At 35.8% G+C, this 72,089-nt stretch overlaps 1 protein-coding gene across 1 annotated transcript; it reads left to right on the top strand.

Moving 5' to 3' along the window:
* Positions 1–30,653: 30,653 nt before the first annotated feature.
* Positions 30,654–65,512, top strand: cabp7a (calcium binding protein 7a; the record flags this gene model as incomplete). Its single annotated transcript, XM_079418037.1, has 5 exons — positions 30,654–31,565; positions 60,374–60,517; positions 63,399–63,511; positions 64,423–64,573; positions 65,382–65,512. Exons 1-5 carry the CDS (start codon positions 31,457–31,459, stop codon positions 65,510–65,512), a joined length of 648 nt encoding a protein of 215 aa, XP_079274163.1. The 5' UTR covers positions 30,654–31,456.
* Positions 65,513–72,089: the final 6,577 nt, after the last annotated feature.

Below are 72,089 nucleotides of genomic sequence, written 5' to 3'. Positions count from 1 at the left end.
AGTGTTGTATAACACAGGTTGAGGTTTTTGAGTTGAGATTATTCGTTGGCAATTTGTTCTGGAGAGATGACCCCATTATGAATTATATATACAAATCTACAGTCACTCCATATATGAGGATTAGAGTCGCAGTGAATTTCTTTGTGGGTGTAATGACAAACTCTCTAGAGCCTTTTACCTTTGATAGGATCACGCAGTGGGTGTTAAACTGCTAAGACATCAGTGAAAGCGAGAAGAGCGTTTTTCCTTTAAATGTTCATTGTTCCGTTAGCAAATGTGTGTGGCAATAAACCTAAACATTTTGAGTCATTTATAGTAACAATTATATCTTTATGATTCTGTTGGGAGGATTAAACTAGAGACACTGTTGCCTAAAAATGAGGCTTTGCTTCCACAATCGAACAAGTTTTGGTATACTATCATTCAAAATTTGGGGTTGGGAAACTCTTTTTGAAAATTCTCTTATGCTGCATTTATTTGAAACAGTAATATTGTGAAATATTATTATAATTTAAAATAACTGCTTTCTCTTTGAATATATTTTAAAATGTAATTTATTTCTGTGATGCAAAGCTGAATTTTCAGCATCATTACTCGATGTTCCGTGTCGCATGATCCTTCAGAAATCATTCTAATATGCTAATTAGCTGCTTAAGATTTTTTTTTTTTTATTATTATCAATGTTGAAAACAGTTGTGCTGCTTCACATTTTTGTGGAAACTGATAGATTTTTTCATTAATTCAAAAGAACAGCATTTATTTGAAATAGAAATTTGTAACATTATAAAAGTCTTTACTGTCACATTTGATCTATTTAATGAAACCTTGCTGAATAAATGATTCATTTCTTCATTTCTTTTCTAAATCATAACAGCTTAATACTCAATACTGAATTAGCAAGGTTTTAAATCATAAGCATTATTGTAAATAAATAAATAATAGTTTATTTAAATCATTTAATTTAATTCTACAAATGGAGACATTACATGTAGTTAAATGTAACAATAAAATAATACATAAATAGAAATGGTTAAATAGAATAAAAAATGAAAATAAATATACATTTATATCTATTGTTTTATTAGTTTTTATTATTTTATTTAATGCTAAAAAGGCATTAAAAATAAAAATGCTTTTCTGCATTTGCTAGTTGAGTTGAACAGTTTACGGATTGATTAATTAATAAAGAAAAGTATTTGTCAAATTGTGAAATTGGTCAAATTGGTCAATTCGGTCAGTTCTTTAAAAAAAAAAATCCAGTTTAACCATTGCGTTTCCTTTACAGTCAACAAACATTTTAAAATGTAATAAAATAATTAATATTAATACTCAATATTGAATGGGTCAGACGGCATTTATTGATCTTTTTCTTTAATAAATATAATCTACCTATAGTTGACATTTCAATCTGTGAAAGATATCCTGCTTTGGCTAAAATGAGGTGTTTTTTCAACAGCCTTCACAGTGGGAATTTGTTTAGGGTGCCCAAATATGCTGTCTATGTAGGCAGCTCTCTAGGATTTGGAACAGACTATAAGCTCTAAAACTGAGGGGAACAGTGATATGAAATAATGTGCGACTCTTAAATCAAACGAAACCCCAAAACTGAATTTCTCTTGTCAATAGCAGTAAAAAATCCATTAGACACTGACAAGAAAAGGTTACCTTGAGTTGGCTCAGAATGTGTGTCATGGAGGCAATCAATTGGCATTAACGACAGAACACAGTGATCAATGTGAACGCAAACAGAGCCTGTGTCACCAATTTAAAAAGAGATCACATTATGACAAATGTGGATTTAATCACAGTTCAAATAGCTCATTTGTTAACAAACCTGTTTAATGGATGCCGTTATTTGAATGCAATCCAGTGCAATGGAATAAATAAGTGCTGGTGTTATTGATGAGGCCACAAAGGCTATACACACTATTGTATCTTTAGACCCCAGATAACAATGTTCCCAGTGGTCTCGCAGTGTGTTTGCAGTGTCTTGCATGAACATAGTTACTCTCGCTCTGTTTTACAGCAAATTTATAAATGAACAGTACCTACTTTTTGGTTGTTTTGTGGTTTCTTTACAAGAACACTCTTTACAAGAGGTAGATATTTTGGGTCTCCCTTAATTTCAGCCTCAGGCAATCTTGCTAGTTGATTTGATGGATGTGCAGTCAACCATTCTGACCCTCTGCCTGATGTCTGATCTGATGATATAGGTGATGAAATCCATAACCAGTGACTTCTGTGCCTAGCGAAACTGGGCAGAGTGCATTTGTCAGTGGATGAAAAGCTTTTAGTTGCATGTGGTTGAAGAGGTCTTGGTATTTTGACGCCACTGAGAGGTTGTGTAACGTCAGGACAGGAGTCTATGCTATATGTCTTAGACAGGCCAGAAGAGTGGAGTTGCTGAACTATAATTGGCTTATTGGAGTAACCTTCCTGATAGCTTTCATACAGTCTTCAGAAATTTCCTTGTTGATTTTTGATGCCAAGACAGCCTTCACCTATTGCTTGCCAATATATTATATTGAGACGCGATCTGTTGCTTATTTATTTATTTGCTATTAATTAATTTCTACAAATGTAGACATCTTACATGTAGTTAAATTTAACAATAAAATAATACATAAATAGAAATAGTTAAAATGAATAACAACAAAATTTTTTTTAAAATATATATTTATTTATGTTTTAATATTTTCATTGTTATTTTATTTAATGTTAAAAAGGCATTGAAAATAAAACACTTTTCTGCATTTGTTAGTTGAGATGAACAGTTTACGCATGGATTGATTAATTAATAAAAAAAGTATGTCCAATTGTGAAATTGGTTAAAAAAAAAATGCAATTTAACCATTGCATTTGCTTTATATTCAACAAACATTTTAAAATGTAATAAAATAATCAGCTTTAAATATGTCTATGTATCAAATTCAAATCTGATTATTGATTTACACATTAAGGTTTGGATTATCATTTAATTTTGACTTTTGGCACTTTGAGTCCAAACCCCTTGTTTTCATTCATATATTCACTGACCTACAAAAATGGACTGTTTCAGACATTTTGGATAAAGCTATTAAATGAAATAGCCCAGAAATATTTATTTGAACACTTGATTTAGTTGACAAGAATGATTTCCCCTTCAAATCGCTGTATAACAAGAGTGTCGGTATCCAAAAAATAGCCATATTTACTGAGCCTTCTGGAAGCATGATGCTGTTTTTATGCTTTGAAATGAACAATATTTGAAATGAAAAATCCAGCATGATGGTGTGTCAATCCTCTGTCGTGTGTGTCTCGTGTTCCCGCCTCTTGTTTCCATATTTGGTTTGTTTCCTGTCCTTGTTGTATGTGATTATTAGTTAATTCTTGTCCAGCCATGTTTGTCTGATTATCTATAATTATCCTGTGTATATAGTCCTGTCTGTTCAGTTTGATTTTGTCTGGTCTACTCGTTACTCCCTGGTGTTCCTGTCTTGCCTTGTCTTGTCTTGCCCTGCCTTGACGTCTGAAGTTGAAGTTACATCCTCGTCTGTGTGTTCCTCGTTCCTCCCTGCTGTGTGCACCGTGACATGGTGGAGTTGTGATTCCTGCCTTCACGGTTCATGAAATATTTAAAGCTCATAAGACAACCTCAAACCATTACTGCATCATTAGTATCATTAAACACTTCTGAGATGATTAACAGAGCGTTTATGAGGTCAGCTGGAAGTCTGAGCAGTAAATAAGTTAGCGAGATGGATTGCTGCTCAATTTGGCTCACTACCATGGGCACTACTGAGAATAAGACTTCTCTTCAGAGTGTCATGGCTCTTGAATCTGTGGCTTTCAGCCATAGGCAGTGACTTTTGTCAGACAGGAGATGCCTGTCAGTTGTCAGGATTTTACTGCTTTATCCATTCCTTGGGTTATTCATTTAGAAGCCAAAAAGGAGATGTAACATAATACAAAAACAGAATATAACACCCAACTTGACACTAATCCAGCACACATTTTTAGCTTTCAACAAGTTCCTCGGGGGTTAAATATGCATTTATCACACTTCAACACATTTATTTGTATATACTGCTAATGGGTTATTTTATTGCTGTTTGTGTTGCTGATACACACAGAGTAAAGGGAGAGTTCACCCAAAACTAAAAAGTCTGCCATTATTTACCCTCATCTCATTCCAAATCCCTGTGCTGTCATTTTTCATGTGGAAAACAAAAATCATCACTCAGAGCTGTTGAATGGCTTCAGAAGATTAGTACACAAATCATATGGATTATACTTTTTTTTTTTTTTGGTGCTTTTTTGTTTTTTGCATTGTTTGGGCCTTTTTAAAGCTCGACAGCCTGTGGACATGTTGCTTAATTATTTCAAATTTATTTTTTAAAGATTTATTCCTAACCATTAGCAAAACTTTTGGTATATAAACCATATCTTGTTGTTAAACTCCTATTTGTACACTATGAAAGTTTTTTTTTTTCTTTTAATATATTGAATTAGCGTTTAGTTTTCACATTTTCTTTTTTCTTTTCATTTTTAATTCTGTGCTTTTGTTATTGTCACAGTTTATATGCTTTGTCATTTTAGTATTTTTTTTTTAATATTACATGATTTTATTTCTAAATTGTCAATTAAACATGATTTGAGTACATTTTACAAGAAAATACTATTATATTATTTATTTATTTGGCTACTTAACAATTGCATGTTTAAATCAATCGGTCACCTGCTATTTCTTTGAAATTTACCAGCAATTTCTGAGTGAAAATATTCTATACCAACTTCCCCAGTTTATTTGCAATTAATTCACTTTTTTCATTTCAGTTTTATTTGAGGTTTATTTTATTTATTTTTTTGTTTCCAGTTAGACTAAAACTTATTTTTAGTTAGTAGCCAGTGCAACGTTTCCCATGTTTTTGTTTTTAGTTTTTCATCTAATATTTATATTTAATTTTATTTCAGCTTTATTTCAATTAGCATTTTTTTCATTTTAGTTTTCTTTTCATTTTAGTTTTCATTTTAGTTTACAATAACACCCCAACATATTATTGTATTATTGCAAAATAAAATAAATAGCATGTTATTCCTGTTATTCCAAGTCTTCTGAAATCATTTAATTGCTTTATGAAAAAAAAAAAAAAAAAAAAATAGATAATAATAATAAAATTCGCTCAGAATTGGATTGAGCGACTGAAAATGGAAATTGAACAGGAATTACATGATGTTTAAACAATGGCAGAATCTGAGTAATATATTCAGTATAAAGCATGAGGGAAAAATAATATTACAGGGGGAATGACAAAAAAAAAAAACACACATTAAAATTAAACTACATTTAGTCTCTTGATTGCTATTTTCACAATGTCATTCATATTACTGATGCCAATGGAATTGTTCATTACATGAAATAGGTAGTGGGAATAAGTTGTTCTTGCAGAAATCCCTCTGGAACAGAGTTAAAGTATTATAAAATGCAGCAATTATTTCCCAGATTAGCAGACCCAAACACATTAACACCTTCATCAGATGCCTGTTGAGACCAGAGCCTGAAACTGTCCATCATGTAGTAAGCTTGATTCTATCGGCTCAACTGTCTTCCTCTTATCTGCTGGGCTGAAGCAAAGCAGGTAAAGATAAGGCTTGGACTACAAGGACAACTTAACCCCGCTCCACCATCTGAGACTGAGCAACTCTGAGTGTCTGGCGACTGACAGCCGGCTCTTCCGTCCATCACAGAGATCAACAGAGCAGATAAACACCAGAGAGCATTGAAATCAGCCAGAGAGGGAGATTTAAAGGAAGCTTGGACAAGACTCTGTGCAGCACTTATTTTCTGTGCTTTCAGATTAATTCACTATATACTTCAAACGCACATCTGGAACTGATCCTGCAGCAGATCGTATGGTGCAACTTTTCATTGGTAGACATTGTAGAGAAAGGTCTGGAATATCTATCTGTCTGTCTGTCTGTGTGGTGTTCTGTCTGTCTGTCTGTCTGTCTGTCGATCGTTCTATCTATCGTTCTATCGTTCTGTCTGTCGATCGTTCTATCTATCGTTCTATCGTTCTGTCTGTCTGTCTGTCGATCGTTCTATTGTTCTGTCTGTCTGTCTGTCTGTCGATCGTTCGTTCTGTCTGTCTGTCTGTCTGTCTGTCTGTCTGTCGATCGTTCTATCGTTCTGTCTGTCTGTCTGTCGATCGTTCTATCTATCGTTCTATCGTTCTGTCTGTCTGTCTGTCTGTCTGTCTGTCTGTCGATCGTTCTGTCTGTCTGTCTGTCGATCGTTCTATCGTTCTGTCTGTCTGTCTGTCTGTCGATCGTTCTATCGTTCTGTCTGTCTGTCTGTCGATCGTTCTATCGTTCTGTCTGTCTGTCTGTCTGTCTGTCGATCGTTCTGTCTGTCTGTCTGTCTGTCGATCGTTCTGTCTGTCTGTCTGTCTGTCTGTCGATCGTTCTTTCTATCGTTCTGTCTGTCTGTCTGTCTGTCTGTCGATCGTTCTGTCTGTCTGTCTGTCTGTCGATCGTTCTTTCTATCGTTCTGTCTGTCTGTCTGTCGATCGTTCTATCTATCGTTCTATCGTTCTGTCTGTCTGTCGATCGTTCTATCTATCGTTCTGTCTGTCTGTCTGTCTGTCTGTCTGTCTGTCGATCGTTCTATCTATCGTTCTGTCTGTCTGTCTGTCTGTCTGTCGATCGTTCTATCTATCGTTCTGTCTGTCTGTCTGTCTGTCTGTCGATCGTTCTATCGTTCTGTCTGTCTGTCTGTCGATCGTTCTATCGTTCTGTCTGTCTGTCTGTCTGTGTCTGTCTGTCTGTCGATCGTTCTATCTATCGTTCTATCGTTCTGTCTGTCTGTCTGTCTGTCGATCGTTCTGTCTGTCTGTCTGTCGATCGTTCTATCTATCGTTCTGTCTGTCTGTCTGTCTGTCTGTCTGTCTGTCTGTCTGTCTGTCGATCGTTCTGTCTGTCTGTCTGTCTGTCTGTCGATCGTTCTGTCTGTCTGTCTGTCTGTCTGTCGATCGTTCTGTCTGTCTGTCTGTCTGTCGATCGTTCTATCTATCGTTCTGTCTGTCTGTCTGTCGATCGTTCTATCTATCGTTCTATCGTTCTGTCTGTCTGTCAATCGTTCTATCTATCGTTCTATCGTTCTGTCTGTCTGTCTGTCTGTCGATCGTTCTATCTATCGTTCTGTCTGTCTGTTTTAGTTATTTTAGAAATATTTATACAGTACTGTACTGTAATAGTATTTTGAAATATTTTGAATTAGCTTTGGTGTTTTTATTTGCTTTATAATTTTTATTTATTTTTTATATTTCTATTTAGTTTTAACTCAGTTGTATTTCAGTAGTATTCATTTTAGTGCTTCAACTTAAACATTTATTTCAGTTCGTTCTCAAGGCAACATTTGTATTTTTTTCAAGTTATAATAATCAAGTTATAATTTTCATAATCTATATTTTATTCAAAATTTTCAATTACAGAAAATATTTAAGTATTATTTTGGTTTTATTGATTTAATACTATTATTATTATTATTATACTTTTATAATATACACAAGTATATTTTTTATTAGCTTTTATTTTTGTATTTTCATTTTTTCATGTCAGTTTAAGTAATTTTAGTATTTCTGTTATGTGCTTTTGTCATTTTTATTTCTTTATATTTCTATGCAAGTTTAATTTATTGTTATTTTAGTTTTAGTAAAATATAGTACTTCAACTTAAACACGTTTATTTGTTAGTTGACAACGCAACAAACTTATTCTTTAAAATGCAATTAGTTTATTTGCAATTTATTTAAATGTCCAAAAACAATATATTGTTTTTTTAACAATATAGTAGAGTTAATGATAGTAACACTAGTTTGTCTTGACCAACTTTTGCTAATTAAAAAATCATATAAATTTCATATTAATTCAATTCCATTTCTACTTTCATACACTGAAATTTGAATAATAATTCCACATCCTGTTTGCTACCTCAATTCGAATTCAATACAGATTCAAAAAAATATTTAATATGCGTGCTCAATTCAAGACTGCACAACTCAGGTGTGTTATTTCTGTGACAAAGATGTACTGCATTTACTGTAAATTCATCTAACAACAAATCTGCCATGGTATATATACCAGCTCTGGTCCCATATCAGGATGTAGAAATTAGACAGCCTGATTCTAACTGTTGGTTTTTTTGATCAAGCTTTAAAAGTTTTGTGCCCAAGAACTGCAGTATATGGAGGTCAAAGATGCTCACGCAACCTCCAAACCCTTTGAAATCAGCCGTATTCCTCGATCCATGTATTCTGTACAGACATAAGCAAGGTTTGGTAATGCTCATGAAGGCATTTCCCCCTGTAAACTATCTGCACCCCCCTGGGACCTCCTGCGGCTCAGGAGAAGGCTACCTGCAATTTGCTCGTCCAGCCTGAAACATGGCCAGCTGTATTTCTGAGGACGCTTGACCTGAGCCTGGTATCGCATCAAATCAAACCCAAGATCCTGGAGATGGAACATTGTGTTTTTTTCTGGCTCTGTCTTCCCTGAAGGCTCAGATCGGATCCGACTCTAAAAAACTTGTGCCAGCAGGCAGGTCACTCCAATAGATTAGAGAGAGAAACAGCAAGATCACAGCTCTTATTAATCAATGAATTTATGAGATAGCACCATCTGGGGGTGGAGAACCTGGAGAAGGAAGAGGGAGGGGAGGATGCTGGTGCTGATGGCTGCGTCTGTGGCAGGATCTGCAGATTGCAGCAGTCCTGTGACACCTGGGTATCCTTCACACACAGTTACTTCACTACTTCAGTACACACAGATACATTTCCATCAAAAGTCAGACAGAGTTTTGTCTCCTTTTATGACTTTCAGACTGTAAATTTCCCCTGCAGTGCATTTAAGTTCATGCTGCAGTGCATCCTGGACACCCTTAAGCAATAAGCAAATCACATAAAAGTGAGAACAAAAATGAATTACAACGCCAAATACATTTCAATAAATACCTGACTGCAAAATGTTCAAAGTTGCGCACACACACACACACAAAAAAAAATAAAAATACAATCAAAACCAACATCAAGGTTTTGGTTGTAAAGGAAGAGAACGTTTCAGAGGAACAGGGTGATATGTTTATCCATGCAAGAGCGTATTACGGTCGGTGGGTTTATGATACAAACTAGTTTCAAGTCCAGTTTCCATAAGAATCACATTGACATCTAAAAAATGTATTTGATCTAGCTGGGCATCCATTGTAAATGTCAAAGCATCACTGCTTGCATCAACTAATTCATGAAACTCTAAAAAGCTGAGATTCTGTGCCACTCCAAATAATCCAGATGTCATCAATGTAACATTTCCACAAGACAATCAATTTGATAATCGGACTAGATGCTTGATTAAATACAAACTGTTCTTCAAATAGCCCACAAAATAAGGATGCAAAACTTTAGCCATTTCCGAACCCATGCTAACTCTGGAAATCTGCAGAAAGAAATCAGATCCAAACAAAGATCCATAGTTATGAGTGAGCACAAGTTTCAAGAGATCAGTTAAACAAGCAGTGTTAGGGACCTGATGGGCACGTTGGTTTAAATAATGTTCTGCTGCTTGCAAACCCCCTTCAAAAGGGCTGCTGACTAAGACAGCAAAGTAAAGAACAAATGAAGCACATCAGATGCTTTATTAATGTTTTTTTCTTTTAGGTTGCTATCACAGAGATTTTTGTTTTCACATAAGCCTGCCGTCTCATATTTTCTGCCAAGCTTTATTGCTATTCTTCATGAACAGTTGTTATAATGCATCTAAATTGTGCAGTCAACATTCACAATTACAACTCAGTTATGACTAATAACAATTAACTTCTGGCATGATTTTCTTTTAATTGACAATCCCCTGATTCAGAAAGTCTGGGCTCAATAAAACCTCCTTGCATTCCACTGGTAATTTTGACATTGTTGTGCATTCATCTCCTAAATACCATCATTCTGACAGGACTTGAATGCAACATTAGTTTGAGGAGGGGAACGTAATCTTGGATGTGTTTCTATCTACTTACCATAAATCTTTCATTCATAGATCATCATCTCCCACACCATCTGGTGAATAACTATACATCATATCCACAACTGCTTGGCTGCGTTTTACCTTCATTTAATGTACATCTCCATCCCACTGCCGAATCCCGGCTCCTGATAGACTAGCACAATTCCCAGCACTCTTTTGCTGCAGATGTGGCTCTTGCCTCCATCAGTTGGCTGTATTGAAAGCAGTGTTGACAGGCACCTGTGCGATGTGCAGGTGTAAATGTTATGGAGTAAAAGGTGCAGCAGTTCTTCTTCAAAATGTCCTTAATTTAAACAATAAAATTAATTAATATTATTTAATTATTAATAATTTTGATGAATTATAAATAGTAATATATTTTTAAATAAAACAAAATAATAATAATTAACTCAAATATTATCAGTCTCACCAATTTTTTTAGTTTTAGTCATTTTTGTCATATTGACTTTGATCATAAAAATATTAACTACATCATTTCCTTAAACTGAGCACCAAAATGTATTGATATTATTTAATTATTAATAATTGTGAGTTATTTTTTTATTAAATTATTATTAAGAATATATTTTTAAATAAAATATAATTCAATTAATTATAAATCAAGAATTAATATAATAGCTCAGTAATTCACAGAACATTTTTTAATAAGTATTTTTTTTAAGTTATCTACTTTTCAATGCTTAATACTTTTTAAATGTTAAAATTTGGGAATACATCATAAAAATATTAATTAACTTTTAATTTGAAAACGGAAATGTATCAACATTATTTAATTAGAAATTTTGACAATTGTCCTAATAATAATAATAATAATAATATAAATAAAAATAGAATAATTAAATCAATCTCAACTGTCAATAATTCTCTGAACTTTTTTTTTGCACTGCTTTTCAAATATTATGTAGAAATTTTGTTTTTTGGTTTGTGTGTGTGTTTGAAATATTGACTTTCAGCGTTAAGGGAATCCATCATAAAAATATTAAATAATTTTCTTAAATGAAGCAAAAGAAATTATTAATGCAATATATATATATATATATTGCTGCTGCTTTTCAAATTTAGTGATTTACTCTAATAATATTAACTATATTAACTTAAAATTTCTTTAGATTGATCATTGGAACTTAATATTTAGTAATTATTTATAACTAATATATATATATATATATATATATATATATATATATATATATATAATTATATATTAATAAAATAATACAAATCTCAGCAGTCAATTATTCACAGCATAAAAAATATTGAGGTCCTTGTTGCAGCAAGCCTCGATTCATAATTAATGCTGTCTTAGTGCAGTTTTCTTGTACTTTGTTTTGTTGATGGTTTTTCAGGACGAGGGTGTGTGTTGCATCAGTCCATCTAAAAATGTGTCAGTGTTTGATTTGATCACAGTATTTGACATCAGTCAAATGTCAGTTTGAATACAGTAACTGGATGTCCTGATGAAATGTAGGAGCAATGACAGGCTGCTTTTATGGCTCTTACGTCTTGATATTTGAATCCTTATATTTTCATTTTATGGATCATGGTCATTTTCATGTGGAACCTTAGAAAGGCACGGCTGCAAAAATAGCTTTTTCAATTCAGGGTCAGAGCGAGTGTGTAAAATATCCTGTTTTTGGTGGAGAAAATAAACTGCTGTGGTATAGAATACGATTCCTTTAATGCACTTGCAGTTGTATTTGAATGTTTATACTGACAAGTAATTCTCATTTGCGCATATAGTCTGGGCCTGCATAAATCATATGTTTAATATTCTTCAGCTTGCTCTTTCTTACAAGAGAACGAAAACATTATAATTCACGCTTGAGTTTGAGACCTCTTTATAATGATGTCAATCTGCACAGACAATGATTTTATGATTAGTTTTCCACTTAAGTGCTTCTACACTTCAGGCAAATTTAAAATGGAAGTCTTCATCTCAAAGTAATTCAAAAGTGGGTGTGCGTGTAAACGCGTACGCGCTTTTCAAAATATGATTGTGTGTGTGTGTGTGTGTGTACAGACAAATGTATTGTTATACATACCCACAACCAGAGAACAGGGTGTATTTAGGTCTATTTCCATGCAGCCACAGGCTGAGGCGTAACATCTCTTGGTCTCTCTCTCCCTCGCTCTCTCTTTTTCAGCGATGCACGTCTTTCCTCTCTCTTTTCATGCTTCACTGAGCTTAATTCAAGCCAAACTGCACCCAAAAGCACAGCCACATCCTTTCGAGGGTGTTCCAGTGTGATGGGCAACTGATTGAAGAGCAAACCGAGTGGTGTATATACATGCATCATTTTCTGAAAACATCCCACCGCACTGCTGGAAAGGTGCAGAGGAGAGGTGCACTGCAAGAACAAAATACAGCCCTGATTAGAATTCTGACAACATTTTGAAAAGATATATATATATATATACGTACTGTATGTATGAGTTCAGATGCAAAAGCCTCCAAGTGCTGATATTTTCTTCTTCTTTTTTTATCAGGTTGCTATGTTTATGTTCAGTTATTTCACTTTAATGGCAATGAAAATAACCTATTCATTGGCTTTAAAGTGAAATTACTGAACCTACACATAGGAGCCTGATAAAAATGCAAATTTTTGAAGAAAATTTCAAGTGGCACTTAGAGGCTTTTATTATTTTCATAGGAGGCTGATAAAAATGCTTGTTTAAAATAAAAATTCACAAAAATCTAACATTTCATTGGATAATAAGACTTTAAAATGGGGGGGAAATCTCATTATGAAATAAATGTTTTTCTCAAATACACGTTGGACACAATTATTGGCACCCCTAGAAATTCTTATGAGTAAAATATGTCTGAAGTTTATTCCCATTCATATTCACAATTTTGAGCACTCCAGGGTGATTATGAACATAAAATTATCCAGCCACGGCTTCCTGTTCTACAGAAATATAAATAGGAGGGAAAACAAAGCCCAAATTGCCTTAATTATCCATCACAATGAGAAAAACCAAAGAATATATTTCTGATGTGCAGCAAAAGATAATTGAGCTTCACAAATTAGTGAAGTGGCTTTAAGAAAAGAGCTAGAGCAGTGAAAATTCCCATTTCCACCATCAGGGCAATAATTAAGAATTTCCAATCAACATAAAATGTTATGAAACTGCCTGGAAGAGGACGTGTGTCTATATCGTCCTAATGCACGGTGAGGAGGAGAGTTTGAGTGGCCAAAGACACTTCAAGGACCACAGCTGGAGAATTGCAGAAAATAGTTAAGTCTCGGGGTCAGAAAACCTTAAAAGAATCGTCAAACAGCACCTACATCACCACATGTTGTTTGGGAGGGCTTCAAGAAAAATTATCCTAGTTTATCCCTATAGAAAATGAGTGAGGTGAACTGATGAGAAGCACCACCAACATGGAGCTGGGAATCTAAAGGGTCTGGAGTAATTCTGGATGAAGGAATGGTCTCTGATCTCTTGTCAGGTGTTCTCTAACCTCATCAGGCATTATAGGAGACAATTTAGAGCTGTTAAACTGGCAAATGGAGGTTTGAAAAAAGTATTGAATAAAAGGGTACCGTTAATTGTGGCCAATGTGTATTAGAGAAAATATAGTAATATATAAGATATTTCCATCCATTTTAAATTCTTATTATCCAATGAAAGGTTAGATTTTTGTGAATGTTTTAAATAAAAGATCAAAAGGATTAACAATGCAGATTAATTTTCACAGCCTTCTTTGATCATATTTACCAAGGGTGCCGATATTTTTGGTCATGACTGTAGATGGATATATACTTTTTTATCACTTCCTCTTATTTCTTATATTGAAAACAGTTAAAATAATATCGACCTCAGCTGTCAATAAATCACTGCAGAAAAATCATGATGTTCTTGTTTATCTTTAGTGCATATTGTTCACCCATATTTAACATTGTCTTGGTGCTTTTTTTTTTTTTTTTACCTTTTGTTTCGTTCATAGTTTTTCAGGATGTTGCATCAGTCTATCTAAAATATGGCATTGTTTGAATGGGTCACAGCATTTGACAAATACCAGTAAATCCACTACTGCAAATCTTAGTAAATTATGTTGCACAATTTTAAATACTCTCCTCCCATTAATTTCGCATCAGAAAAGGAAACTACAAATGCTTATGCAATAAGATAATCCAAAAAATAACTGTCTTTACCTTTTCATTGCTAATTTTTCACTGTCCTGACATTAGGTTTTAACACCAAAAGAGGGTTTACACTGTTAATAAATCTAGCCCCAAGCCGAAGTCATATTGAATATGCCAATGTACAAATGATATGTAGGCTCTATGGCAGGGAACTTTTGATACTTCTATGGTTCTTATGTTTTGTAATTTGTGTGATGAAGATACTTTTCCAAGATACTCTCCAAGATACTTTTATCCTTTTTTATACTTGTTGCAATGTCAAACTGGATTGATGCATACAGGAAAGACTGTGCAGTAAACAACAGCAGTTTCTCTCCAGCTGGCTGCATCATAGATCATTGGCTGAGGTCAGGGCCCAAAGGACTTCATATGCAAACATGAACAGAACATCGATTAGACAAACACCAGCAAGTCAGACAGCTAATTATACACAAGCTCCAGCCTGCACTGTTTTAACCAGAAAGTTATACAATTTTAAACATTTTTTTTTATTAAAACAACAGATTACAACTTTATTAATATATTAAAGTAGCCTAATTCTTTTGGGAACTCTTACCATGTCAATCACTGATTGCTGCTTTTCAAATAAATTTTTTTGTATCATTTTTAGTGTTTTGCTCTTATGTTGACTTTCAATAGTAAAATAGTATACATTAAAGTAATGGCTGCTAAAAATTCAGCTTTGCTATCACAGAAATAAATTACATTTTGAAATATATTAATAAAAATTTTTTATTTAACTTGTAATATTTCACAATATTGCTGTTGTTAATCAAATAAACACATCCTTGCTGAGCATAAGAGACTTCTTTCAAATACATATTTTTTTTTTACTGACCCTCAAACTTTTGAATGACAGCATAATATTTTTATTTGTTTAGACAACAGGTTTTTGACTCTTGTTATAGTTTTGTTGTGTTTGTTAGTTGTGTTTTGTTTTGTTTTAAAGGGTTAGTTCACCCAAAAATGAAAATTAGCCCATGTTTTACTCACCCTCAAGGCATCCTAGGTGTATAAGACTTTTTTCTTTCAGACGAATCCAAAGGGAGTTATAATAAAAATGATCCTTGCACTTCCAAGTATGAGAATGGCACTGGGTGGGTGTCTTTTTTTTCAACAGTCCAAAAGTAGTCAAATAAAGTGCATCCATCCATGATAAGACATGCCTCACACGGCTCTGGGGGGTGAATAAAGGCCTCCTGTAGTGAATTAATGAGTTTTTGTTAGAAAAGTATCAATATTTAAAACGTTTATAATAATTTTCTCTCACTTCTGCTAACTGTTATATGTGCAAGCCGTACACTATATTGCCAAAAGTATTGGGTCACCCCCTTCTAATTAACATGTTTGACTACTTTAGTAATTTCTATGAGTACAAATCTTAATGTTTAAGCATATAATGATATTCTAGGGAATTGTGTGCTTCTAATTTTATAGCAACAGTTTGGACAGGACCCTTTTCTATTCTAACATGACAGTGTCTCTGTGTATAAGGCACGGTTCAAAAAGACACGATTGATTGAGTCAGTGTGGAAGAACTTGAGTGGTCTGCAGAAAGCCTTGTCCTGATCCCAGCTGAACACCTCTGGTGTGACTTTAAATGCAGACCTTGAGCCAAAAACTCATCACCAAACACCAATGACTTGAATAATAAATAAATAAATCTGGAAGAATATTTTTAAAATGTAGCTTATTATGGTTTACAGTGTTGTTGATGCTGCTGATGAGCTCCATTCAAACCAAACCAAAGCCAGTTAAACCAAATCATTCTTGTCACAGAACTTTAGAGAGCAATTTTAGACATCCAATCACAGAGCATTTCATTCCCCGATAATTCTTACTTAGAGCTCATGCTTGCTCCCTGTAGTGACAAATACGTCAAAAACCAGATGGATCTTGACCTGAAGATTATATTATAGTGATAGTGTTTTACCACGCTAGTTCCTTGTAGTACACCTTGTACTTATTACTCACCATCAAAAGCACCAGCACAGCTTGAACAGACATTCTTCAGATGTGGCACAGTAGAAGTCCATCACACTCAGTCATTGGCAGAGTGATGTGATATTAGATGGCATTGTGTCCTGGTGATTGAATGGTTGGGCTATATCCTAAAAACCCTTGTGGCTACTAAACCTGAAACCGTCTGACCAGCGTTGTGCTGTAGAATGTAAGGATGAATGCCATATATAAGCTGCTTTAAAGGAATAGTTCACCCAAAAATTAAAATGAGCTGAAAATTTATTCACCCACAGGCCATCCAAGATGATGATGAGTTTGTTTCTTCATGGAAACAGATTTGAGAAAATGTAGCATTACCTCAATTGCTCACTAGTGGATCCTCTGCAGTGAATGGGTGCCATCAGAATGAGAGTCCAAACAGCTGATAAAAACATCACAATAATCCACAAGCAATCCACATGACTCTAGTAAAGTGAAAAGTGTGTTTAAATAATAAATATTTTAAACTTCAAACCATTGTTTGTTGACTAAAATAAGTCCTCTATCCATAGTATTGCTTTCTCCAGTAAAAAAAAGTAATCTCATCTGAATCAAGAGAGAAATATGCACAGATCAAGCACCGTTTACAAAGACAAAAACAGTTCTAAAACAGAAAACAGTTCTAAACAAAAATGCCGGTGGATTTTGATGTGAATTTTTGATGTGACTTCTGGATTACTTGTGGATTATTGTGATGATCATCTGATTGGACTCTCATTCTGACGGCACCCATTTATTGTAATGCTACATTTGTCCAAATCTGTTCTGATGAACAAATTAATCTGCATCTTGAACTTTGGGTGAGTAAATTTCCAGCAAATTCTCATTTTTGCATGAGCTGTAAGGTTCATCGACACCAATGTCAATGTATTTCCCTCCATGTTGACTCATTTAATAATATCATTAATATTATTAGAGCAGCTGTTATTGCAGTGGTTCACTTTTAGACTAAAAAAACTGTGGCTGAAAAAAAAAAAAAACAGGCCGAAGTACCTTCCTCTTGCTTTAATGAGACACCTGAGCTTGTTTGTCTGTCACGCATCTTGACAGTTCTGGGTGCAATCATAGAGAAACTTTCTCTGAGAAAGGCCTAATGGTGAATTTATTTATAAATGAAATCCAGGTGGGACTTTGGTTAACAAAAGTAAAGTGGTTTTCATTTTTGTATGGCGGAATGTTAATAAAGCAAACTCAACAAGCATGAAATGAGCCACGAACAAGTCAGTACAGATTTGAATGAGAAGTTACGAATTTAAGATACAGAGACTTACAGGTTGAAGAAAGTAAATCAGAATCTTTTAGAGTACCACCTGGTTTAGAACCACTGTTTTAAAGCAAAAAATTGCTAGATATCTTCTTAACTGGCCAATGGTAGAAATGTTAATGTGTTTGATCGTAAGCTACACTGAATGAAAGAAGATAAAAGGAAGCAAAAATTATTATTGGTTTCATGTGCGATATTTTAGTATCGTTTAATTTTAATTAATTTTTGTTTGATTTCTTTCTTCCTCAAAAGATTCATTATTCTCTTAATCTCTGTCGCAGTGCTCATTGCAAGGATGCAATGCTATATTAAAGGAATAGTTCACCAAAAAAGGACATTTACTGAAAATTTACTCACCCTTGTCCCAAGATGTAAATGAGTTTGTTTCTTCATAAGAACAGAATTGGAGAAATTTAGCATTAAAGCCCATCACTTGCTCTCAAATGGATCATCTGCAGTGAATGTCTTCTTTTCACATATTATGAAAGGAAGGACATGTTTAGAGTGAAAAGATGAGAGCTGCTGTATTATATGCTATTATGCCCAAACAATAATAATTTGTGGTGTCTTTGATGGTTTAACAACTTTCTAATAAGCCTGTATCATCCACCTAAAAAACCCAAACATGCTGTGAATTTCCAATCGCTGTAGTTTTCTGTCCTCCATTCATATTACTTCACATGGCATCATATTTCCTTTTAAAATGATTGGGCACTGTTGTGTGACGCAATAGAATTGGTCTTACAGATGTTTGTCTGGAGCACATTGACTTTAACCTTACTATGTAGATTGAAAGAAAGTCTATTCATGCTCTGAACACATGAGTTGCTTTGCAAGGCTGAAGTGATGAAAATGAGAAAACTGTTTTGTAGAGTTTTGCCCTTAGAAAAAAATGAAAGCTGCATTGTATTGATATTTTCATGGAAGCCATCATTTCTTCCCAAGAAAACCAACAATTGGCCATTGATTGTATCTTAGAATACAGTCATTTTATGAGTGAGATCAGGTGGACTATTAAGGTATAACAACTGCACTGCACTTTTATTCTTTTTACAATGTAGTTATATACACAACTGGAGTCCAATTGTTTTTTTCTACTGTAATTGAGTACAAAAAGTACCAGTATAAATTTAAGTAAAAAAAAACAAACAAACAAACAAAAAATTATAAAAAAAGAGAATGTTTCAGTTCCAAATAATCACGATCATTGACTATAGACTTTTGAATCCTGTTCTTTTCTGAATTCTAGACTTTTGAGTCTATAAATAAATAAATACTATATTATACTGTATTTTCTCTCAAATTGTTATGCTGATAATATAATTTCTGATGATAAGAAGGCAAAATAGATGCATGTGCACTGGGGGTCTCAGACTTTTGAACCCTACTGTATGTTGTTTTCATTTTTAAATAAAGATTTACTAAATAAATAAATAACTATAAAGAATTTTATTTTTATTTCAATGTACCACTTGCCTTTACTTTTCCTGGATAAGAAAAATGAGAAAAAAAAATCAGTTTCCAAATTTGATGTGTCATAAGCGCTTGCACTAAAAACATCCAAAAACAGACTGAAGCGGGTGGATGGATGAAAGCCGAGATGCAGTGAGATGGAGAGAGAGTGAGGGTGTATGAGTGCATGACAGCCATCCTGTCTTGTCCTTTTTTCTCCCACTTTGATGTGAAGGAGGCCTTTTTTTTTCCCTAGCGCAATTAATATTCTGGAACAAGTGCAGCTTTCTGCTGCTGATGCCCAGGAGTGCAGATACACAGGTTATATTTACAAACACACAGATTGCACCGTGTTCGATGCTCTCTTGATCTTCCTCTACCCCTGTTGTATCTAAATGGCAGCGTAGCGCTGCCATCCTATTAATGCAGCCTGGCTCTCCATCCAAGCCTTGTGAGCCAGCTGCCGTGCATAACGGTCATTCTGCTATTCCCTGCCGGAGGGGTGAGATCCCCGGGGCAGATGGTTAATATATTTTTAAAAGCGCCCAGCTTGTCTACATCATTACGCAGCGAGAGCGCGGCAAACGTGAGGCACGTATCATCTCGACGTTGGGCTGATAGATGCAGAGGCAGGGCTGGAAATGGCCTGCAGGTGAGAGAAGAGCAGAGAGCAGACACTTACTGCATTCCAAATGTGGGAAAATGAGCATTAATGAGCTGTGGGAAATGAGAGAGATTGATCTCTAGTATCAGAATCCCATTAGAGCTGCAAAGCCTTGAGTGCGCTCTCAATTATTGGTCATTGGCTCGTTGACAGGTTTATGACTTGATGGACTGTGCACAGATTTATGATGAGGATAAAACTCGGATTCATAGCCAGTTGTTGCTATGACAGTTCTGCAAAGCATCATATTCGCCTTGATTATTTGCTGCAAGTTTTAGAAGCACTTTACAGAGCCGTAAAATGTATTATTTAGAACTGAAATGGGCCTTTATTTGCTGTCAACAAAAGATTATGTTAAAAGTTTGAATGATATAGATAATCACATCTTTAGGAGGTAAAGATTTGTAATCATTCATTATTAGTGGTGACAGTAGTTGACCTAAAGTAGAAAACGATGGTAAAAAAAGAAGAAAAAAAAGTTCACATTAATGCCTGCTATAGTGAGTGTGAGTGAGTGAAGTGACGTGTGGCCAAGTATGATGACCCATACTTGGAATCTGTGCTCTGCATTTAACCCATCCAAGTGCACACACACAGTAGTGAACACACACCTGGAGCAGTGGGCAGCCATATTGCTTTGGCGCCCGGGGAGCAGTTGGGGGTTTGGTGCCTTGCTCAAGGGTCTCACCTCAGTCGTGGTATTGAAGGTGGAAGAGAGCGCTGGTTATTCACTCCTCCCACCGACAATCCCTGCCGGACCTGAGACTACCCCCATAATGCGCCTTGTGGTGATGCTGAGAATGCAGCAACTACTACAACTAATGTTTAGTTGGATCTTTATCACAAAAAGCTACTTAGTATAGTTAAAAATGAAAACAAAAAAACTACAACATTTTATGTATTCTAGCATTCAAACGTTTGGGGTCAGCAGTGTTGCCAAATCCCTGGTTTTCCCGTGGAATGGCTACTTTTACACTGTTGATGTGTTTTTTTTTTATTTTTTAGTCCACAGGTTCTCCCCTTTCTGGAGTCCAGATGATCTCTTCTTTCTGGAACATGATTTTGCTGCAGAGAACCTTAAAGGAATAGAAAATTTTGGGAAAAAATGTGGTTGGACAATTTTTTGGGCCTAGTTTTAATTAGCAATTGGGCTGGTTTTGTTTCACAGACCTGGCAACCCTGGGATTCAGTAATTTTTTAGAATGTTTTTCTTTTTTTCCCCTTATGTTCAAAATGCAGTAAAACAGTAATAATAACAGAAATTATATTACATATATTATATAAAATAGCTAAAATAATAAATAATACAATTTAAATTTATTCCAATGGTGCAAAGCTGGATTTTCAGCATCATTACTCCAGTCTTCAGTATCGCTTTCATGAACCTTCAGAAATCATTCTAATATGACGATTTGCTGCTCAAGTAACTTTTCTTATAGTTATCAGTGTTGAAAACTGTTGTGTTGCATTTTTATTTGAAACTCTTTGGATTCTTTTATGCATAGAAAGTTCAAAAGAACAGCATTTATTTGAAATATAAATGTTTTGTAAACATTATAAATGTGTTTACTGTCATTTTTATTAATTTAATCATCTTTCCTGAAGGAAAAAAAATAAAAATAAACTTAAGTGCACTACATTGAGTTTTTACTGTATTGTTTAAGGAAAGTAGTTACACTAAATGAATTGATCTTAATTTTTAGTTATATCACTCAGTTAATACTGAATAGATTCCAGTATTCAAGTCTGTGTTTTTGAGTAAATAAAAAGACTTCTTAGTGTCCACATGTGTTGTGCATTTGACATATCTTTCCTTTTACTAAAAAAAAATTGTAAAATAGCAGTTTATTTCAACAAAATGTTTAGCAACTGTGTTGCTTTAGCTTATTTTAATTAAATAAATAGTACAGGTTTTCCCACATGAATCCCATTTTAAGGTTAACGTTTTTTGAGAATGGCGTTTATAGTTCAGATGATTGGCTCAAAACATTCTGGTCCCATTAACAAAGGTCCTGCGCCTGCCAACCAACTGCCAGCGAGATGAATGCGAATGCTAATGCTTTCTCCAGGTATTATAGACATTCTCATTCGGCCCCAATGAGGTCACCTACACCATATAGAATAAAACAGCTTTTTCTAGGCCGTTGATATGACTGGAGTCATGTCTCATGCGAGCTGACATCATTTTTAACTAATTTTACTATTAAAAGTACTATTCATTGCTTGTGTGAAACGTCTTTTATGAGATAAACATTACTGAGAGCTCCTTTAATTATATAGTGGGTGTTAAACAATAAGAGCAGATTTTGAAGTCTTAGTTTCCGTTTTAATGACTAAGCTGTGAAGAACGACAAAACTGGCACACGGATTCCTGTTTGCTGAGCGTAAATATCTCAAAGGTAGCTTTATCTTAGATGAGCAGTTGAAGTTGTCTTCACAAGGGAATATCCTTTTGATCATCGCCGTTTCTGTTCATCTTACATCCTGAAAAGAGGCCATTCTGCTTCTGCACCAAATCTCTCTCGTTTGTACGACCTTCTGTCTTTATCTAGTTGCTCCCTTCCTCCCGTTTCTTACTTTCTTCCTCTCTCTGTGGAGGTCCCATAACAGCCGAGCAACACTTCAAAAAGAGCTTAACTTCAGCCAACAGCACACTCATTCTCTCTGAGACAGGAGGACCACGTTAAGATAAAGAAAAAAGCGGAAGTTTGGAAGTGTTTGGGAGGAGATGCGTGGATGCCAGTGGATTGTGCAGGCTCTCAGCCCAGTCCAGCACCGTTTGGCAGCTCCATGTGTCTTCAGTAGGCCGTGCTTTATCTCCCTGCATCCCTCCTGAGCGCATGGCCGTGTTGGCTGGTGGCGAGGCCAGGATGTAGGAAGCAGAGATGCTTACGAACAAGCTTGGCTGTTTTCAGAAAGTTTGTAAAGAAAGCCTCAAGGACACAACCTCGCCCCTGGACGTGTCTTGTTCTACTGGCTATTGATCTCAAAAAATAAAGAGTCTTTTTTTCTCCTTAAAACACACCAAGGGTACTTCTCCCTCTGTAAACATAATACATTTGAGTGATTCGGCGGAGTATTTATTTGTCACAAACAAATAAAGAAACACACTGCAAATAGAAAAAAGACACCCGCAAATTAAGAAAACAACTATCAATTTGACAACACACGCACTGCAAATGCTCACAACACAACCAAACAAAGAAACGCGCTGCAAATAACATTCTTTATTTGGTTGTGAGCATTTGCAGTGCGTCTCTTTATTTGGTTGTGTTGTGAGCATTTGCAGCACCTGCTGTCAAATTGATGAAGATTTTTTCTTGATTTGCTGGTGCTTTTTCTATTTGCCTGTGTTGCAGCTTGTTGAGCTCTCTCGGCCACCATACTTCCCTCAGAGAAAACTGTTACAGAGAATATTCTGTCAACTTCTGCTGAGATAAAGACCTATAAGTTTTATTATTTTTTGTGTGTGCATATACTATATATAGCATATAGAAAAATAACTGCTTTAATTGATGATGTCTACAAGGGCAGGATGCATGTAAACAAGATGGAAGCTTTGCCGTTTAGTCCTTTCTCCTTTATCCAGTCTATTAGAAGAGTGACCGGCAAATGCAGGAGATATTTTTTTTATTTTCTCTCTACAGAGACATCAGTGATATTATTGACTTTGAACATTTCCTGGATCCCCGCATGCAGCCTGCATGAAGAAACAGCTCAGAGCATCACACCATCATCCACACACAGCACTTCAAACAAGTTTCTACATTTCTGAAGAAAATACGAGTGCTGCTTGCCTGTACTGCGAGTGGGTGCTAAGATGTTCAGAGTGATTTTTAGCTCGTTGCTATGTAGTTGCTAGGGCATTCCTAGATGATTGTTAAGGTATTCTGGGGAGTTTTATGTAAAAGTACTAATAAACTGAATGTTTTACATGATAACCAGGTTTATATATTTATTTTCATGAAATACTCTTTCTCTATATCTCATATATTTGATCTAATTGAATAATGCATGTTCTACAGCTAGACATATCTGAACCATGTTCATGCTTTTTAACAGAATAAATTTAATTGTTTTTACAATAAATAGATTTATGCTGATGCAAAGCAATTTGAATAAACACATTTTAAAAATATAGCTGCAAGCAGCAATGCCAAGCACTCCAGTGGCAAAATGAGGAGCTAAGCATAGCATGGAGCATCAGACCAACTGCAGAAATGAGTAATTGAAGCCATTTAGGATTATTTTTCAAAACGGCTGAAAAATCATAAACCTCTAGTAATATGATTTATTGGCTTATCACGTTTGACCAACAGGTGGCACCGTTATCAAATCGATGTGGTGTGTTCTGTGTGAGGTGAAAATGGCACACACAAAGTTTGGTGTCAATATGCCAAAGCATTGCAGAGATACAGCCTCAAGTGTCATTTTGGCATCATGCCTCAAATTCGTTGTTGTGATATGGGAAAACTGTTTTGTCTATCAACACAAAATCCATAACTTTTTGTCAGCATGGTCTGAAGATGATATGATTAGATTATGGTGAAAATCGGACCAATGGTCTAGGAGGAGTTTGAAAAAGTAGGTTTTTAAAGAAAATCAAAATGGCAGACAGGAAGTTTGGCTAACTACGGCAACATTGGTATCACTGTTCTCAGCATGACCCAAGGAATCTAGTAATACCAGTCTCATTACAATAGGCAATATTCACAGAAAGCTATTAGCATTTGGTTGAAATTTCATTATAATTTTGACCACAAAGTGGCACTGTCTCAGAATGTTTCGAATACTTTCAGGTCATGGTCTCAATGGTACATACAAAGTTTCGTAATGGTACACCAATGCATTCGTAAAATATAGCATTTTATGTCATAATACTCTATTGTAGCCAATGGCAATTTTATGTTTTGTTCAATTATAGCGCCACCAAGAGGCAAAATCCCACCAAATTGTTTACGTGTCCTTAGAGTGTGCCCATACATATGTGTGTCAAATTTGGTGAAAATATCTCAGTTTGTTTTGGAGTTATAGACGTATATGAGTAGATGAAAAATGACTGATTGTTGACTTTGTTTGCATTTTTGTGCCACTTACTATCAATATTTTGGCAATTTGGCAGTAGCATATAGCCGTCACGCTATGTTTTCTAATTTCCCACGGTGGTTTCGTGTCGATCGGAGTAATGGTTTCTAAGATATTGGCAAATGTTTTTTAAGCGCTAAAATGCAACGTAGCACAAACCATAAGGCAAAACCTGGCAAGTTTGGTATCGCTGGACTCAGGCAAGGATTCAGGAGCGTTTCGGAACGATACGTCAATGCGTTCGTAAAATATAGCATTTTACAACAAAATTCAACATGGCTGATGCCCAAAATGGCTGACAGGGGAAAACTGAATATGGTTCGTCTCGGCATGATGATTTACCGAATCTAAGGAGACCAGTTTTGTGATTTTTGTCCGAACCATTCAGAAATTATAAGCAAAAAGAGCCATTTTTCGTACCTCCTGACCACTAGGTGGCACTGCGCCGGAACACTGCAGGTAGCCTCAGTTCATGCTTGTTATAACACACACCAAGTTTGGTCTCAATACACCAAACCGTTGCAGAGATATCGCCTCGCATCCATCTTTGCGTGCGTTTCGTAGAATTTGTTCGCTCATTATTCAAAAACTGCAAAGCGAATCAACTTGAATTCATTAACTTTTTGCCAGCATTGTCTGAAGATGATCTGAACACATTTTGGTGAAAATCGGACGAACCGTCTAGGACAAGTTTGAAAAAGTAGGTTTTACGAACAATTGAAAATTGCGAAAAAACTAAACCTTACGATTTTTTAATTTTGGACTTCATTCGACTCGACTTGAGCCAAGGATTCAAAAGAATTTTCATTTTGTGGCTTACAGTTCAAAAGTTATTAGCATAAACATGAGTGAAACTTTGGACAAGTGGTGGCGCTAGTGAGTTTGAGATAGACACTCCAAATTTGCTGTGGTTATTATTGAGACTGTCTTCTATCAGAGTGCCAAATTTTACAACTTTCCCACAATCGGTTCTATGGGCTGCCATAGACTTCCACAGCGGAAGAAAAATAATAAGAACGGTAACAGATACAATAGGTGCCTACGCACCTTCAGTGCTTGGACCCTAAATACAGTTGTGGCCAAAATTATTAGAACACTAGAATTTTCACCAGCTAAAAAGTGGTTTTAAGTCAGTTATTTCTATCTTTTGCTGTAGTGTGTCAGTAGGAAATATCAGTTTACATTTCCAAACATTCATTATGCCATTAATTGTAATAATCCAGTGCGATTTTTCTCTGACAACAGACTCCACACAGAGATCTGAACTCATCCTCATCATCCAGTCTGTCTGGAATGACATGAAGAAACAGACCACCTGAGACAGACTAAATCCAGAAGAACTGTGGCAACGTCTCCAAGATGGTTCAAGAAACCTACCTGCAAAGAAAAGTTTTAGGCACTGGTGTAAAAATGCTGTAAAATGAGGATGCTGTCAAAAATAAAGTCATAAATAGATTATCTTTATCAATTGACTTCTATTAACCAAATTAAATCATCATTTGTTATGACCATCCTTTGTGCTTAAAGCAGCTTTTGCCCTCGGTGCACTTGCGCAGAGTTTTTCAGGGAACTTTGCAGGTAGATTTCTTGAAGCATCTTGAGCAATACAAGATATGAGCTGAAGTTCATACATAGGATAAGTGGTTTGGAACAGTAGATCAGAGCTTTAAAAACATTCATTATATTATTAATAAGAAAAAAATAATACACAAATAAAGAAAATTCTCATTATAATTTTTAAAATTATTATTAATTGAATTTTTAAATAATCATGTACCTCAAGCATAATATAATAGAATAGAATAGAATAATGGTGAAGAATCTGGTGAGCTCTCAAGTCATACTTTCTCAAGAACAAGAAAAATTCAGAGGTTACAATCTTTATTACTTTGAAGTGTCTAGGAAAGCATTAGCTTTGCGGTTGCCTCCGAGGGATGTCACTCTAATTGGCTTCAGATGAAAACCATCCACTAAATACACTCTTTAACTACTAGTTACTACTAGTTTTTAACTTCCAGAGCGTATACTGAAAACTTGAGGTACTGAATAAAATATGTGAACAGGCACTTCACGCTGTTTTTCTAATTTGTCTCAGTGTCCACAGAAATGTTCTGAAGCCAGAATCCAATGTCTGCCACTGCAGAAGCCCACCAGCAGACAGGAGCCACGGGCTCTCCACATTTCCCTTTTAGAGACCGACATATAAACTAAGAGCAATGATGCGCTGTGAAACCTTCCAGACAGTCCCTTCTAGAGGGCCATTCGATTCTGTGCGCTATACATGAATGAAACATGCCCTGTGAATAATAAACCCTTCAGTCTGTGTTCTAATACAGTCCAGTGGAATCTGTTGAGTGACCTTTTGGATGCTGCCCCGTGCTGTGGAGGTTTTGTGCAGATGTATGAATAGAGTTTACTAAGAGGTTCCGTTTGCTTTTTGTATTTAGTTGGCACTGCCAATACAAGGATCAATACAGACCGTAGTGAAAGGGAACCCATGCAGGGACTCGTCCGGCTCTCCCTGAAGGCATCGTGTGCTTATTCTTACTTACTGACAAAATTCATTATAGGCTTATGCAACAAAGGTTTAATAGGGTGAATTTCCTGGAGGCCAGATGTGACCGGGTTATATTTTTCCCTAAAATAAAAATAAATTATACATGATTTCTAAAGTAATTAATAATAATAATACAGTTTTGATATATTTTGATATTATTGTAATGAAAATGATTATTTATTAAATGAAAAAATGATAGTAATTAATAATACATAAAAATATTATTGAAAATGAAAAGTATTTACACAGTCTAGTAGCATTTGTTTTGCAGCATTACTCAAAAGGAATATATGAAAGGAAGATATTATTATTAGTTTTGTTTAATGAAAAAGTCTCGTTTGAACCGTTATGATTTTTTAGATGTATTTTGACATTATTTTTTAATGAAAATGAAAAAATACATTCCAGCTATTTTTTCAGCCTTACTCTAATTTAAAAGAATAAATGGGTGGAAAAATTATTATATACACACATTCATGACATTTTAAACTTGTATAGCTTTTTTTTTTTTTTACTTTGCATTAAATGGGGGCTGAGACTTCAAGCTTTAAAAAGAATGCAAACGCATAATAAAAGTATCATAAAAGTGTCCATACGACTACAGCATATATGTCCAAATTATGAATGCATCATTCTTTTGAGTAGATTTTTTTTTTCAAATAATCATTTAGATCAGAGTGATTAATTTACATTAATTTACAGATCAGTTCAGTTCACTGACTCCACTTGAAGATGAAACAGAAAATTAGCAGTGAATAATTATTTACATTTTCATTCTCCAAAGCTTTTATATGACTTCAGAAGATTTATGACTTTAAAGATGCTGAAACTTGAATGCCTCTGTCACCATTTATTGTAGAAATGATCAGCAGTGAATTGATTGATTCAGAGTGATTCATTCATAGATCGGACTGATCTGATTCAACTGACTCCAGTTGAGCTGGAACAGAAGATTAACAATGAATTATTCAAAATTTATCATTTTGTGTTCCACAGAAGAAAGGTCAAAGAGGTTTTGAATGACGCGAGTTTTAGATGAACTATTCCTTTTATTAAAAGAAAGGATTGTATAACAGTAATGTTTCTGACATGTGTTTGTGAGATTCGTCTTCTAATGAACTCCTTTGTGGAGCCAGTCGGGTGTAATAGTGTTTGTTTATTAATGAGAAAGGAAAGACAGCATGCGTTGGAGCATTCAAGTTGTTATTAGGTTTTCAAACCTGGGGTTTATGTTGTCAAGATTACATAATACATAATTTACACCAGACTTATCGGCCTTAATCACAATAAGAATGAGCGATGCATTATTGAGCTGATGCTTCCCGCCAATGGGCCGGATCTAAAAATGAAAATCTCTTGGAGGAGTGTTTCTCTGTCAAAGCAGGCGATGCACCCAGGAGAGCGTCAGGAGCAGTGAAGAGAGACGGAAAGAAGCCCTTTTCTCTTCTTGTCACTCAGCGTTAGACGTGGGTGACACGGTGAAAAGTTTACGTTCTCCCACTGAGATGTGCGAGTATGTGTGTGTGCAAAACACAGGACACCTGTCACTATGTGGAGGGGCTAGAAAATGCCTCAAAATCTGGGCGTTGGAGGTTGAGAGTCCACTGGTCGTAATAGGCCATCAGGTCTTGATATGTGCACCTGGGTCCTGTCGCAGGAGCTCTGGTCTACAGCTGGAGGAGACAATGGTGTCATTACACCACCCAAATCCATCACAGCACCAGATGACTCATAATAAGACTCGTATGTCTCAGAAAGAATGCATATGTTTTTTACTAAGTGCATTTGACGAAGAATGCACTTAGTAAAGAATGGAAAATCCCTACTAGGGAATAGAACACCTGCTTGCGAATATGTCAGAAAATCTGGGCAGAAAAGCAAAGATAACCCACCCACGCTGAGACAGATTAGTGTGCGGTGGATGACTTCCACCATGCCAAGCACCTTTTGATTAATATGTTTGCATTGCAAAGTGCTATGCATTTCCATCAGGATGCTCTTACACATGCAAAATAATAAGCGTCTTTGGCATGCTGTCTCGCGCTAGAGTTTGGGATGCTTTCAGTGTCTTGTTTGGACAAATCTGACAAAGCCTTTGAGTTTAAGAACAGCAGTAACTCACTGCTTATCAAACCGAATGTGAATTTTTTAAGACGAGTTTCCATTAAAGAAATGCCAAAGGGGATGGGATCTGTCCCAGCCCCGTGAAAACATCTCACATCTCTTCTTGTTTCAGGGGGGTTCTGGGAATCATGTCTATCATGGTTGCCCGTGGAGAAATACATGCACTGAAATGGATGAGAATGAATGAGAGGAGTTTTATGAGCTTGATAGTGGTGTTGCACATAGAATTCTGTGTAAGGGGGCGTTCATATGGAGGATGTGTTCGTTTAGTGCTATTTTTCACTCAAGATGTGTTCCTGTCTCCCTTCTGTGCATGTTTTTTAATTGTGTGTTTCTATCAGGGCCAGAAATTTTGAAAATACCACTGAATTGTTCATATATCTGTAAGGGGCAAAAACAGGAATGAAACAATTGTGATTGTCTTTATGAATCATTAGTCACTGAGTCATTGGTTTCCAAGATTCTTTCCAAGAGCTTATTCATTCAGGAAAGACACTCAGTGTAAATAGCAGTATTTTTTAACAATATGCTATTTACACTAAGTGCAAATAACTAAAGATTATATTTACACTATGTTAAAATAGCAAGATTTTCTGCTATTTATACTACTTATTGCAAATAATGGCAATTATCTGCACCTCAGTATTGTAGTACATTATAAAACAGTACACAATAATAACGTATTCAGTGTAAATGATAGATTTCTGATGTTATATGAGAATTGAAAAGGGAGAAAAAAAGTTTGGCAAAAGGCATTGGCATTGACTCAAGTGATTCAATACTAATTCGTTCAGGAACGCTGCTGCTACAAAGGGTTTAAGAAGTTGCTCAGTATTAACTCCTTGTTTATTGAATTGGTGGTGATAAATTTTTTTACTCAGAAATTGCTTGTAAATTTCTCAAACAATTACATCACAAGAAACAACAACCACATTTTGTTAAACACGCATAATAATATTTGAAATAATAATAGCCTATATGAAACTTGTAAAGACATACTCAATTTGATTTAATGAGTACATGTTCCGATTAAAATTTTATTTAAATGAATTAAATACAAGTTTGTGAGTGTTTTATAGGATTAAAAATAAACATGCTCACGCAAATAATATTCATGTTCAGTAAATGTCGCGTTTTAAGACATCCTGCCAGGTTAAAAACAAGCAGATCAACTTTTCAAAACGCGTCAAGAGTGTTCCAATCCGTTACACTCTGTCTGGCTGCTGAACGCAAGAACGCGCCCTGTGTAAACGCCTCTCAACACCTGCGGCGGGAAATACCTTGTGGAGAGCAGCATCTTACACTCAGACTAAATATAGATCCATCGCGAGGGAACCCGGACACCGCGTCTCCCCATGCACAGCACAGCTCATTTATCTGCATGTTGTGATTAGCTGGAAAGTTTGATTATATCAGTGACACCTGTTTTTTAAACATTAGATTTTTATGCCACAGGAAAAAAAAAAAAAACAAAAAAAAACTGCACACGCGTAAAACGCATTTTTAACTCATTATTCTTGGCAGTGCGCACACGCTGTCCAACAAGTGCGTGCTCGAGGCTCAACTGCTGTGTCTTAAGAAGCGATTGAGGAGAAAACAGTCATATGGAGATCACTGTCTAACGACTTGGAGAGATCGAATCGATCCACGCAACCTCGCCAAACACGCGCATACTTTGTCGCATTGATGAAAATGCGCGTTTGTTTGATGCGCGTCGTGTGAGCTGGTGGATTATGTGGATCTGCTAGTTTCCCCGCCGATGGAGCCGCCGTAATTCGTTGTCTTTGTCATTTTTACAACAAACTAAAGACCGGGCGGTTTGCTTATATTGTGAAGATTCGAACCCAAAAGCCTTACATCTAGACCACCAGTGACCCGTGAAGACATGCAAATCCCTACACCTGGTTTCTTGGAGAGGGCTGCGTAATTGCGCACGCTGCGAGAGTTGCCTATAGCCTTCTATCGGAGCTTTCCATGGAATCCTCTCCGCGCGTGATCTCCAGTGAGGGTTTCAGTCCGATCTGATGTGGGGTGAAAAGTTGCCGTCTGGACAGTAAATCTCATATATGAGGATCAATACACACGTGCTGGTTAACATAAATAGCAAAAATGCCTATGCATCCGGTGACTTCCACTTTGATGTACCGGGGTATCTGCACCATTCCTGATATCCTGTCGTACCGGGCACCGGTCAACCTGCCTGAGGATGAGGTGGAAGGTGAGTTAGAGGGTCCTGGTGTTGTTTGAAGCCCATATTCTGTTGTATTTGATATAAAAATGAATAAATTCGCACTAATTCTCGCATCGCTTGAGTATATTTCGCCCTGTTTCCTGGACAGAAGGTCGGGGTTTTGCGCACCTGTTTGGTGTTTTTTTTCACCCCCTTTGTATCTGAATGACCCAATTTCCACTTAAAATATGTTGTAAATGAACAGTAAAGAGAAACACTTTTTTTCCGTTTAGTTAGAACAGTTAGGAAGGATATAGCACAGCGCAGTTCACTTAAAACGCGTGACAATCCCGTTACCTGTGCCTGTGTTTCTCTAGAAGGTGGATAAATCTGATGGTGTGATTTATGGAAAGTAGGTCTATCATAAACCAGCAGAAAGACCTGTGAGTGGTATGCTGCAGTTCTGGCATCTCTTTGACTTCAAACTTAGTTTTTTCAGGATGTGCGTGAGTAAATTAGAAGTGAATCCAAATATATTTGACACACCATTCTAATCCGTAAAGGAAATACTAGTTTTGTTTTTAGTTTCTAAAGCATATTAAACCAAATATGCATATTCGTTCGACAGAGTATTTTCCATAGCACGGTCGGAAAGTTTACTCTGATGAGTATCCAACTGTATATAATAGTATAAAAAAAGAAATAATCACATGTTTAGCTTTTCTGATTAAAATTATGTTTTGTGTGATTTACATTTACATTTATTCATTTAGCTGACGCTTTTATCCAAAGCGACTTACAATTGCTATATATGTCAGAGGTCGCACGCCTCTGGAGCAACTAGGGGTTAAGTGTCTTGCTCAGGGACACATTGGTGTCTCACAGTGGATTCGAACCCGGGTCTCTCACACCAAAGGCATGTGTCTTATCCACTGCGCCATCACCACCCATTTAAGGAGAGTAGGTCTCTCAAAAGCCAGGGAAAAGAACTGTTTGTGATACGGAGCACTAATGTGGACCTCTCATTTGCAGTGACACCTGTGTCAGTGACAGAGTTTTTGATACCATGTCATAAAACCAACACTTTTAATTTTTAGAATCTGAAACATATTGCACTATACCTTGTGTAAATGAATGGACTGGTTGATTTATACACATTTACATTTACATTTATTCATTTAGCTGACGCTTTACTACACATACTATTACCCTAGTGTTTCCCAGTGCATGTAATATCCCCAACACATTTTGGATCCCTGCGTATTTTGTATGACTCTCTTAATTAACACACTTGGTTTATATCATCAGCTCATAAATAGTGGCACCAAGACCTGAACTGGTGAGTCAGATAGAGAGCCGTCCAACATGTGCAATGCTGCGGACCTCCAGGATCAGTATTGAAAACCACTGGTTTACCTTGATAAGTATCCAATTAAAAGAAATCAGTAAAATGTCATTTGAACTAGCCACAGCATGCTCAATACAGAAAAATAAATGTGCTTTTTATTAAACCAAACAAAGGAAAATGCTGTTTTTTTTCTACCGCCATGCAATGCTTTACAGTTGGGCAAAAAAGTATTTAGTCAGCCACCAATTTTGCAAGTTCTCCCACTTAAAAAGATGAGAGAGGCTTGTAATTTTCATCATAGGTACACTTCAACTATGAGAGACAGAATGGGGGGAAAGAATCCAGGAAATCACATTGTCTGAATTTTAAAGAATTTATTTGCAAATTATGGTGGAAAATAAGTATTTGGTCAATAACAAAAGTTAATCTCAATACTTTGTTATATACCCTTTGTTGGCAATGACAGAGGTCAAACGTTTTCTGTAAGTCTTCACAAGGTTTTCACACACTGTTGCTGGTATTTTGGCCCATTCCTCCATGCAGATCTCCTCTAGAGCAGTGATGTCGCTGGGCAACACGGACTTTCAACTCCCTCCAAAGGTTCTCTATGGGGTTCAGATCTGGAGACTGGCTAGGCCACTGCAGGACCTTGAAATGCTTCTTACGAAGCCACTCCTTCATTGCCCAGGCAGTGTGTTTGGGATCATTGTCATTCTGAAAGAACTAGCCACGTTTCATCTTCAATGCCCTTGCTGATGGAAGGAGGTTTTCACTCAAAATCTCACGATACATGGCCCCATTCATTCTTTCCTTTACACGGATCAGTCGCCCTGGTCCCTTTGCAGAAAAACAACCCCAAAGCATGATGTTTCCACCCCCATGCTTCACAGTAGGTATGGTGTTCTTTGAATGCAACTCAGCATTCTTTCTCCTCCAAACACGACGAGTTGAGTTTTTACCAAAAAGTTCTATTTTGGTTTCATCTGACCATATGACATTCTCCCAATCCTCTTCTGGATCATCCAAATGCTCTCTAGCAAACTTCAGACGGGCCCTGACATGTACTGGCTTAAGCAGGGGACACGTCTGGCACTGCAGGATTTGAGTCCCTGGCGGCGTAGTGTGTTACTGATGGTAGCCTTTGTTACTTTGGTCCCAGCTCTCTGCAGGTCATTCACTAGGTCCCCCGTGTGGTTCTGGGATTTTTGCTCACCGTTCTTGTGATCATTTTGACCCCACGGGGTGAGATCTTGCGTGGAGCCCCAGATTGAGGGAGATTATCAGTGGTCTTGTATGTCTTCCATTTTCTAATAATTGCTCCTACAGTTGATTTCTTCACACCAAGCTTGCTTGCCTATTGCAGATTCAGTCTTCCCAGCCTGGTGCAGGTCTACAATTTTGTTTCTGGTGTCCTTCGACAGCTCTTTGGTCTTGGCCATAGTGGAGTTTGGAGTGTGACTGTTTGAGGTTGTGGACAGGTGTCTTTTATACTGATAACTAGTTCAAACAGGTGCCATTAATACAGGTAATGAATGGAAGACAGAGGAGCCTCTTAAAGAAGAAGTTACAGGTCTGTGAGAGCCAGAAATCTTGCTTGTTTGTAGGTGACCAAATACTTATTTTACAGAGGAATTTACCAATTAATTCATTAAAAATCCTACAATGTGATTTCCTGGATTCTTTCCCCCCATTCTGTCTGTCATAGTTGAAGTGTACCTATGATGAAAATTACAGGCCTCTCTCATCTTTTTAAGTGGGAGAACTTGCACAATTGGTGGCTGACTAAATACTTTTTTGCCCAACTGTAGGTAGGTTACATGTGAAATGCGAACTATAATTAGCTCAGTGTAATCAGATTGCATCAGAATCCCATGCTTTTTCATTTAACGTCTACGCATTTTGACAAAATTTGAAATCAATTTATTACTTAATTGCAAAAATATAAATGTTTGTAATTATGAATGTGAAAATGTGCCATAAAACGCATTCGTTCAGATGAGTTTTTCCATTAAACCTTGTATATTGACGTCTGACTGGTGTGATTGTCAGCTCAGTTCAAAGTGTCTTTCCAGATCAATCTTTTGTGATTAAGCTTTAATTAAGTATCTCAGCACCTCATTGCAATTCCATTCATCAAGGGATGTTTTTTTTATCATTGCATCCAGTTAATATAGCCCAAAATCTCAAGGCTGATTCTCATGCTCTTAACCCTTGAAAACCTGCTGGTCTGAACTAACACAAGCTAAATGGTGAAAAAGTGCAAGAGCAAGACATGAGGGGCCAAGTATGGATGTTTCCTGTAGTACATTATGGTGTGCGTTCTGTACATACACAAATATCCATGTGTGAATGTGCCAGTCAATCTATTTGCAAATGTGCCTGCATGTTCACAAAGGAAAACTGTGCCGCATGTGGTCACCCCAGATCATATACTGTAGTTTGTGTAGCATTTCCACAGAGATGGAACACGGAGAGTAAATATGAGGAGACAAATCACTGGGTTTCATCCTCATAACAGTTTGCTTTTATACAGATTTGTTCAGCAAATATAAATGTAGCTCATGGACTAAGTTGTTGGTGCAGTTGTGCTCACACTAATGAAGTAGGCCATGTTCATTTTTGTCCTTAGGATATATAGTTGTTTATTTGTGAATCTTGCACTGTAAAAATGGATGTCAGTAAGTTACTGTTAAAATGGTTGCAGTATTATTACTGTAATTGCATTTACAGTATAATAATGGCTTTACTGTATTTTCAATTACAGTATTATTACCGTATTTTCATTTGAAGTGAAGTGACATACTGCCAAGTATGGTGACCCATACTCGGAATTCGTGTTCTGCATTTAACCCATCTAACGTGCACACACACAGCAGTGAACACACACACACCGTGAACACACACCCGGAGCAGTGGGCAGCTATTTATGCACCCGGGGAGCAGTTGGGGGTTCGGTGCCTTGCTCAAGGGCACCTCAGTCGTGGTATTGAGGGTGGAGAGAGCGCTGGACATTCACTCCCCCCACCTACAATCCCTGCCGGCCCGAGACTCGAACCCGCAACCTTTGGATTACGAGTCCGACTCTCTAACCATTAGGCCACGACTTCCCCATTTACAGTATTATTGCCGTATTTTCAATTACAGTATTATTACAGTATTTTCATTTACAGTATCAGTGCTGTAGTGTTCATGTTCATGTAGTTTAAACATTTTTTATCTGTAAAAAACAATCAAATTGTGGTACAGCACTGTAATCCATGATTTTTACCACCCCAACCCCATACAAATAACAATAACTCATGAGAATTAGTTCTGATAATATTATTTTTAATTGTTGAACATTTTCTTTTTAAACGTACAAATTACAAGTCTTGATCTCTAGTATGAACTAGCTGAAAAAAGGGCATCACCACAGTCCCCTGGGCAGCTTTCTATTTGAATATATTTTAAAAGGTAATTTATTCCTGTGATCAAAACTAAATTTTCAGCATCATTACTCCAGTTTCAGTGTCACATGATCCTTCAGAAATCATTCTAATATGCTGATAAACATTTATTATTAATATTGTTATTATCATCATAAATATTAAAATATTAAAACAGTTGAGTACATTGTTTCAGGATTCTTTGATGAATAGAAAGATCCAAAGATCAACATTTATCTGAAATAAAAATATTTTATAACATTATACTCTACAATATTCTATTCATCAAGGAAACCTGAACAAATTTAGACTCAGCTGTTTTCAACATAATAATAGTATTTCTGAGCAGCAAATCAGAATATTAGAACGATTTCTAAAGGATCAGGTGACACTGAAGCCTGGAGTAATTAAAAAATTCAGCTTCGATGACAGGAATAAATTAAATTTTTAAAATATATTCGAATAGAAAACATTTATTTTAAATAGTAAAAATATTTCAAAATTGTACCGTTTTTGCTATACTTTGGATCAAATAAATGCAGGCTTGGTGAGCAGAAGAGGCTTCTGTAAAAACATTAAAAACCTTACGGTTCAAAATCTTTTGACTGGTAGTGTTAATAAATTGAAATAATACATAAAAAATTAGTTTGTGTTGTTGTGTTAAATTTCAGTAATTTTGACAGTCAAAGTTGACAAGCTCTCCGATGAGAAACAGCAGGATGGGATTCAGGCAGATCCTTTTTCTTTGCACCCTCTTTCCAGAATTCCAGCTGATCTGTAACTTTCAATGCATTTGGTGCCACAAAGATTGACTGTCTGAATAAACCTGCAAGCACAAGAAAAAAAAAAAAGCATTATTTTTCAAAGCAGTGTTTACAGATTTTGCCTCAACTGTCAAACTTGGTGCTGTATGCACTTTGATGCTAATAAAAAGTTATATACTACATCTGAACACACCTACAAGGGAAGGTACATAATTAGTTGATAATCCATCACATTCAAATTAAAAAGCTATTAAAGCTCCATTTTAGAGGAAAGTGCTAGAATGCTGAATTAATGGGTTTGATTCCAGGGGCGGTTCTAGGGTGAGTGCATATCTGGGGCTTAGCCCAGAGACATTAATTTATGTATCAGAATACACAGAATACAAGTCAAATAAAACAGGCTATGCTGAAAAGTTACACTGGCTAAGTGGCTTGATTTTTTTTAAAGCGACAAGTATAATTAATTATAATTTGCACTTACAAATTGCATAAATAATATTATGAAATTAATGTTTTAAATATAAACACAAAAAAATGTAATGATGAAAAAAAAAGGAGTAAGACTTTTAAAAATGAGACTAAAACCCATACCAGTAGGTGGCAGCAAGCCACTGTCTTAATGACTGAGCCATTGAGTCTTTTATTCAATCAATTCATTAAAAACTGCTGATTTATTCAGGAACAAAGAAACTGTTTTTATGAATGGATCAGTGAATCACTGATTCAACACTGTTGTGTGCAGAGACGCACAACATGGCTTTGTTTAGAACCATTTTTACGAAATAGAGCAAAAAGACAATATTTTCTTCACGGTTTAAATCACTTAATATTAACTTCTTGTTTATTGTTAATACCATGATTAAACATCTATATTTGTTGCTATAGAGTAACAGTAATCTTATTTTGTCAGATGGGGATATCGGTATCGTGAATTTATAGGCTACGGTAAGTTAAAGATACCTGAAGCAGCTGCCTTTTGCTGTTTAAGTGCTGGTTTAATACATTTACATTTATGCATTTAGTAGACGCTTTTATCCAAAGCGACTTACATTGCATTCAAGTTACAGTTTCTACATTTTTATCAGCTCTTGCTTTCCCTGGGAATCAAACCCATGATCTTGGCGTTGCTAGCGCCATGCTCTACTATTTGAGCTACAGGAAAGAAATATAAATAGTGGATTTTTTACAGTGTAAAACAAAATGTATTTTGGGTTACCTAATTCTGCATTTCTGTAAAATGGACAGCTGTCTGTATGATGATTCTGCCCTTATAGTCAGGATCCTGTTTTTGCTTGGAGAAATCTCCTGTAACAGACAGAGTCACAACACCCTTTTAGTGTTACTATAGTTTATGATCAGAAAAAAAAAAAAACTACCGTAATATAAACATTTTTAATAACACTTTACAATGTGTCATTTTTTAACATTGGGTAATGTATTAACTAACACGAACAAACAATGAACAATGCATTTATTACACTATTTATTAATGTTAGTTAAGAACACACAACTTGTGATTTTAATAATGCATTAGTAAATGCTGAAATTAACATTTACTAAGATTAATAAATGATGTAGAAGTATTGTTCATTCTTAGTTCGTGTTTACTAAAGTTTTTAACTAACATTAATGTTAACTAATGAACCTTAAAGTGTTACCACATTTTTAATATTTATAAGCAAAACTTACTATATTAATATATTGCTAGCCCGAGATGTAACTTGTGAGCTAGATCCGTGCATCTTTATTTTAGTTAGCAATATTTCATCATAAACCCATCCTTATGCAAAATGAAGAATGAGGATAAGAGCCTCAGCTAAATCTCGAAGAATTCATTATTATTCTCAGATTATGTTTGCTTTAAGTTTGGTTCATCTAAAAGACATTATCTCCTGACTGTATGCTCACACACACTGGACATCTTAACCCGCTGATATCGTCCTTTAAAGGATTAGTTCACAGAAAAATGAAAATTCTGACATCATTTACTCGTTCCAAACCTGTATGGCTTTTTTTCTTCAGTGGAACACTAAAGGAGATGAATGGAGAATGAAGCTTTCAAGCTTTCCAATTCATTAAAATTACTTATGCGCTATATTCCAAGTCTTCTGAGGCTGTACAAAAGCTTTGTGTGAAGAACAAACTGCTATATGAGTAATTTTTCGCTGATAATCCTCAATTCCAGTGGGCTGGTAACCACTGTGACCGAATCAAGTCAGAATCAAATGAGTTGGATTAGTGAATGAATCTTCTTGTTTAGTGAACTGGATCAATTGATTCATTGAAAAGATCGGAACATGTACTCACTCTCACACCATCCAAGATGTAGATGAGTTTGTTTCTTCATCAGAACAGATTTGGAGAAATTTAGCATTGCATCATTTGCTCACCAATGGATCCTCTACATTGAATGGGTGCCGTCAAAATAAGAATCCAAACAGCTGATAAAAACATCACAGTAATCCACACCACTCCAGTCCATCAGTTAATGTCTTGTGAAATGAAAAGCTGCATGTTTATAAGAATCAAATCCATCAAGGTGTTTTTAACTTCAAACCACAAATACAAGTTATATCCATAATATTGCTTTCTCCAGTGAAAAAGTTGCTTCGTCTGAATCAGGAGAGAAATATGCACAGATCAAACACCATTGAAAACAGTCCAAAAGATTTCTAAACAAATATGCGAGAGGACAACAGGAGATGGACTTTGGGTAAACTATTTCTTTAACACATTTATAAGGCCACCATGAGTATGTGGTTTCTGCTTGGGTGTGGTTGTAGTAGTTTATACCTTTTTTATATATTTCATCATATATATTTTTTTATATATGTATTTCAAAATACATTTGAAATACATTTCAGTAATAAAGTTACTGGTCAATCTTGAATTGTTCATGAAAATATTTGTATGCAAATTTCGCACATACAAATTCATTGTTACTTCCCTCACAAGTACGAATGGCAAGACTTTCATTGGATAATAGCTTACATTTCAGTTTGTTCCTCATGCACATATTGTAAATGTAGCGGAAAAGTCACTTTTATGATGTGTTTTTGTCATTTTGTCATTAAAAAGACTGGCCAGAATGTTCTATAAAACTCACATTTAGTGTTCAGAGTTTGTTTATTTAAAAGAAAAGTACTTCTTTTATCCATTATGATTCACAAGAAGTAGAATGCCGCTTTTTCGTTGGAGTTTATTCACTATGAACCAGTAACCCATACTGTATGATTCACATGTACTTAATAAACATCCATTACTGGTAAGGTTTTCCCTGAATGTGCATTCAGTACAGACCAGCAGCCTCACGGCATTGTGAGAGTGAAATTCAGTTAATGTTTAGGGTCCTCCCTGTGCCGGGAATTACCCAGCTGTTAACCACATCCCATGTCACGCGCCACATGCTCTTTCTATGGCACTGCATGACAATCAGACATCAAGCTTGTTTGGAATTTCATTAAAAGAGGTTGGCAGTGGTGACGGAAGCAAATAAAGCTGTGATTAAATTTGGTGCTGTGGATGGATTTCAGAAAGCAATCTCAAAGCCCATTGTCACAGGGATGGTATGGGTATCGTTTGCCGCCTCTTAGAGCTCGCCAGCCCCTCTCGATCAAGGACACGCTGACAGCATGGTTGACTGCTGTACTGGATGTTTTACACACCAAGTCACATTCAGCCTCAGGGTCCAAAAAACTGCTAAAGCTGCTGCTTCTCAGTCAAAAAATGTATCATAGAAAACAGGATTTTCTGTGCTCTTCTTATACTCTAACATGTTGGTCCTTCTTAAATCCAGCATTTACGGAAACTAGGCTGCAGAAACATTTTTTTCAGAAATCATCATAGTATCTATGGCATCACAATGGCCACTTATTAGTCAGCAGCTTCACACACTGTCGTAACAGACAATGTGATCTACGTTGGTATGCAGAGGGTGAACCAATCAGAACAGAGATCACTATAGTGAATAGCAGCTTAAAGTAAAAAACTTTTTTATACAGAAATTAAAACATTAAATTGATCAAAAGTAAATGCAATGTCAAGGTAAATGCATTTATTATGCAACAAAATGTTTCTAATTTAAATAAATTTATGATGGAACAAAAAATATTTCAAATAAATGCTGTTCTAAATGCTTTTAAGAATCCTGAAAAATAATGTATCACTCTTCAGCAGCACAACTGTTTTCAACATGAGTAATAATAAGACACAAATCAGCATATTAGAATGATTTCTGAAGGATCATGTGACACTGAAGACTAGAGTATAGTGATGCTGAAAATTCAGCTTTGATCACAGCAATAAATGACATGTTAAAATATATTCAAATACTATATATTTAGTTATTTTAAGTTAAACTGTAATATATTACTTTTTGTTTATTGCATTTTTGAACAATAAATGCAGTCTTGGTGAGCGTAAAATACTTTTTTCACTGACCCCAAACATTTAAATGGTATTGTACTTAATATTTAAACTGACAAATAATAATAAAATAATAATATTTTTTTACACTTTGTCTCATATCTTGTATTTATGTAATGTATCGCAAAGTTATATTTCTTTTATATATCCATATAGTTTATGGCCTGGTTTCACAGACAGGGCTTAGACTAAGCTAGGATTAGGCCATAGTTCAATTAGGCTATTTAAGTCAATTTTATAAACATGCTTAGAAAAATACATTACTGGGGTGCATCTTGAGACAAAACAAAAGCACTGATATATTTTAAGATCAGTCAGTGCAAGTTTCTTTCAGTTGAAACAGCTCAGACTTACATTTTAGTCTAGGACTAGGTTTAAGCCTTGTCTGTGAAACCAGGGGTATATTTTTCTATTTCTATGTTCAGTGTTTTATTTATTTTTTTGTTTGGCTTATATATCAAGACATTGGAAATGGTGTCAACTTTGAAGTTTCTACACTTTGCATGCTGAATTCAGATGATGTATCTTAGAGGGAATGTATTGTGCTGATGTGACATCCACTGATGGATGCAGATCTGTCTGATTTGGCTGACAGGAGCGTAACCAACTGAATAATCTGACAGATGGTTTCAGTACTGGGGAAAATTCAGTTTTCTAGTGATCTACTACCATAACAGTATAGGAAATTGTTTTTTGCTCATAACATTGCTCATAAGGGTCACTAATGAGAACTACTTATCGTTTAATTAATACTAGTACTGATTAATTTGCATACTAGGAGAATCATGTAAGCGTTACAGATGTGTAGAAATAAAGCTATTAAAACACAATAGCTTTCAAATGGTTTCTAGAATGATTTAAACCCTTTTGTGTGTTCAGAAACTCAGTCAAAATATAAAATGTTCAATAACCCTAATCTAATTGGGGAATGTAATGCATGTAATTAAATTAGGTGTTGTCTTAGAACAAAATGGTTCTAGTCTTATTGTATAATTTTAAGTTAATTTAGTTATGCTCCTAGATGCAATAAAAATGTCAAGGACACCTGAATAAGTTTCTTAATTTATTTATTTTTTCTTTTTACCAAAGATTGGTTATTGATTTTTCTTGGCATAAATAAAGAAATAAAATGAATTTTAATTTAGTAGAGTGCTAAATTAAATGATCTTGAACAAATGAAGGCTTGCATTAAAAAGTAACTCTCATAATTTAGCAATGTGTCTGAGGCCCTTGGAATCATCCTGTCAAGTTCACTTAACTTTTTAAAAAAAATATATTATTTACTTAATAATTTTAAATCAGCATCACGTCTCATCTGAATCAGGAGAGAAAGATGCACAGCTCAAACACCGTTCACAAACAGTCCTCAACAGTTGTAAACAAATATGTTGGTGCATTATGATTGTAAGAGGACAACAGGGGATGGCCTTTTTTAACATGAGGAAATGTTATATGCAATTTTTCCAGAAATTACTTTTTGTGAAGTGAAAAGTACGTGTTTGTAGGAAGACATTAATTGATGGACTGGAGTATTGTGGATTACTTGTGGATTATTGTGATGTTTTCATCAGCTGCTTGGATTTTCATTCTGACGGCACCCATTCACTGCAGAGGATCCATTGGTGAGCAAGTGATGTGATGCTACATTTCTCCAAATCCATTGCAAAGAAGAAACTAACTCGTCTACATCCTGAATGGCCTGAGGGAAATTTCAAGCAAATTTTAATTTTTGGAAAAATTGTTCCTTTTGTGTCTATTCTTCCTGCAGAGTATCATTTTATGGGAGTTTTTCAGTTTATTTTGTGCCATTTGTCACTCTTAAACTTTGAAAGCAAGTGTAAAGAACCTTTTAAGATGCAGATAATGGACTCACAAGTGGTAATTTTATGAATGCTTGTACAAATTACTTGGGTAACTAAGTAATACGTAATTGGAAACATGCCCTGGATATTAAGCAATACGTATGTGCTACTAACATCCTACTTAATGATTCTAGAAGCCCAGCATTTTGTAATTGCATTAGACCACACTGATAAATGTTCTGACTGCAATAAAACACATTCATTCTGTTATACTTCTCTCTCGCTATAAATGTAATGGCCACCGTAGGAGTAAAATCAGGGTTTGGGTAAATTCAGCACACAGTGCAGAAGGTACAAATCCGTTTCCTGTCAGAGTACAAGTAAAGAAAGATCAAATGGCTGTTTGGCAGGTAGACTGCTTTAGAAATAGACACACAAACAGAAGAGTGATTCACTTGAACATATTTAACTGACAGACGAACAGGAGGGCACACAAACCCTCCACCAGCCAAGGTCTGCTTCCTGTTTCTTTTTCCTCCATCATGTTTCTCTTTCCACATGCTGCCTATTTTGCAGGATGGTCAATGAGAGAAAGCAGATGGACAATGGCATATCTTCTGCTTGGCTCTTTAATTTAATGCAAATGCAGAATAACTTCATTTTTCATCTCCCTTTTGTGATCTGATTTGTTTGCAGAGCAAGAAACATTTTTCCATTTTTGAGAAATACAATAGCTTGAGGACACACACAAAAAAAGAGGACGCAGGAAACATTCTGAGTGTTAGAAATGAAAAAATGCCCTTGTTTTTCCCATAAAGGTGCATTAGGGATTCGCAGAGTTAAAGTCAAATTAAATCCTCTGGCTAAGCTTACAGAACGCTTGCTTGATTTGTTGTGAAACTACACAAAATATATCCAGTGCATGTACTATATTTAGATATAAATATACATAGAGAGAGAGCGAGAGAGAAGGAGAGGGAAAGTGTTATGTTTCATTGTTATATAATAACACATAATAGGGTGGCTGTAGTCCCGCCTTGCATGTAAAAGAGCCAATCACCACTTATTATACTATTGTTATCAGATTTTATTGCATAAAATGTCACTGGTTTTAAAGTGACTTTGATGGGGAAAGGAAACCTCTTTTTTTATACCTTAATACATTTGATCTAAATTTCTTCACATCTGTTTTATTGAGTGATATTTTGTTTCCCATTGATTAAAATACAAATTAAAGATATGTAATTTACAAATATGTAAAGAATAATGCACAGTCAATTGGTCATTATCATAAAATAAACCCCAACGGGGTGATCAAGCATTAGCCTAAAAGGGTTCATTGGTTGACTAATCGTACTTTATTCCACTTACTTTGTAACCAGAAATATTTATTTTATTTTCAGTATAATTCTTTTTATTATGCAAGAATCTGACTTTTGAATGTCACGAGTGACCAATCAGAATAAAGCATTCCTGAGAGGCATGCAATTATCATTGTTTATGCTTTTCTTTGACTGTTTTAAATGACCTATATGTGACATTTCTGTGAGTGTGATTGTTTTGTCATTTAAATACTGATATTCCACAATTTGGAACAATAATATAATAGCATAATAAAAGTCACCAAACAAGTGTAAAAATTCTGTGTATATAAAGCAGCTGTGGTGCATTTAAAGCTGCTCATGCATTTCTCTGTGAGGGCAGCTTGTTCTGTGGTGCATGGACAGGAGGGGCAATTTACACACACTCTGATTTTCAATTAACCAACATATCCACTGGTAAGAACTAGAAGAGAGTTCTGCTTCAGTGGCTTTCCAAAATGGTGCTCCAAATCCCTATATTTTTTTAAATAGGATGCCATTTTGTTTTGTGGGGAAAGAAAATAAATTGCGTTTTTAGACTACAATATACAAGATCTTCTGACTAGACTCTCAGTGCACATGTGTGAATCTGTGTGTATGTGTCTGATGCAGTTTTTTAACAGAATGCACATTCAATCAAATACAAAACCTGACATTGACCTATACCATTAATCCTCTATGATACCCAACCTCAAAACAAGACGCTTGACATTTAAGTGAAGGCACTGCACTTTCAAAAAATGGCCCTCTGGGATGGGCACCAAGTTGTGCCTTGGACACTTGGACTGTAATTTAAAGGTAAAGCAGCTCAAGAGACAATAGGCTGGTGTTGATAGATGGGGGCCTTGTTTATTTGTGTTATGTTTCAACTCTTTTGGGAAGGGTGAAATATGGATCATCATACAGCCTACATATTCAGGCACTGTCAAGATCAAATTTGCTGTTTTAATTTTAGATTGAAGCTGTATGTACTCACAACTATGAAATTGCTAATGAGCTGTTTATAAAAAGCAATAATAGAACTGTACCATTCCAGCCTGGCTTTTGATAACACCCAGTACTATTACTAAAACAGCAGTGGACTGGTTAGTTGGTTTATTTGAAATTATAAAATACATTTTATAGTGATAGTATTAGATATGCATTATTACACCAGTAGATGGCGACAAGAAACTGATTCAGATTTGGCATGGTAAATGGTTTCACATTGCCGAAACATTGGTAACATTAAATTACACACACACAAATTTATGCACAATAGAAAGATAATAATAAAAAAAACATTTTTTCCTAGAGTCAAATCATTCAGGAGCAAATCAAGTGACAGTCTTAATGAATGAATCATTGAATTATTCACTTAACTGGTTAGTTTAAAAACTTTAATTCATTCAGGAGTAAAACAAAGTGATTACAAAGAAAACATTGCCTATAGGGCCTTTCACACTGAGCGCAATTAAGCAATGCAAACGTACAACACAATGACATTCTTGAATCAAACCAATAGATCCCTATGGAGCTATGCACACTGCGATCAATCCTGGCGCGACAAAGCGAGCATTTTTTTTTTGACCAGTGTGTTGATTCCCCGCCCCCCCATCACCCTATGATAAAATGAGCCATCCAATTAGACTTGAGCTTTAGATTATCTTCCTAGAAGTGCTTCTGTGGCACAAAAGAGCGTGATTGGTGGTGCAATTGCACAGAAAGCTGTTTTGTAAACCAGTGTAAACACTGAAGAAAAGTATTACATAACATTGTTATATTAGTAACACGGAAAAATGCAACATTTTATTCTTTAAACACAGTATACTACTTTGCTTCTTTTTTTAACAAGGCAAAAAGAACAACAACACAGTTGCCGTCAATCTATGGAACTCCCTGTGCTCGTCTCTTTTCTCAAGAATAGGGTGCTCAATAACGCTGTCTTTTTCTTTTCCTTTCCTCACTTAATAAAACAACTCGTCCTCACTTCTGTTGTTAGAAAAATCCATTTTCTTTCTGTACTTTTTTCAGGCGTGGTTCCAGAATGTCAGTCACTGCTATTTCAAGAGTGAATCTCGCATAAATATGGAAATGTCATTCCTGAGAATTTGCAGCATGTATGTGTTGAAAAAAGTTGATTTTACTTTATTTTACTCTGAACAGAGTATATATAACCCAGAAACCGCACAAAGAGTGCCCTCCCTTTATAATCACTGAAAATCTGTCAATCACTTTAGTTTACCGCAATCTCACAAAGTTCTGTTATAATCAATGAATCGCTCTACTTTGCACATTCAGTCTCTTATTTACATTGTGTTACACTTTGTTTGTTATAATGAATAGTTGTTGCGCCACCTAGTGTGCAGGTGTAAAATGCATTCTCGGTCAGCACCACCTATAGGGCAGGTGTGAATTAACTGAATTGATCAATCGTTTCTCATTCGTTTTTTTTGACGGTACCTTTATCGCGTCACGCTCCATGCGAAAGGCCCTAATTCTTCAGCTTGTAAAACAAAAGTGGACGTATGTGTAACATGTCTGGTTTTCTGTTTTCCCCTGTGACCTAGTTTTCCCCATTCAGTTTAATTAGTCATTCAGTTCACCTGTGTTTGCAATTATCTCATTAGTCTCCTATGTTTGGTCCATCCTTTATAAGTCTTCAGTTCTCCCTGTGTATTCTTCCGTTCTCGTCTATGTAAGCTTGATTTATTGTCTACCTTTTGATATTCTGATTAAAATACCTTTTGTTTGTATCACCGTCGTCTGCCTGCAGTTGTGCCTCATCAGCCCGTGACAGAAGAACGGACCAATACAGTTTTTTTTTTTTTGCGGCATTTTTTGTTCCCCTATTTTTTCCTCCCCCTTTCCCATGGATAATCCCAACATTGCCCTGCTATGCCTGGAGCAGAGGTACCGCTCCCTAGAAGATTACACCAGGGATTTTGTGGAATTGGCGTGCCTAACGCACTATCCTGACCGCTCGCTTTGTGTATGTTACATCGCCAGCCTTAGCGAGCGGTCTAAGGCACGCCTCCCCGGGAGCGGTCCTCGGAACAACTTTGCCGCATGTGTGGAGTGGGTGCTGGAGAACAATGGACTATTCTTCTCCGTCTGCCCCGCTGATGAGGACTTCTCCAGCCTCACTCCCAAACCAGTGACCAGCCAGCCTTTCTCCTACTGCACGGAGATTTCGCCGGAGCCCACTCCAGATGGAGAGCCTGTGCTTGCCGTGACACGTGAGCCAGATCCGAGACCCGTGATCGAGCCTATCGTCACCCCGGAGCCTGAGCCCCAGGAGTGGTCTGACCAAGTGCGTGAGCCGGCAACATCGTCCGTCCCCGAGGGAATCCTAGTGGAGATCGAGGGCTTGGAGGGAAGCCCCGCCCAAGCTGAGGGTGAGCTGCAACTGGCCACTGGCAATTATTCCGAAGAACTTAAGGACATCTTCATGTGGGATCTTATTGACTGGTTTGGGGAGGCATTACCCAGCCCTGTATCTCCTGTGTCTCCGCTGGTTCCGTCCAGCCCTGAATCTCCTGTGCCTCCGCTGGTTCCGTCCAGCCCTGAATCTCCTGTGCCTCCGCTGGTTCCGTCCAGCCCTGAATCTCCTGTGCCTCCGCTGGTTCCGTCCAGCTCGAATCCTCTTGTGTTCCCTCCCAGCCTCCCTCTCCCGCCTCCTCTCAAGCCAGTCAGTTCCTTTACCCTAGTCCCGCTGGTGCCTGTCAGCCCCTCAGCTCACCCTCAGTCTGCGCCAGCTGGGCGCCCTGAGCCATCGCCTCGGGACTTTCACCTGCCAGCTCTGCCAAGGTGTGAGGATTCCCTGTCTCCACCTCCAGCCTCCGAACCCCGGACTCCATCTCGGCCCTCCGAACCATCGGCTCCACCTTGGCTCATAGCTCCATCACCTCCACCGGGGCCCGTCCTCCCACCTGCTCCACCGGGCTCCCTCGTCCCTCCGGCTCCGCCTTGGTCAGTCGTCGACCATCCGCCGCCTTGGGGCTCCATTCCTGCGGCTACACCTAGTCACTCCTCCCCTTCGGCGCTGTCAGGCTCCTCCTTCCCGTCAGCGTCACCTTCATCCTCCGTCACTCCGGCTCCGCCGCGGCATTCCGGTTCCCCGCCTCCACCTCAGTCGCCTGAGCCTCGGACTCCGCCTTGGCCCTCCGGATCCTTAATGTCACCCTGGCTCTCCATCTGCTCGGTTCCATCCTGGGCTCCCCTTCCATCGGCTCCATCTCCGTCAGTCGTCCCCAGGGTGTCGTCAAGGCCTTCTCCACCCTGGCTCCTCCCTCCCTCGACTCCGCCCTGGGGCCTCTTCCTGGCTGGTCTCTGGATTTTCATTGGACTCCTCCTGCTCCTGGCTTCCCCTTGGCTCCTCCCACCCTCCACTCCCCCATGGACGTCTTTTTTGGACTCTCTCTTGTTTTTTTTCTGCCACCCTCCTGCTCCACATCCTCCTCCAGAGCCCCCACCCTCCCTCCTCAGTTATTATATGACGGCGTGGGGTCACGCCTTGCCGGGAGGGGGCGAACTGTAACATGTCTGGTTTTCTGTTTTCCCCTGTGACCTAGTTTTCCCCATTCAGTTTAATTAGTCATTCAGTTCACCTGTGTTTGCAATTATCTCATTAGTCTCCTATGTTTGGTCCATCCTTTATAAGTCTTCAGTTCTCCCTGTGTATTCTTCCGTTCTCGTCTATGTAAGCTTGATTTATTGTCTACCTTTTGATATTCTGATTAAAATACCTTTTGTTTGTATCACCGTCGTCTGCCTGCAGTTGTGCCTCATCAGCCCGTGACAGTATGTGCATTAATGTAAACATTTCAGATTTTTTTCTTTATTGGTATTGAACCTAGAGCAATTTTTTGATTCACTACTTTGGCTAAAATCCTACAAAAGCTTTTGAGAAACACCAACAATCTGAATAACACGTGAAGAGTTTATCTTTATGTTTTTGAGTATTTCAACAGAATGTTACTATGTCAGCCGAAATCCTGACTGGCAGCGTGATCGGGCTTATCCAGAGGAGTTTGTCTGCATGAGCTTTGTGATTCACATTGGCTCTTGTAATGTAGGGCTCAACTCGGAGGGTAGGCGTTATGGGGGCGTGAGTTCATATAGGTCAAATACGGCTCTCTCAAATCACAGCAGGAGCAGAAAAAAAGTTGTGATAGAAATTTTGGCTCATGATTTACAGAGCCAGCTCTAAAAATGTAAGCAGGCTGAGGGTTCAGAGTACACTGAATCAGAAGATGTCAAAGAGGGGAAAGTAGCACATGAGATGACTATGGACTCATGAAGCTTTTATCTTTCTCTCCCGCTCTTCTCTTTCAAATCTCATGATAGATTTTTAGGAGCAGTTTTTCAGACAGCAGATCAGCGTTCCTTTGTGAATGTTTGACAATGACTGCAGACATCTGCCTTCTGCCTTGAGTCAAACTTCTGTCATCCTGCAATTATCAGGACAAGAAGCAACAAAAGAGAATCTCATTTTATGGAAGTAAAATTTCACATTTTTCTATGAAACCATGTGGCTGAAGTCTAGGCAGTGGACACTTAAAAAAACCAAAACAAATTAGAATAGATATTGCAAACTTGCTTTTATTTAATATTATATCCTCAGAGAACTGGGAATATAGTGTATGAGGCTTGTGGAATTTTATGTTTTTTTTTTTTTATAATTTTTAGAGCTTGACTGTCGCTATGAACTGTCATAGCTACTCATTCTTTAAATTTTTAAATTTCTTTCTCCACCATTTCTTCACCATTTCAGTATGATTTTTGTCTTATAGTTTGTGTTCTGCATTCTGAAGTGATCTTTATTTTGGGAAATGAGTGCATACATGTTTTTGCAAGTCTGTTGCTAGTGGCTGAAGAACATGTGAGTGTTGATTGATCGCCAAGCAAAAGTGTCTGTTATGATGCTAACCGTGGTGAGGAAAGTTACTTTTAAAACTAATGCATTACAATATTGCGTTATTCCCAAAAAAGTAACTAATTGCATTACTTAGTTACATTTTATGGAAAGTAATGTATTACTTACTTTTGCATTACTTTTCCTTGTCTGGGCTAAGTTTACATGTTTGTTTTTAATACAAAAAGTTTTATATTTATATTTTTCTATTTTTATAGTTATATTTATATTTTTGGCAAATGTAAAAGCATTTTCACACAGAAGGGAAATGAATAAGCCTCAGGATATAAAATAAGTAACAAAGTAACTGGCATTACTTATTTGAAAAATATATTTTCTTGTAAATTAAAAAGTAATGTGTTACTTTGCTAGTTGAAAAAAATTATCTGATCATTTATATTGCATTACTTGTAATGTGTTAAGCCCATCGCTAGATACTAGGGTGTTGTTATACTATTGCTTGGGCGTTAATGGTGGCCTACAACAAGTTTCAATTATGTTTTCATCTCTAGATATGACTAGGGTCCCACCTTCAATGAAAACTTTTTTTATCCAGAATGTATAGTGGAGAGTGACAGGAAAATTTTGAGTGACTATGATGTTTGTAAGAATGTTAACCTCTGCTCTCTGACTCTAACTGTAGATCATTTTATGCAGAAACTGTGCCATGCAAATTGCGTTTGGCACAGATTTTGTGCCATGTTATGCCGTTACTTGATTTGCATAATTCCGTTAGTGAATCAGACAATAAAACAATGCAGACAGTGCTTGCAAATAAACAGAGCCATCAGCAGACACAATTCATCCTCAGTGAATTCACCCCTTAATCGTTTTATCTTTATTTTACAGTGGAATCTGGAAAATTGCTTTGATTAGATTCTTTTATCATCACTGACCTCATGGTTTCAAAAACATGATGAAGCATAAGAGTGAAACATGATAAGAATAAGGATGAATTTCACTGCTTAACTCTCATTTTTAGATGCCTTTATTCAGGTGACCGGGAGGCAAATGCAACCGCTTTCCCACAACCCCAAAACCGTGTGAGATTTAGCCTTCTCTGGAGGTTTACAGGATCAGAATGCAAAACGAGAGTAACCCCCCTCCAACACATCGGCCCGGCGCTGTATTTAATGCTAATGTGAATACTCTAGAGTCTTGTTAAAATATGGTTACTGTAATATTCAGATCTGCTGGGCCCTCTCACCACACAAGATGGATTAAGCCTGCCACAGATGTTTAAAAATAGTCCGGAGGACATGCACACACAGGCGTAGACGCACATAGACACACTAGTATAAAGACACACTCTCATTGTCAACTCACAAAGTTCAAGATTGTCTCTGAAGAAATTGATTTTTTAAGAGTTTTACATAAAGAGCTCATTTGAGGGAAGCCTGTTGTGGAAGGGGGACGGACACCGTTGATAGATCTCCACCGGGGAAATGAGAGATTATGGAATATAGCTGACAGGAACTGCCAAGTGTGGGAGTGGAGTCATTAAAAGTGTTGCTGGAATGAATGAATGCATTTCTATGCTTTTCTTAAAAAGTCAGTGCAGGCTGTGTTTTTTTAAAAAATGGACTAAACCTAATCTATCTATCTATCCATCCATCCATCCATCCACCTACCTACCTCTCTCTCTCTCTCTAGTGTACAACACAATGAAATATCCACAACACAGCGGAAACAAGCCACAATACAACGAAAACAAGCCGCAAAACAATGAAATTAGCACAACACAATGGAAACAAGATGCAACAGAAGAAAGTCACAACGCAGTGGAAACAAGTTACAACACAACGGAAACAAGCTACAACACAATGAAATAAGCACAACACAATGGAAACAAGCCGCAACACATCAGAAGCAAGTCACAACACGATGGAAACAAGCCACAACACAACGAAATTAGCCACAACATAACAAAATTAGCACAACACAATGGAAACAAGCCACAACACAATGAAACCAGCACAACACAATGGAAACAAGCCACAACACAATGAAACCAGCACAACACAATGGAAACAAGCCGCAACATGACAAAATTAGCATACACAATGGAAACAAGCCGCAACACAACAGAAGCAAGTCACAACACGATGGAAACAAGCCAACACAATGAAACCAGCACAACACAATGGAAACAATCTGCAACACAACAGAAGCAAGTCACAACACAACGGAAACAAGCCTTAACACAACGAAACTAGCACAACTCAAAATTAGATTACAAAATTAGCATACACAATGGAACCGAGGCGCAACACATCAGAAGCAAGTCACAACACGATGGAAACAAGTCACAACATGAATGAAACAAGCCGCAACACAACTAAATTAGCCACAACACAATGGAAACAAGCCGCAACACAACAGTAGCAAGTCACAACACAATGCAAACAAGTTACAACACAATAAAATTAGCACAACACAATGGAACCGAGCCGCAACACAACGAAATTAGCACAACGGTAACAAGCCGCTACACAACGAAATTAGCACCACTCAATGGGAACAGGTCACAACACAACAAAATTAGCACAACACAATGGAAACAAGCCTCAACACAACAGAAGCAAGTCACAACACAATGGAAACAAATAAAACCACAACAGAAACAAGCCCCCCCTGCTGAAAAACACAACAGAAAATGTAATGGATTTAATGGATTTAATGGGAATTGTATTGGCTTTAATGGAAACTATAATAGTGTCTACTGGTATGTGGTGGATTCTATAGGTGGGATGTTAAATCCTATTGGGAAAATGCCCAAAACACACTACACAAAGGAATTTTGTAATGGTTTTACTTGAAAAAGCTAGTAGTTCATAATGGTATTTTAATGGAAAGCTTTGGAATTTTTGTGATGGTTTCTATTGGGCTTCTATTGTTTTTTTTTTTAGCAGGGCCAACACAAAATTAGCACAACACAATGGAAACAAGCCCCAACACATCAGCAGCAAGTCACAACACGATGGGAAAAAGACTATAACACAACAGAAACAAGCTACAACACAACGAAATTAGCACAGCACAATGGAAACAAACTGCAACACAACGGAAACAAGCCGCAAAACAATGAAATTAGCACATCCCAATGGAAACAAATCCACACCACCGATTAGTCCTATGCATTGTGTTGTGGAGAATTTGCTGTGTTGTGCACTACTGGGTCACTGCAGTCTGTCTGTCTGTCTGTCCATTCATAATAGATGAGTAGCTTTAAATGAAAAAATAATGAGTGAGCTGTTGCATACATAATGGATTATATTCAAGTCTTCCTTGCATAATTTGTTTGCAAGTGTGTTTGAGAGAAAGAGAGCGGTTTGTGTCGAAGGCTTGACAGCTCTTTAACCCCACACACGCACTTTCATGTCTTTCTCTTTCAATAGCATCTCTATATGAGAACTGTGAGAACACATTGCAGCTTTGAAGTGCAACTGCACCTTCATACATCAAACAGGGCTTCAGTGTGTATTAGAAGCACCCTGCCTTCAGATGATAGAGATCCTGCGAGGCCTTTCAAGCTCCCAGTACTTTTAAAGGCAAGGTGCACAGGGATTAAACAGAGGTTCAATATCAGTAAAAATCCCAGAACAACACAGGGACAGCAAAGGGTATTTAAAGACGATGGCAGAAGGTGATTCGAACACTTTGTGATTTGTTGGTAGCATTATGTCACGATTTCATTATACAATCATTGTCTCAGAACATCATGAACATGTCATTTTTAAACATGCTTGAGAAAAAATGAAATTTTATGAAGAATGTTCACACTGTGTCAAACTCTAAAAATACCAAAAATGATAAAGGTATATATGAATTTGGTCCATATGACATCCACATTTACTGAAACTATACTATGGAAATGAGAAGTGTACATTCTGCTAATCTTCATACATTTTATGGACTGGAATGACATTCTGTAAAAGTGAGTAAATGTTGACAGGATTTTGACTATTTCTGTAAACAGTTTTGGAACAAAATTGCAATGATGTAAATGGCAGACCATTGATGAACAGATATTGAACCAGCAGACATTATATGGAAGAATATTTGGTTTCTAAAATTAATTAAATGCCATACATAGAATCCTTTTCTGGCTGTCATAATGCATTGGCAAACCCCTGAGCATATGGTCATCAGATATGATTGCCACGATTGTCTCTCTACATCCGTTATCTCACTGTAGAACAGAAAGAGAAGCATGCATATGTTATCTCTCTCTTTCTGAGTGGGTTGGGTTGGCTGGCTGTCATGACTATGTTAGTTTAATCCCTCTATAAGAAACTCACAAAGAGAAAGTTAACACTGGAAAGTGATTAATTAGCTCTCTTTGAAGAAAACTTCATTCATCTCTGTTCTATAGTTACACTATGTCCAGGACTATATATATATATATATATCTTCTCCCCAGTGAAAAACAGTGTTTTGAATTCTGTGAAGGGATTGGATGACAGTTATATAATAGCAGGCAAACATTGACTGTTTTATTTATTTAATATTTTGCAATAAAGTCAGTAGACATATTCAGAAGTGAACAACATCAGAGAATGACACATTTAGAGTAGAGCTAGCAAAGGCTTTTTTGGAGATCTCTTAGGATGTCTTCAGTGAATTTATGTGCTTTAAGATGAGATGAAAGTGGTTCAAGGGAAATATAAATTATGTTAGTGTTAATTGGTGTTGTTATTGTTAAACTAAAACTATTAAAAACATTTTGGTACCTGAAATAAATCTCCATTAAAAAAAGTATAATACAAGATGAAAAAATTGGATTGCTTTGGCAACAAACTGAAATAAATACTTGTTAGTTGAAGTACTAAAATTAATCAAACTGAAAAAAGATATATAGAAATATATAAAATAATAAAAAATGATAAAAACACATAGAATTACTAATACTTAAACTAAAATTAAATTCAAAATATTAATAAATACTTTAATAATGCATAAATAATACTAAAATAATACCAGTGTTAATGTTTGATTTACAGTTATTTTAAAACACTTTAAAGTGTATTCAAATTAAAATAAAGTTTGTTTGTTTGTTTGTTTAAATAAATGTTCTGGGTTTAGTACAGCTGACGGTTTTTTTTTTTTTTTAAAGCAAAAATTGTAGTTACCAGTTACTAGCAGATCTTGGGAACAGCTAATAAACATTGAAATTTGAATAATTTCATTACAAATGAAATTTCATTGCGACATTATGTATGGAATTATTATTATAATTATTATTTTCCATGCACAAAGTATTGCTATAAAGTAAGCAGTTATTGTTTTCAGTTAAGTTAAGCAGTTAAGGTATTGTTTTTAATCAGGTTTGTGCCACAAATATTGTCAATAGAGCTTACTTGTATTAAACCAAAAACATTCCTTTAGCTCTATAAATATAAAAATGAGTTTTCTCCAGGAGCCAAACTGAAAAAATCCCCAAAACATTTACAAGCAAACACATATGGTAGGTCAGAATTTAATTGGCAAAGAACTGAGGTTTCCTAACAAATCTAATCATTGCCAGCAGCACAGCGTCTGGCAAGGCGTTTTGCTCTGGCATGGACTTCCCCAATCAAAGTGTTTTTCACTCCAAGGAAACCTGTGGCAATCCCTTAATCGGATTGCTACCTGTTCCTCACAAGAGATTTGAGTTCACTCGAGTACTTGTATTGTTGTTGTTGCCTCATGCCACTAAATTTGGAGAAAAATGTCTTCCGTGTTATTTCAAAGACAAAAAAGTATAATTCTGTTTATGAACACTGCGTGTGCAATGGGCTGAAAGTTGTAATTATGTAAATTATACCACAGGCGTGGGTCAAGGCACATTGGTTTGTGGTTGATTTTGAGCAAAACAGTAAATTAAACATTAGCTGTTCGAATCTACCTTGTTGATGGAGTTGAATGATCAATATTTTGAAACCTAGTCATTTGAAAACAGAGTCATTGATGCATCTTTGCAACGTGCACAGAAATTATGAATTGTTCATTCATTTACTTATCAAAACTGGATGTTTTTTTTTCTTCTGCAAAACAGAACCACTCTTTTTCCTTTTCCTTTTCCAAAAAGGTTGCAAAGCAGTAAAGTATAGTCCACAACTTAGCTCTTTTGAAGTAAAATGATAGCTTAAAGTTGGTAATCTTTATTAATAATGAGCTTAAATTTTTTTTGGAAAACTCTTAGTTTTAAAAAGAAAGTCACATGAGGGTGAGTAAAGGATGAAATAAATTTCATTTCCACCCAAAAAATAATAAATTGCTGAAAATGTACTCACCATCAGGCTATCCAACATGTAGATGTTTCTTTATCAGAATGTAGCATTAAATCACTCCCTCACCAATGGATCCTCTGCAGTGAATGGGTGCCGTCAGAATGAGAGTCCAAACAGCTGATAAAAACATCACAATAAATCCGTAAGTATCACATGCCTTAAATCAATGAACATCTTGTAAAGTGAAAAGCTGCATGCTTGTAATAAACACATTCATTATTAAGAACATTTAACTTAAAACTATTGCTTCTGACTAAAATAATTGGAGTCCATAATCCATAATATTGCTTTCTCCAGTGAAAAAGTAATCTGCACATATGCACAGATCAAGCACCATTTACAAACGAAAACAGTCCAAAACATTTCAGTATATGTGTGAGGGCAACATGGGATGCACTTTTTCACTGGAGGAAGCATTATTATGGATAATCGACTTGTATTTTGGCCAAAAGTGACACCTTAATAATGTATTTGTTTATTACAAATGCATAGCTTTTTGTTTCACCAGACATTAAATGATGGACTGGAGTGGTGTGGGTAACTTTTGGATTATTGTGATGTTTTTATCAGCTTTTTGGACTCTCATTCTGACGGCACCCATTCCCTGCAGAGGATCCATTGTTGAGTAAGTGATGTAATGCTAAATTTCTTCAAATCTTTTTTGATGAAAAATCAAACTGATCTCCACACTGCCTGAGGGTGAGTCCATTTAAAGCAATTTAAAAAATAATTTTCTTTAAATTCTTTAAATATTCTGAAAAGCTGTATTTCTTTTTTTAATTGCTGTCATGGGACGTGGTTGTAGTCAAGATAATTTCTAAAACAAAGGCCAGGAGAACGAAGTAGCATCAACACACGTATTCCTTTTAATAAACATCCAACCGAGACAAAGAACATGCAGAAACAAAGGAGCAAACAAGATGATTAATAGAACACAGGTTATCAGACTGAATGATAATTAGACAAATGAACTAATGAGAACAGGAAACAAACCAAATAAGGAAAAACAGGAGCTAACACTTAACAATTGCATTGTTGAAAACACATGCCACACTGGATCATTTTTAGGTGCATGCTTGACTTTCGTAGATATCATTATTATTTTTATAGAAAGTGCTATTTTTATGAGCTGGTACAACTTTTTGATATACTGTGACAAGGGCGCTATCATGCTGGAAGGGCTGTGGTCTGATCACAGCCGTTACAATAGTGGGTTGGAACAGTTGTGCAGTTGCCTAGCAACAGGTAGAGGTGGGTTTCCCAAAAGCTTTGTTGCACAACGAATATGGTTGAGTCCACTATAGAGCCTCCCCGGTAGTTTCCCAAATTTCCCCACTTTTCACACATCATTATGGTGTTTTTATAAACTGAGTTTGTGACGGAGGCCTGATTCTCGATTTCAAAAAACTCCTACACAGCGTCATGTATTCTTTACACAATGACATTCCAAGGATACTCGTCTCATTTCTCAAATTAAATTGAAGGCTAAAGGTTAAAAGTGAATCAGTTGGTCGAAACGAATGCTAATGTAAAATTTGGTAGGCCATGTGAATGTGAATTTTCTCTCATGTATATTTGCAATCACTTGTCATTCTATGATGGAGGTCCCTTAAAAAGTCTAAAATTATCAGTCAGAATATATTGAGACAAGAGGCCTGTTGTCTATTTCTGTACTCTGTAAGTAACTATTAGACATTATTATTTATTAGATTGAAGACTTCAAGCTTTATTTTTTATTCATTGCTTTTATGCAGATTTAACCAGTAGATGTCCTCAGTAGCTGTAACAAAGTACAGTAACTGGTTCAGTACAGTAACTAATTTCAAAAAGCCGTAATAAATCTGTTATTTTAAGCAAATCGAAGAAAAAACAACAAATAATGAGTGTGGTGTGAATGAACAACTCTTATCAAGTGGTTCTTTTTATTTAATCAAACGCAGTGCAGTTAGGTCAAAGATGGAACGTCTCATTTTGGTGTTAAAGTGTCTACTTTAATGTTTCAAATAACTTTTGTGAATGTCCAAATACGGGTGAAATAATGTTCCATCATCATTCAGCTTAACAGATATATTTATGAAAAAAAAGAAATATACTCATTCTCATTCTGTCCCGTACTTACTCAAATCTATTAAAGAATAAGTGATCATACCAGATTTTATTATATTTTAAATAAATGTATTGCTGAAAAGAAAATGGGTAAAACATAGTGGTTTGAAGGATAGTGGCAAAGATTGGAGAGTCTTTAATGTCATCTATTGATTCTAATTCTAAATATTCCTGACAAGATATTTTGGTATATAAACCAAACTAAATGTGTTCAATTAAATATAATTTTTTTTTAACTGTAATAGACATTTATTGTGTTGATGCTTAAAAGCCACTTTTCGTCTTTAACCCTTACTGGTTGCTCATATGTAGTTAAAGAAACACAGTTTTGTTAGTAGTATTATTCTATCTTTTAATTAATTAGTAAATATCTGTTTAAATACATAATTTATTTTAAATGTATTTATTATCAAAATGATCTTGCAATAATTTTGGCAATTGAATTGCATTGTTTTTCTTTAAAAAGTACTAAAATAACCATTATTGGAACCAGAATGGTTAAATTCTTAATTCCTGTCTCTATTTGTTAATGTGTTTTGACCACTTATGATCTACTTGTTGAGCTTCTTGAATAATGAGCTTGTTAATAATCATTAAAATCAAATGCTAATGACTTTTTCCCTCATGTGGTTGATAGGGCATCCTAGAACCATCTAATTTTTCTTTAAAACATTTCTTTTTTTCCGGCCTCCAAATGTGTTGCTTGCAGCTAAATTGTTTTGCTTTGAAATGAGCAAATTAGAGCCCACACTTCACTTCCATTTGAAATCTGCTTACTTCCACTGTAATGCAGAGTAAAGTTGCTTTCACCATCTGTTGCTGTTGGCTTATTTGGACCACAGTACCATCATTTCTTGTATTTTTCTCATATTTCCCTCCTAATTTCCATCACTCAGGAGAGCGATAGATTTAATGTGCTGTTTTTGTTTGGACCCCATGTCCAAATAGCCATTTATCAAACCAACAGCACAGTGAGCAAAACACAGTAGCGAATACTCCACACTCCGTATTGAATGTATTATCTGGATTTATAGTAATATCTTGCAGCCAGAGTGGCTCATATTTCATAATTACGAATATGGCATCATGGCGTGACAAGTGGAAAATTGCAAATGACTTAATGATGATGTATAATGCATATGGGATGAAACAAGTAGGCTCAACCAACCGTATGCATTGCGGGATTTTGACATCTTTTAACAAGCCTGTTCGGATGCAACGGAAATCATCCTCTTCCTTTGTTTTGAATCAATCAAGTCAAGAAGGACTGTGCTTTCCTGAAGTTGAAAGTTGATTATTGTGCGAAAAATCAATATACTGATATCATCCCTTTTCTTTGAGACACTTAGGTGTGATGATTTTAATATCTGTCTCTTATAACAATGGTGCAGAGTAATCGTTTTAAACCTGGATGTATAAAGCGGTGTCTAACAGATCGGTGTGTTGCTCTTTCTCAGAAATCCGGGAGGCGTTTAAGGTGTTTGATCGAGATGGGAATGGCTTCATCTCAAAGCAAGAGCTAGGCATGGCCATGCGTTCTCTAGGGTACATGCCCAATGAGGTCGAGCTGGAGGTCATCATTCAAAGACTCGACATGGATGGTGAGGAGACACGTACACAAGACTGTGAATGGAGTGCCATGCTGAAAAAAACAAGAATAGTTGATCTCAGCATGGGATATCAGCTGATGTACTGAAAAAAATATGTGAAATTTACAGTTAAAAACCCAGCAACTGTGGTCACCGGAATGTTTTATGGAATTAACTTAAAATAAGTAAAAAATTTATATTTCATTAACTGATATAATGTTAATATACCAGCCTACTGAAGTACTAAAATCTGTTTTGTACCTTTATAATATACAGACAACCATGACATATACACAGGTGTTAATAAAAAGAAAGCCAAGCCACACGTGTTCATACCACTTTTTTAAGCACTTAGTTTTTTAAGCTGAAGTAAATACTAATATATATATTCACTTATGTGTATATATATATTTATATATTAAGTATATAAGTATATAGATATATATATTTACTTCAGCTTAAACTGATATGTGTGTCAAAATCTGTAAAGGGGTAATTAAATGTAACAACATCTTCAAACTTTCATAATTTCATTCATCTTTTAAACTGAGATGGTAGAGATCTACATTTTATTAAAATCGCATGTCAATTTCACTAGGTGAAGAACAAATTTATGTGTTTTTGATGCATAAATTTGTTTTTGTTGTCTCTAATAACAAAAATATTTTTATTTAAACCCATGAAAAAGTAGATCATTTTGTAAATAGCAGTGAATTTTTTTCTTTTAAATCTGTTGTTCCATTATCACCCCTTAGCAGATTTTGACTCATAGAAGGTGAACAGTGTCATATAAATACAAATTCAAAACATCATCATGGTAATAATTTAACAACATAAAATGTAGCATGTAACCCTAATGTATAACTGATATAAAAAACAAAAAAACAAAGAAGAAGAAGAAAAAAAAAACATAAAAGGTGAAGTGTTGGACTCGAATAGGGAAATCTGGCAATGGCAATTTATGATTTTCACTGTAAATTGTAAGATGACGTTCCTTTTAACTAAGTATTTCACATATTTGTTTTTTTTATGTGTAAAACAGGGAAACTCAGTGGTAACCAGTTACAGGTTTTTTTTTTTTGGCATAGCATGTTCACAGTCTTTACCATTAAAATTATTATTATTATTATTTTTACAATGCACCAGGCAACATAAAGAGATAGTTCATCCAAAAATGTCAATATTCAGTGAATACGTGCTAAATTGTTTGTGTTGTTCAGACTTGTTTGATTTTCTTTCTTCTGTGGAGTAGAAAAGAAGAGATGTCTCAATTGATTTATTTCAAAATATTGTCTTTTGTGTTCTGCATAGATAGAAAGTCATAAAAGTTTGCAAAAACAGTTTTGGGGTGAAGTATGCCTTTAAGGAAGCCCACCAGACACCCATCATATGTATTTCTCGGCACTGTAGGGATGCCAGCATTTACAGATATTCAACAAATAAAAAAGCTAAATAACTGTAACCTTTTATTGCTCCAAATTATCATATTCCTCACTATGCATGGAGTCATAAGGATTATGCATGGGCTAATAATGAGAACACTGTTCACAGTAGGCGTTTTGAAGTTTGACAGTAATTGTCTTGAAATTAATTGAAGGCGAAAGCGGTGCTTTGATGGCTGTAGCAGCGGTGCTTTAAAGAACGTCTCAGAGAGGGTCTTTCAGCTCGACAAAACCCACTCCATGAAGTTACACTCAATCTGATACTAAAAATATTGAAGCTAGCAAAGAGAGAGAAAGAGAGAGAGAGAGAGAGAGAGAGAGAGAGAGCAATTAAACAAACCAATCCAACAATGAATTAATTAGCAAAATTCCATGACCAGCAAACTCGGGCAAATTTGAGGAATTTAGCAAAATTCAAGAATTAAGCAGATTAAGAATTAAGCAAGAATTAAGAATGAACAGAATCACAAAATGAAAGTTTGTTAAAAAATTTATTAAATATGATTAATATATATATATATATATATATATATAAGAATTTGTGTTGGTGTTATTGATAATTGATATTATCTAATATTTCTAGACATACTCTATTTCCAGGATTCCTAAACTTTTTCTCAGTCAAATCATTTTTACCTAAAATATTTACTTTTAAGTTAGCATTTCAGTAATATTGTCTGATGTTTGTTAAGTAATATGAAAATCAGATAAACAAATAAAACATTTAACATTAGTAGGTGTTGTATTTAGATTTGTTTAGGATGTAATTAATTATTAGCTTTTCACAAACTCTATTTGATAGTTTTTGATTACAGTTTTATGGGTCATTCATAGTTAAAAATTAAATGTATTATTAAAAGACTGTCAGTCCTCTGTCATGTGTGTCATGTGTTCCTGCCTCATGTTTCCATATTTGGTTTGTTTCCTGTCCTTGTCTGATGTGATTATTAGTTAATTCTTGTCCAGCCGTGTTTATCTAATTGTCTATGATTATCCCTTGTATATTAGTCCTGTCTGTTCTGTTAGATGGCACCTGGTCTACTCGTTACCGCTGGTGTTTCCTGTCTCTAAGCCTTGCCTTGTCCTGCCATGTCTTTTGTCCTAATGTCGTCATTAAAGACTTTTATTTGAGTTTACGTCCTCGTCTGCGCGTTCCTGTTTCCTCCTCGTGTGTGCACTGTGACAAAGACTTTATAGCAATATGATTTTTTTTTCATCCCATTTTGATTCTTTAAATTTAAATTACAATTCTACATCACCTTGACACCTCACTGCAAATTCAATTCAGATGCAGGCCTTCTCTATTCAGTTGTTAATAGCACACAACCCTGACAGAAAAAAAAAAAAACGATTTCTGTCCGTTTCTGTACAAGTTTCATATTCCAGAGCCAACACGCTGGAACTTGATGTGTTGCTAGAATGCATCTAATACTTCACGGTCTGTTTTTTAGGCGATGGCCAGGTGGATTTTGAGGAATTCGTTACTCTCCTGGGGCCCAAACTCTCGGCTGCTGGGATGCCTGACAAGTTTAACGGAACCAATTTTGACTCTGTGTTCTGGAAGGTGATTATTAGCCACTTCTCTCTTATTCCAAGTGACAACAGGCACAAAGTCTGCTGCTTCTGTCTGTCCCTGTCATACACAGAAACCAGATTAGATACACTTTCAATTCTCTCTGTGAAATCCAACAAACAGACATGAATCACCTTATGGGAATTGATTCATTTAAAGGGCCTACTATCCTCCAAATTTACATATCTGAATACATTTAAATTCAGATATATTCTATGTGACATGATGACTTTAAGCAAGATTTATTAATACATTTTATAAGTCTCATCCGCTGCATGTCTTTGAGTGAGACGTGCAGAATATCATTTGCATGGGCCATATGGTGATTCCCCCAAAGGGTTTGTTTCTCTAATTGCAGCTCGCTGCTGGTGCATTTTTTAGCAGCACGTTTGACCCCAAACAGCCACGGGGGTCTCCCTCTCTTAAACGTCTCACTGTGTAATTATGGGTTCAGAGAAATGAATAAATGTGCACTGAAATCTAAATCAACCCCATCTACTTTTTTTTTTTTTTTTTTAACAAAACATTCCTGTTCCGAAATTCATCAGTGCTTGTGATGAAGAAACTTGTCTTTGTAATCAAATTGTATGCAAAACAAAACATCTTTCTGGAAAGATAACTTCCCATCTGTCCTTCAGTCCACTTTTAATCCAATTAATTCCTAAAGGACAAAATCATGTTATATTCTGAAATATGACACATTATAGAATTGAAATGGGTTGCATGTGTCGTTTCATTTTGACTTTTTTTGATCAAGTTGCAAGAATGCATGGACTGATAAAATGTACTATAATGGTTTGCATAAAAGCATCTTAATGTAATGCATTTCAGCTAATTGACCAATTGAAGAATCGCATAGAGAATTTCAGAATGAAATAATACAGTTTGTCTTCTGTTTTTAGTGTGATATGCAGAAGCTGACTGTGGAAGAGCTGAAGAGACTCTTATATGACACATTCTGTGACCACCTAACTATGAAGGACATCGAGAATATCATCATGACAGAGGAGAATCACATCGAAAATCCTGAGGACTGCCAGGTTGACATTGACAGTAAGAATGTTTTTTTTTTTTTTCTTAAAGGGATAGTTCATCCAAAAATGAAAATTCTGTCATCATTTACTCACCCTCAAGTAGTTCCAACCCTGTATGAATGTCTTTGTTCTGCTGAACACAAAGGAAGATATTCTGAAGAATGTGGGAAACAGAGCAGTTCTGGGGCACCATTGACTTCCACAGTATATATTTTTTCCTACTATGGAAGTCAATGGTGCCCCAAAACAGCCTGGTTACAAACTTTCAAATTATCTTCCTTTTTGTTCGGCAGAACCAAGAAATTCATACAGGTTTGGAACTACTTGAGGGTGAGCAAATGATGACAGAATTTTCATTTTTGGGTGAACTATCCCTAAAAATAAGCATTTCCTCATCAGGTTTAATTTTGTAAGAGGTGCTAAATTAGGATTTTGGTGGATGAATACTTTTCAGTACATTTTCATTCATATTCACCTCAATTCTATCCACCAACTTTCATGGGCTTTCATGCAGTTGGTCGCAATACATTCTGAGATGGTCTTATCTGTGAAGGATATTTGTGATGCCTCCTTTAATTTAGTCCGAAAAAAATATCTTAGAAGGTGGCATTTGAAATTTACCCAAAATATCTCCTATGCATCTCGGGTTTTGGCAAGGATATATTTATAAAACATATTTATAAAACTTTTTTGCAAAGCATCCAGTGATGTATACTGTCTTTCAAACACTTTGAAATGTCCCACATAGTTCAATGCATCACCTCCAAAACTTGTCTTACGACCATATTTCTCCGGATCTTCTCATATATTTCTCTCTGCTTCTTCAGCGGAAAGTCCGACCCAGCAGGTGAAGCAAACATGTGTACGGAAGAGTCTGATCTGCGCCTTCGCGATCGCTTTCATCATCAGTGTCATGCTTATCGCAGCCAATCAGGTGCTTCGCAGTGGTATGAAGTAACCGAATGGACCAATCACAACGTAGATCCAATTCAACATATAACTGATAAAAATGGTAAAAAAAAAAAAAAAATGCGCACACAAACTGCAGCAGCTGAAAAGTTAATTGTATTTACGTGAAATCCAAATGTTGTGACTGAAATATTTTTGAGACGAGCTACAGCTTCCACTGAAGAGAATTATTCATATTTGACAGCAAACGTAATGCACTCAGATATAGAAACGCACACATACTGTGTCTTACCCAAAAAGGTCTGATAAAAGTACAAGAACAGAGAGAAAGAAGAAGTTTATGCTTTAAAGGACTTTAAAAATGTCCCCTTCAACCGCTTTCTCTCCCTCTTCAGTATGTTTTGGGTGAGTTTAGCCGCATGGACATCTCCAACCGAGGATCCTACTCTTCGATGCATGACGATGCATGGTTTTACAATAGCCTGGATGTACCAGTAGAGCTCAGCTGTGCATCCATTCATCTATATATTGGACCCCAAAACAAATTTTCCGAAGAAAGACCCGTTTTACTCGTGCGAAGAGTTGGATATGCAGCGGAGGCCGTTTCTGACATCTTTTACATCCAGTATACTGATCCCTTTGCATGATAATAAGGGCTGTTTAGGGCATGCTCATGTCATGCAATGTTAGTCTTGTATTTGTCGAGTAACTATTGTTGTTTTTTACCTGTTGCACATGCCTGAGATGATTGTAGTAGTACTCCATATGGCCAAACGGGGCATGAAACAACCCAAAAGCGATACTATACCACTAGTGACATACCTGTAGAGTATTAAAGGAATAGATCACCCAAAAATGAAAATTTGATCACCTTCAAGCCATGTATATGAGTTAATTTAGCATTACATCACTAGCTCACCAATGGATCTACTGCAGTGAATGGGTGCCGTCAGAATGAAAGTCCAAAAAGCTGATAAAAACTTCAAAACAATTCACAAGTAATCAACACCACTCCAGTCCATCAAATAACATCTTGTGAAGTGAAAACCATTGCTTCTGGCTGAAATATAAGTTCATAATCCGTAATATTATTTTCTCTTAAATTGTCTAGTCTGAATCAGGAGAGAAGCATGCACAGATCAAGCACCGTTTATAAATGAAAACAGTCCAAAACATATCAAAACAAATATGTCGGTTGATTTTGATGTGAGAGGACAACAGGGGATGAATTTTCCCCCTGAATTATGAACTCATATTTTGGCCTGAAATGACAGTTTTCAAGTTAAAAGGCCTTACCTATGAGGTTGTTTCTTAAAAACATGCAGCATTTCACTTCACAAGACATTAATGGATGGACTGGAGTCGTGTGGATTTTTTGTGGATTATTGTGATGTATTTATCAGCTGTTTGGACTCATTCTGACGGCACCCATTCACTGCAGAGGATCCATTGATGAGCAATGTAATGCTACATAATTCCAAATCTTTCCCGATGAAGAAACAAGCAAACTTAGTTTTTGGGTGAACTATTTCTTTAGGTTTTTTTACAGTATGTGGATCAAATTGATTTTCTTTTCACCTGAAATACACTATGCATTTTCAGGCTAACTGGTTGAATGATCAACAACGCTCGTCGGTGCAAATGTACTGTAACTGTTACATTTTGCGAACATTTGCACTGTAGTTATCACGTAGAGTTGATAATTAGGAGCTTTTTAATTAAAATGACATGACTGGCATGGAACGATACCAAATGACTTCCGTTGAGACACATTATAAAAAGAGTATTTGTTTTCTGACATATCAGGAAATGATTTAATGGTTGTTTTCGAACCACATCGATGTCCATTTAAGCTTATCGCCAAACCTAAATGGATGATCATAATGTTTTTATTTGTTGTAAGGAATATGTGTATTAATATAACCTGAGAGCAAACACTGTGGTATGTCAGTGTTTCACTGCTGTTTCAAAATATATTGTTCATATGTCCATATGAATGTGCCATTTGTGACCTCATTCAGTGTTTTCCTGGGAAATATAGTAGTTTGTGTGCAGGTTGACATGATGATAGCGAAATGGAGTATCTAAGGTGTGAATAATGTTTCAAAATGAATGTCAGGGTTTGAATATGTATCAGCTGTAAGTGTGTCATTCTGTTGAAGGGCATTTTCCAGGGTATAACATTAGTTTTCAACTCTGCCCAGGGCCTGAATTGATTTAGCTGTTAGTTACAGCACCGTGGAACTCTAATGTTTGGATGTCCAGGTATAAATGAAATATGCAATGGATGGAAACACCCGTCTCAGCGCACACACAAGCACTACGATCGAGTGACAGTCAAAGAGGAGTCACAGGACAACAATGTACAGGTTTCCCCCATTATACAGGCACGATTTCTTATTCATTAATTGAAACGGGGAAAGCTAATAATGTTCCTGAGCCGCGAGCAAAATATTATCGCTTGAAATAGCATATTATCTTTGACCAGAGAATAGCTGTTATTCAAAACTCATCCAGAATAGAAATACCTGATAAGGAAATTCTCATTATATCATTACCGGAGTGGCTGGTAACCCCGTCTGCCCCAGAGTTTTATTTGTGCTTGGTAAATCAGATCCAACAGAATTAATTATTCACAATAGCTGCTTATTAAAAAAAAAAAAAAAAAAGCAAAGCAGTGTTGAAGGCTTCGTTTTAGGTGTTTCAGACTGTAAAAGTGGTAACTTTCCTAAAAGATCTATTTCTACTTGCTCGAACCCTTAAAAATGCTTTTGTTGGCATAACCTAGTATAAGAATTAGTAGATTTATCTTTAGCAATGAGTTAAATACAAAATAAAAATGATTTAATATTTAATTTAATCACTTTTCTTTGACCTTAAACCAGTTATTTTACATTTCTGACATTTCATGCTACCAGTTACTTTAGGTTTAATTTTTTATTTCATTTATTAAACTGCATTTTTGACCATGAATAAAATGAGTTAATAGAAAGTTAATGGATTATTAATTTCAATTGCATTTTTGACCATTACTAATACCAGTTAATGTAAGGTTTAAAATTGAGTTTTTTACCCTGAATAAAACCAGATAAATTAAGGTTAAAATAATTAAATGTATTATGAAATTATATTTTTGATGTGAATAAAATATAATTATTTAATGCATTATTAAATTAAATTGCATATTTGACCATTTATTAAAACCAGTTAATGTAAGGTTTAAAATTTAGTTTATTACCCTGAATAAAACCAGATAAATTAAGGTTTAACATAATTAAATGTATTATGAAATTATATTTTTGATGTGAATAAAATATAATTATTTAATGCATCATTAAATTAAATAGCATATTTGACCATTATTAAAACCAGTTAATGTAAGGTTTTTTTTTTACCCTGAATAAATTTCATTTAAGATTTAAAATAATTACATTTATTATTAAATTAGATTATATTTTTGACATGAATAAAACCAGTCATTTTAAGGTTTAAAATTTTTTACTTTAAAATTAATCTACATTTTGGAATGAATAAAACCAGTTAATTGAAGGTGTTACCACAAGAAGTAAATTTCCAGATTACCTGACAATTTTTGCCATGCAGTAAAGACTTATTTACACTGTAAAAAAAAAAAAAAAAGTTGGGCAAACTTAAAAGTTTAAGACAACCAGCTTCAGCAGATTTTTGAGTTTTCTCAACTTAAGTTTATACAACAAAAAGTTGAGAAATTTCCTAAAAAATAATGTGAGAAAACTCAAAAATCTGCTGAAGCTGGTTGCATTAAACTTTTAAGTTGGCTCAATATTTTTTTTTTTTTTTTTTACAGTGCTTATCTCTTGAATATCCTGGAAAATGCCCCAAAATAAAAGAAATGCAAACCGAGGCCTTCTTGCTGTTGCCTTGTTCGATGCCGACACGACATATATTTAGACTAAAAGCTTCTTTATTATAAAAGCTTGTTACTGGGGGACACCTGTATGTGAACCTTATATTCCATTTTAAATTGGAACTTAAATGAAACAATGAAAATATATGGTTCATTGTAATGTACTTTAAATATTAAAACATATATTATATATAAGTATTTCATGTCTACTTGGCATCATGAAAAAGGGTATCTGAAAAAGCATTTGTTGTTTGCGTCATCTTTCCTGAAGTGGAAATATTGAGTATATATTTAAGCAATACATGAAAGCAAATAGGAAATGTGGGTTGACAAATGCTAAGTACATATTAACTGTGGATTTTAATGATAATGTTGGTTTGTACAAAAGAGGATGGATCTCTTTTCTCGTTAATCAGACCAGTAGTTTATTATCTGTAGAGCACTTTAGTATCCAAGATTTTTAGTAATTTCGCATTGAAGTCATTTTTATTATAGACAGATTTTTTTGTATTACAGAAATGATCAAGATGTTTATGTTTGTAAGACTGAACCGATACATGTAGAGCTTCATTATTTTTTTGTTAAAGAGATGGCAATATATGACAGGCTTTTATCGAGATGTGAGCCACATTTCTGTGCTTTTCTAAAGAGACGCACAAAAATTCAGCTCACATTCATTTATGTAAACAAGTATTTGGCCGTACTTCGGCCTTTGGAGACGTCAAGCGTGTTGAATGTTGTCCTGTGACATTTCTTACTTTGCCTTATGCTGTTTTTTTAAAGGTCATAAAGAATATTGTTTACAGTGATGACATTTCTATGATATTCCTATCAGGTCTGAATTTACTTCTGTTTGGGATGAATTATTTTTGAATGTGGATAATCAATGTGCCATACATATGCATATTAGTGCGACTAACGCTCTCTGAAAAGGGCCGATGTAACATTTTTCATTGATTTCACCTTGTGAACGTGTGTTTACTGAGTGCACAAAATGTATGTATCCACCTGTGACATTGTACTGTATCCCAAATGAATAAAGATAATACCAAACCACACTGGAAGAGGAAGCTTAAAAACAGTTATTTCTCACAGACTCTCCAGTTTAATATGGTGTGTGCGCTACAAAATAGCAACATGGTATTAAAAAAATCATCTTGCTCATATACAGTGCACACTGTGATAAGTTGCGGTTACATACAAGACAGAATCTGAAATTATGTTTCTAGTTTATTGTTTCTTTTTGCCTTTTTTCAACCAATGGGTGAAAGGAAAATCAGTTTCATTTATAGGTATTTTTATCAGGGTTTCTGCAGATTTTATGAAGGTAAATTTAACACTTTTTAAAGATCATTTTAAGTAAATAAAACTTAAGGAATAAATGGAAAGGAGCACCATATTGCGTTTTATTAGCAGCACTTTCAAAGTTTGAAAATATAATAATATATATAATAATATACTCTTTTATTATTTTCTCTACTTTTTAATTCATAAAAAAATTGCTTAAGGACTCTCACTACTATTTGGAAATAACTTTTACTGTATCTTCTGATATCTCTCAATACAAAGATTTAGATTTTTTAAGGAAGATATAGATTTTTTTTTAGCAATACATGCAACACGTAATGCCATGACTTTATAAATTTATGAATTTCTGTTCTGATTTAAACCTTTTTAAGTTCTGAATTTGTAAAAGGACAAATTAAGACTTTTTAAGACCTGCAAAAAGCATGTTTTATAGAAGATTTTGCAACCTGTTACCATTTACAACACTTTGAAACCTTGATTTGTGTCATTTTTCTAGTAATGCACAAATGTAAATATACAAGATTTATAAAATATTTAACATTTTGAAAAAATGGTAAACGTTTATGTAACCAGGTTGCAAATTTTATAGGGGCTTCTAGTTAGTAATGCAATATAATGTTTTTTTTTTAATGGTATTTAATATTTTTTAACACTAAAAAACATGGGATTTGTGCCTGTGCTTTTCAAAAAAGTCATCGGGCTCCGGTTTGTACCTTATTCATAGGAGAGTGCCTAATGCAGTCGTAATTTGATTAGGAACTCATTTTAATTATAATTGTCAGTTCATTAACAAAATTAGATTTGTTTGTCGTAATCCTTTGACATAATCACAATCACATGTTGCCACGTCTTACTGCAGTGACAGTAACTAATCCTGATCTCAAAGCAAATCTGACATATTCTTTTTTTCTTGTGAAAATCCCTTTATCTCTGTAAAGAACCTGCCTGTTTACAGATCACAGGTTCGAGATATACGATGCTATCAGTTTCCTAATTCTAGTACACTGTCATACTTTCAATCCAAAGCAAGAGTTGCAGACTCTATATCCTTTCCCTTTATGCGCTTCGATTTCTCTCTCTTTTCTGAGCACACAGAGATTGATCAATTTTAGCCACATGTGGCTATAGGCCTATCATTAAAGAAAAGTTTTGATATTCGGAGAGTGAATGCCCGGTGTAAGTACAGAATAAGATGCTATCGGAATAGACAGCAAGTAATGTGTAACGAGCTAAAGTGTTTGTCTGAACTATCACAGTCATAATGGAGTTGCTATTTAATTATGTATGTCATTTCAAAACATTTGAATCGCAATTGAAAAAAAATAATTGTATTGTTGACACCTAATGAATCAGTTATGAATTTACACAGTTTATAGTGTAATATGTAAGGGATAATGTGCATTATGTATTTACACAATTACATTACTGACAG

The sequence above is a fragment of the Barbus barbus genome (assembly GCF_936440315.1).
Source record: "Barbus barbus genome assembly, chromosome: 6".
In the NCBI taxonomy this organism is placed as follows: Eukaryota; Metazoa; Chordata; class Actinopteri; order Cypriniformes; family Cyprinidae; genus Barbus; species Barbus barbus.
Note: the sequence above shows the minus strand (reverse complement) of the source record. Positions and strands in the feature narration are given on the sequence as shown.